We start from the raw sequence: 72089 nt of genomic DNA on the forward strand, positions 1-72089 counted from the left end.
TTCTTCAAAGAACCAAAATAGCGCGCAATACTACATAAATTCTATCAAGTTTGTACCTTTTAATTGCACGTCCATAACGGATGGAAATAAAAATTCCAACTTGTTCATCAAGATAGCAATTCAGTTCTCAATACGAAATAACAGATCAAATGGGCATGTGAATTAGGGTTGATTGAATAAACTCTTCCAAGGAATTGGAAAGAAATACTCAGGGGATTGATCTTACTGATGAGCGAAGGGTTGTATCCCGAGGGCTTGGACTTCGCGTTGGCGAAGGCGTCGAGCGAGAGGCCCTTCCCTCCCAACCTCCTCTTGTTCCTCTTCGTCTTCCAATCATTCTTCTCATAGTTGGCGCTTGTTCTCCTCTCAGATCCACCCTCCCCGTCGCGGTTCTTCATCTGCTCTCTCTCTCTCTCTCTCTCTCTCCCCCTCCTCTCTCTCTGTGTGCGCGCGTATGGAGAAGGACGGGCTCTTGGGAGCGAGGAAAACCCTAGCTTTAGATAGATTGGATTTAGATTTCAGTCGGATGGCTTGTCCAAGAGTTGGGCTTGGGTTAGTTGGGTTAAGCCCAAGTCCATGAAAAAGGAATTATTGTGTCAAGAAATTATAAGGATCGTTGGGATCCTTTGGTCCATCAAATTTGTCCACTAATGAAATATTATTTGATTCATAAATTTTTTTTTATTATATAATAATCCTAATCATGATTGTTTTAATATAAAAAGATACATAACTAATCTTAATCCTCTCTCTGACATTTGAATTTGAGTCCGGGTTGCATTTTTCGTTTGTACGTAGGAATGATAGATCATCTATCACGAGGTCGATCATTAGTTCACACTCTGCACAGATCTTAAAGCACTTCAAATTTTATCTTGATTATTATGCGATTCATTGAAAATCTTACCTTGCGTCTAATTTCTGTCACATCTTGAATTATTATTGTTGTAGTTTGCTTTTTTATTTATTTAATAATATTTAAAATTATCGCAGCTTGAACTATTATTGTTCTTATATTTCAATATTTATTCAGAATCATAAGACTTATTTACTATTATTTTATCTAATCTATTTTTATTTTTTTTTTGTTAGTAAACGCCCATCCTGCATACCTGTTTGCTAGTTTATATATGAGTGCCAGAAGATAATTTTGTAGAATAAAAGAGAACAAAAGAAAATAACTACTAGATCTCATATGCAACACACACAAAAAAAAAAAAGCATTCACACCCTTTGGTAGGGGATCCTTGAGAAAAAGTGGAAGCTTTTTTTTTACCCCTAAATATTGTATCCCAGCCCCTGGCAGCATTGTTCCATGGTATCCATTTTGTCTCTTTTTTGTACAGGTAATACTGAACAAAAATTCAAATAAAAATGTTGTGCTCAAAACAAATCATAAAACTTTTCTCAGATTTCTCCCTTTGAAGTTTCTTTCCAAACATAATTTTTTATCGAAGAATCTGCCGCATTTTCTGGAAAGTTTTTTTTTTTTCCCAAACAGTTTCAATTAGGCACAATCATCACCTTGTAAGGGTGCTGTTCAAATAGAGCTGCTGCCTAATTGAAGTTCAATTTTCTCCAGAATGGTGATTAATACTCAGTTGCAGCAAAGAAGGGCATTTAGGAGGACTACCATGTTGTTTAATGCCTAGGTTGGGACCAGGAATCTTTTTAGCCAAGTTTCTTGCCATGTTAGCTTTTCCACTCTGATAGCTGCTTAGCCCACAAGGTGGAGGTGAAACAGGTGGTGACTTGCAGAACTGCAATTAACAATAGAAGCAAACTATAGGTGATTTCAGTAAAATAAGGTCCTTAAGAACGATTTTAACACATCAGATATTGCAAGACAATTTTGTCCAACAAATCCTTTGAGCCGGAGTCCAGTGAATAATGCACCTTTACATAAATGTGACGATACTTTGAAGATTATGAATGATATATAATGACCAATACATACAAAATGAGGAATTAAATAAAGTAGACATTCTTGTTATTTTTGTTACAAAGCACAATCATATGCAAAATCCATGATTTACCAAAATTCGTTTATTCACCTATCTCTTCTGATCTCAAAAGATGCCAAAATTTGTCACAATCAAGAATTCAGTTTTAAGTTTTTCCTTCTTAATCTCTCTCTTGGTCATGGCTGATGATAAAATGAAAGAAACGTAATATTCCTTAATGTTAATTGGAGAATTTGCTGTTTTGGCAGGCATATGTTTATTGGACTACTGGCAGCTTTACAGCATGCAATGAGATCATTAACAGCTTGATATTAACCCAACAGCAGCTAAGAACTACCGATCCTTATCTCTGAATATTAACCACTTCACGATCTCACTTACCACTATCTTGAGTAACAGAGACTGTCAGCTTATCATACCACTCTATCAGCAGAGTATCCTAAGCCAAAAAGCCTATCATTTCGGATGCAATTAGCAAGGCTGCTTTTCTCCTCAACTTTATTGGAATAAGAAAATGGCATGCTTTCTGTTGTTACTCTCAGTTTTCTGCACCCATGCTGAATTCTTTGCTCATGCTTTGCAGACTATGCAGTTTAAATACTACCATCTCCATGATCGAACCGAGAGTGTGATATAGATATCAGAGCAAGAGTTGCATCTTTACAATCCAAGACCGTCATGGCTCAAAGGTGGGGACTTGAGCTGAGGAACCCGAAGAAGCCTGATATAGAGTCCGCTGTATGATGCTCCTATATGGATCCTCCTCTCTCTTTCGCTTCAGATAAGAAAGTATATTCTCAATTTCTGATTTAATCTGCATATACATTATATTTGCTTTACTTCTGTCCTTTAGAATGTCCGTTCCTCGTGTTTCAAATGGTCTCCCAAATAGATAATAAAAACGCCCAGGTAATTTCGGGAGAAGTCCCGGAAGATAAAGCTGTTGCTCAGATACCTCCCCACTGGAATCAGACCTACAACCAAGGAATGCTCCTGTTTAGCATGCATTTAGCAATATGAGAAATCTCCATTGATAGTTATACAGCATGGAGATAAGAAAAGACTAACCATCTCAACTAAATAATTACGAACAACCGATACAGAATGGATACCTTAGAGTTACATCTTTATTGTTTTCTTCCATCCATTCTCGGATAAATGGAATGCTCTTTTGATCATTGTAATCGAGAACCAACTGTCGACATATTCACAAGCTATTAATCAACAAATAGAATTTAGAAGAACATGAATTATTCTACGGGAAAACAAAAAAGAGAGCCTTAGCCATGAAAAGCTGAAAATATTGACCACCTCAACTGTAAATAAATTATCTGCAAGTGATAAATTAGCAAGGTAACAGGAGCCAAAGATGCATCCTTAACATAACAGAAAAGAGAGCCCCCAAAGCTAACAAAACAATATTGATGAATGGTAAAGAATGATTGGCGAGGTTTGGGTTGACAAAGTTAGAGGGTCTGGATTACAGTACACTGCTAACTGATTGACTCTGCGCATTGAAATTCATCAATAACTAGTGTAAATAGATCACAAGATCATATGAGAACCATAATTGCATTAGAGAAAATCAGATAAAGGCTGGAAAGGTTTTTCTTTATCACCTAGAGAAAATTGAAATGATTAGTGTTTTGGTATCAAATCAACCTGAGATTATGACATAGCTGGCCAACAAGACAGTATGATAATGTTTATGGAATCCTCAAAACACTTGAATGACTCAAGAATGAAGATATAAGTCAACACAACCTCCCCCCCTGTTGATTCAAAATCTATCCATGGTAGGAGTAATAAGTGCCAGAAGTCGAGAACTATTCACAATGGTTCAACAACAAAAGGATAGTAGGATACTCATGAAATTCTTAACCAAAACACTCAACTGTTGCAGTGATGCTAGGCGTTACAACAATGCAATCCAACAGTTGGAATCTCCTTTGGTTAGGTCTGGGTGAATGGGAACTCTTATTAGGCCATGTATGGATATGTGCATGTGCATGTATGCATATGGGCATGTAAGTATGTAACATGTATGTGTTTATGAATTTATGTATGTATGTTTATAATTATATATCATTATAGCTACTAAATATGCTTCTTACTTCAGACAACTGGGGTAGAAAATGAATTCATGTTTTTTGTTTCTAAAAACAAGAGATGTGGTACTGACGTCAAATGCAGCCTAGATTCATATTAGCACAAAAAAATGGTTAAATTCACGACCCTTTCCTTTTGAGCTCATGGTTTCATTTGAACAACTCACTCATCCAGTGTGGTGTATTTTTTGAGTGCAGATATCATTTGACGGCATTCTGCTTTAATCAACTTATCTAAATTCATTATTGTTATCTTCTGTACATAAGCTTGAATAGCAAAAGTGCCTGATATTTGCATATCCAGGACATTGTATAGAGTAGAATGTATAGCATGTTAGATGAGTGTCTAAAGATCAATAGTTTGGCAATTAGTAATCTCACAGGAGGAAAAGGGTACTTATGATCTAACCAATTGTATTGTAAATCTAGGAAAATTTCCAGTTTGTTTTAAACCTAATTTTTCCTTGGGAGCAACTTTTACTAGATTACTGTTTGATAGGATCATAGCCTCATGCACTTGATATTGTCCCTTGACAACATTTATTACTGTATTTTTTAAGCAACTTACAGTAGTCCTTAATGGAGTAAACGAGTCAACAAAAAAGAAGTCATTTACATGGATATTGATATTTATATAGATCAAAATTGAAATTGACATCTTGTCACAATATCAAATTGAAACAATCATGAAGGATCTAAGTGCTGCCAGCACGGGGCATGCTGGTAAAATGGCCAGCAGAACACTTATAGTATCATCCTGACAGGTTTGAAGAATCATGGAACAGGGGCATACTGGTAATGTACCAGCACACTATGTATGACCCTGTAACTACTCATGGACCCATATGCCATGGTACATTCCTCAGTGTGCCTCAGTATAAGGCATACCAAGGGCTGTCAAACAAAGCAGCTTGAGGTCAGCTTGAGAAAAGCTTGAATCAAGCTCAGTTTGAAGCTAACCAAAGCTTGAACCAACAAAACAGGCTCGGAATTAATTTCAGGCCTAGTAGTCAGAAATCATTCCAGCTTAATTAGGCTTGGCTCAATAAGGTTAGAATATATTTATGCATTGTATTTTTATATTATACATTATATGTATATTATATATTATATAGACAGTGGATCATTGGATCCAGGTTATAATTAGTTCCTTTTATTTTTTGAATCAATTAAATGTTAAAACAGGCTTGAACCAAGTTAAAATCAAGCTTGAATCAATGTTTTATTCAAGTTTGAGCTGAACTTAATTTTAGGATTAATTATGCTCATGATTGGCTTGGTTCAAGTTATGTAAACAAATCAAGATTGATCTTAGAGTTCCATCTTGAAATTGATTTCAAACCGAGATTGATTAGGCCCAAGCTTGATCGAGCTTGGCTCTGTTACATCCCTAGGAATACCATACTGTGGTACAGCCAGTTCTTCAAACCTTGGCTGACACACAGCACATGTTGGGACGAAATGCTCATGCAAAGGCACTTAGTCAGCTCGACGATATACCAATCCAAGGTTGCATGCTGGTACTGGCCCAGCATGGCATGTACCAACCGGCACAAGCTGTCAATTGAATCCTTATTTTTTAGACAATAGTTTTCCAAAAATATGCATTATTTTAAAATTTGTTTAGTAGAATTCTACCAAACTAAATGAAATTTTTACCTCTGCTACATCATCTTCTCCAACAACCCCAAATGGTACAATCGTGACCCCAAATCGAGCAGCCATTCTCACAAATTCAGGCCGATCTGGCCAAAACAATTTATATTCTTCACCCTGCCGACCATTCATGCATCAAAATTGATTGTTAGAGAATTGAAGTGGCCTATAACAGTAGATATACATCACAACATGTACTAACCAGCATGATCCCCAAATGTATACTCATATATTAGTTGGTGCATTATGTTTAAGTCTTTGAGACATGGCAAATGGCCCTAGGCCCCAATTCAACTTTGCTAAATGGAAATTAAAATAAAATTTTGGAATCAACGCACTATTCCCATTAGGGCTTGGTCAAGCTTCATACATCGATTCCATGCACTTACTGGTTGAAGAATAAAAAGAATAGGCTAATATAGTTTTGCCTACTGCATGCAAAACATCATGACAAAATATCATGACTCAGTCTTCTATTTGGTCTGAATTCTCTGCATTTGCATATGTCAAACCATGATTATGCATTATTGCAAATAATCATTGAGACAATTCTAATTTTTGCATCTAATCATGAATTACTTAGTATTGCACCTCTACTGACCATCTGATCCGGACGCCCCTTAAATTTTTTCCAGACTTCTGAAATTTGTATATATACCCTATAAAAAGAGCCAATATGCTTGTAGACCTATAGAAAATGAACTGGGCACATATATCAAGATGTACAAAACTTACACATATACCGCTCTAAAGTACTTGCATGTATGCCACTCTAAAATCAGAAACTTGCATATATGCCCTTGTGGGCTGATTAAGTCTGCAAATGAAAAGTGACATTATCAAATTATTTTATTGTGTTACCTTGTAGATGTTTTTTAACATATACTCTGCAAATAGTGCTTAGTTGCTTAGTAATCCTTCTAATTCTGAGAAGTATGCATGTGCCACAGGCACAAAATTTCCTATATTTCCCTTAAGGTTTTCAAACAATATGCATATGGAAAAATAGTCAATGGACAAGTTATGTCGGCTCTTAATCTAGCTAAAATTAGACCGACAGAAGTGAATGCAGCACGAAACAAACAGCATAGGTAAAATTTTAGACATCAAGAGTGGCATATATGCACTATCAGTGTTTTTAAAGGGTAAATAAGTAAACAAGGGAATTTTAAAGGGCATATAGAAAATATCCCCAATTTTTTATCCTATAAGCCTATGTGTGGTCAATGTATTTGCAAGGCATCCATCCATCCATCTATCTATATCTATCTATAGCATGGTTATAGTTATGTACTGATACATAGCACAGTAAAGTTAGATGATCAAAGATATCTTTAATAATGAAGTGAAAAAAGCAATTTAGCACACCTTCCGATGTAGAGCCTCACGGGCACCTCCAGGATAAAGGAGCACAAATGATCCTCTTGAAAACAGCCTATACATGTTGATTGGAGCAACAGGTAATGCACCAAAGATATTAATCATATCAAAGTAGGAGAACTCCTGTCGTGAAGTTTCAAATTTCCTTGAAAACAATGTTGGGTGTCCCATGCCCCGAATTATAATATTCTTCTCTTTCAAGAATGCTCTGTAAAGTGGGCTAAGTTCAAACCCCATCAGCATGTGATCACCCACTAACAAGACAGGACCTTTGTCAGGAACCCCAGCAAGACCCTTCACTATCCTTCCATCTTTCAGAGTTGAAAACATGACTGAACTTGTTGCAAGGAGAAACCATCTGTAGTTATTCAGCATAAGATGAAACAGTATGAAAATGCTTTGCATGGTTGAGCATTGGTAACTATTCTAAGAACATGGAACATGTACCTATAATATTGTTCAATATGTTTTTTGTATTCACTGTGAGTAGGAGGAAGGTAATCTGTGACATAATCATGTTGTCTACAACGACGATAAATGCAGGTACCCTTGATTATACTCAACAAATTGATTCCATCTTCCTGCATCATCACAACAGATTCAAACATTGAGTGTTTCACTGTCAGCTAATGAAACTAAACTTTTTCTGTTTTTTCTTTGATTTAAAATTTGAGTGTTTCTAAAATAATAAATATGAAAGGAAGAAATTACTGAGAGGTATCATTCAGCCTACATCTCATACTAGAAATCTTTCTGCAAAATGAAGAATGAAAAATATGAAACTTTGTAATTTTTGACAAAGCTAATAAACTCATAAACTGGAGAAAACTTTCTTATTTCTATATTTCATGCACTCAGGTATTAACGAAAGAGTTAAATAAATATCACGTTCTAGCATGATAACTCTAAGCAAGAATCAACATAATTGACACCATCACTAATACTGGCAACTATTAATATATCAATTAAGGGCAACTCTACAATGAGTGATAAGGATTTAACTAGAAATGTTCGCTGACCAAAAGTAAGGTGTGACCATTGTCTTTGAAGTATCGAACTCTGCAATTTTTTAGTGAATTCCAAAGTCGATCTGCTTCTTCTCCACTTGGTAGCAAGTTGTCCTTTCCACTAAATCATGAGTATACAGTCAGATATGAACTCACAAGAAGAGATAAAATTTGAGTTATAAATCAAATCAGGTACTTGCATCTAAGCAGTTGGCAAAAAACCACATATACAATATCTAACTTGTCTTCATAAATTTGCTGGTTCCATATTATACTCGGATAAGTGTCAATGTTAAAGAAATTTCTCCTAACACATTGCTCAAATATTTCCGAAAATAAGTCCAAATATGACATCCTAGGCACATATAGGAGAACTTTATCAGATCAGATGGGTAAGGATGTTATTCATGTCATTGATGCTTGAACAAAGGAGTTAACAGGGACACACTGAAAGAAGATAAAAGCGGAAGAAAATCACAGAAAAAAGAAACCTGGCAAGCAGTAGAACTTCAGCTTCTACAGCATGTAGACGAGAATTGGCATAAGCGGAAGCTGACTTGAGAAGCTTAAGTTTCCACAAAAGAGTGTCCCTTGGTATAATATCTGCCAAATCCTGTTATCACACAAAAATTAAAAGAAACCACCGTATCTAAAACCTAACATAGAGTCCTACATTAATAGAGACATTTTTGAGGTCCACAATACCCATACATGACTTTTTTCCCTTTTCTTTATTTACAACCACAATTGGCTTTAAAAAAAAGAGAGAGAGAAAAAGCCTGATGTGAAGAAGATGCATAACATGCAAAATGCATCACTATATATGCTTCTTAAAGAGATGGAAAATGCACCCTCTGGTTTATTTTAATCAATGGCCTTCACAACTTTCAGAATGCATATCAAAAATCGATTTCGAGAAAGACAGCAAAAAACTAATTTGACAAAAAAGGACTTTATCAAGTTTTAAAATTTAAAATCACTTAAAGGAGATGATGATAAAGTTCACTATATCAAATTATGAACGAACATAAAAAATACGATACTATAGGATGACGGACTGGATAGATTTTCCTCTATTATACTCACTATGCAAGGTTTCATAAAGGTGTGTTCTTGATACTTGCATCATCCTAGTCACTAATTTAGTTCTACATTAACCAACACAAACTAATATCGTGCCAAGGATTTATTTTGTTATACATACCTTGGTGTTAATTTAGGGTTGATTACTCAATGTAGATCATAACTTAAAAATGGTTCTTATAGAAGAATTAACGCGAAAAAAATTATAAAGCATCATACCTTATGTTTACTTCAAGGTTACAAATATAAAAAGTTAAAAGGGACTCCATCCTAAGATACTCGCAATTGATCCTCTTCAAAATGACCAATGTTAAAGATTTTAAAATATAAAGGTTCTAATTTCAGGAATTCAGCATAAGAGGAATTCAAAAACATTAAGACCTTAAAACACAAATTGTCTAAAAACATTGATCCATGAAATTTATCTATCTGACCATTTGATGCAGGATTTATTTGGGTACAGTCTATGATATTAGAATTTAGAAAATCCAAGTATAATTTAAGGAATCTCAATTTATCTGATATATGGATCCCACTGAAACTAATAAAGATGATTTTCCTGGAGATCACTTGATAGTTGAGTAAGGCCTAGCAAACAGGCTATAATTGGTTTCTGGTGGCTGATTTTGTGATGGAGCAAGCTAAATCTCTGGTTTGCTGTAACTTCTAGAGCAGGTCTGACTAACTTACAGATAAATTTAAAAGGTTACAGAGCAGAAAAATATCTATATAGAAAAATGTATCCTAGAATCTATGCTTCTAGGCTTCTATAAGGCTTTAAGACAAAGTGTTTTGAAGAAAGAAGATGAAGAAATGGAAACTAACAAGAGATAAGTACAATGGAGTAATCATGATTGCGTAACATATTTAGGAATCTTCACATTTTTTTAAGGCACTCAACCTTGGGCATGGAGTCACTACCATGAATGAAGAAGAATTTATCTATTCAACTTATTGCATAATAATGATATGTAACATAAACTACAGAAAAACATAATGAAAAGATGTTCCAGCAGGACCTAGAGTTATCTTACTGAGAGTATAGGTAACAAAGAAGTAAGACGTTTTGACAATTCCTCGAATGTTTGTGGAAGAGGAAGGTCTTTTGAAACACTGGCCATTGCCATCTTCACAGGATCACCTATTGCCATGAGAGAAATAATCTAACAATGAGCACCATAAACTTTGCAGATTAAGAATAAAAATAATGAAACGGATGAGTACCCATGACAAAGCTAAGAAGGTAAGGAACAGTGATGTGGAGGTTGCTTGGTAGTGCCTCCAAGACAGGAAATAAAGGCTGCAATTGTGACTTGGCAAATGATGTTGCTGAAGAAAATGGCAAATACATCAGTAACCATCACTGAATAATTAATGCAGATAATGAAGGAGGATTTTCAAAATTATGGACAATAAAGTTAACAGGTTTTATGCATAGTTTTTACCAACCTGGATTGACTAATATCAGTACAATGTCAACAGTAGGGTTGCGAGCAGCAACAGCAAGTGCTAAGCATCCCCCGAAGGAATCTCCTACAAGGTATATTGGCTTATTTGTAGACATAGTATGCTCAGAATTCACCGACCGTTCCACGAATTTCACAAGTCCTTCGTGCAAAAAAATAAGAAAAAAATCAACTCACCGAAATTCAAAAAGAAAATTATTCTGTTCAACAACACACTCAAAATGGAAACTGCCTTTCAGTACTTATAAACATATAGAAAAGTAATAAATTGACAAAGTAGATGTATGATTACTTTGGCATGAAAAATGTAAACAAAAGTCTTGCTTAATTTTCTAATATTTGGACAATGATGGAATTCAATGCATACCAAAAAGAGGGTATCATTGAGAAGTTGGATAGTTTAATTCATGATGCTGCTAAAAGACTGTGCTAATGGATGGAATGGCCTAGACAATGTATGCCATAAAGCATGGTATGCGGACATACGTTTAGTCCCATATTGGCTATGCACTGAGCAAATCTTAGATACTTATATAGGATCAAGGAACCCATATAATACCTATCTGCTAGCTTTTTTGGGTAGATTCTAGGTTGTTACAAAAGAAATTAAAATGGTCTTGCTTTGTGACATGTGGACTAGGAGACACTGTAGCACAAGCCTATTTGAGCTGAACACAAGCCGATTATGATGTTTGTGAATGGATTTATGGTTGTAAGTGGATTTGAATAGATGAGGCCGCCAGGACTTAAATAGATGGAGTATGTAAGAACCCGTGCAGACATGTGTTTAGCCCTACATCGATTATGTATTGAAGGTAGATCTTGGAAATTTATTCAGGGCCAAGAAACCCAAATAATACCTTCCATCTAGCCTTTTTGGGCAAGATCCTAGGTTTTTACATCTATATATTTTAATTCTATCTTCTAGCTTTGACTATGAAGAATGACTATTTGAATCAAATCAGGTAAGGAAGCTCAAATATGGATCAATAAAGTTTAAGGAAAATTTGCTTAATAGTTTTACAAATTCTACTTGCATTTGTGAATGGGTTGTAATCATATGGTTTTAAATTTTAGGAAACACCTTTTCATAAAGAAGGTGCGAACTTCTTCAACATTAATCATGATAGAGATCTGAAATATCTAACATGCTCAAAAAGAAGAACTTATCTTTCTCTTATTCCATAAAATTTTTATCTTTAAAAAAAGAACCTTATAATATACAGAATCTTTAAGAAAGTCACAAAACTTTTACATAAAGAAGAAAAGCAAGTTTCTAAGGTACAAGACAATTTTCCTATTAAGTTTTTTAGAATACATTAGAATAGAAGAAAACAACGCAGAATTATGAATCACTTTCTAAAGTACAAGAAAATTTTCTTATTAAATTTTTTAGAGTACATGAGAACGGAAGAAAACAACATCGAATTCTGAATCAACTGATCATTTGAAAACCCTTGCTGGTCTTCCAAAAATAAATACATAGATATATTAAAAAAAGAAACCAAAACACCCCTACTGAGCTAATGTTGGATTAAGTATTCAAGAATAAATATTTTTTAAAATTACTTAAACCTTATAGTTCAAAGCTTTCCATGTTGGAATGCCTGATGTAACCAATGGGTACCGACAGTGCAAGTCTAAAGCCACTGTAGACGAAAGACTAAAGTAATAGAATTCATCAAGTGGGATACCTTTTATTAAATTTATAGTAATCATCAGTGTTTTGAGTTATCTTACTATTTTCTTACACGGACAAACGAAACTATTCTTTCAGTTAATTGCTTAATATAAAAAAGAAATAAATTTACAAATGAAAAGATCACTCACTTTAGCTCTCGCATTATGTGGTTGTTTCTTCTTCTTTAGTTAATTTTGTTATGTACCGCTCATAACAAGGACAGTGTAATTCTCATTGCAAATAAGCTATGTTGCTGTTAACATTATGTGTGATTAATATCACCAATTTGTGATATTTTTCGTTTTAGGAATTATAAATAGTTAAAAAGGATATATACATACAGCAAACATTAAGTTGCATCTCTGTCAATCTTGATGGCACTGATAATAACAACTAGAAAATTGATTATCTATTTTCTTTAAAAAAGATATATAAATTACAATTTGATGTGTAAGCAAATAATCAGCATAAGAAGAAAGTTCTTAAAAGAAAAAAAAAGAAACAGAGTTATATTGGTCCGATATGAAAACATTTAATAATAATTAATTATAGAAAGTCAAATAGTCAGGAAAAGAATTAAAGATGAAATGCTCGACTAGAACATTTCGGCATATGAAAAGAAGAGAGCAAAACCTTCAAATGGTGTTCGATCATTTACTGGAACGTGCAAGCACCAAACTTCAAAAACCCTACATCATCAGAAAAACAAGTAAGCCCATAAATATATACTACTATGTGTGAATTCATACGTATATGCATTAGGAAGCAGAAAGGAAAATGTGCTTCTTATCGTATAATCACTTTGTTTATTTTATGCCTCTTTCTCCTGTTTATAAAAACTTTACCTTTCTTATCTCATCTATATCTACTCCCAAGTCAGTTAATGAAGCATTGCACATATTTCTGACTAACAAAATGCTATATTAGATGAAATGGAGGTATGTAGAAAGAAGAACACCTGTGAATTAGTAGCCATATCTGAAGGAAAACATATAATACGATGTCGTGGGATATAGATTATCAAATATCAAGGCAACAATTAGTTGTGAAGCTACGATCACATTTATCGATCGAATTTTTTTCAAGAAATTTTCATCTCAATCAAATTAAATTTTGTTAAGGACTAATCTGTAATGCAGTTAATCTAAGATAGACGTTATTCCAATTAAATGTCAAGAATGTGTTTCTGCATGCTGACTTACATGAAGAAGTGTATTTGGATTTGCCTCCTAAGATCAACCCAAGGAATCTCTGGATGTTTGGTTTGGCAAATTTAGCCATCTATTCTTCAAACTTGGACATATAAGCAGCCAACTTGATCAATCTTTATTCCCCAGAAGAACCTCTCACTGACACGTTGTGCACTTATGCGTATTGCCTATTCAATGATATAGAATAATTATTTGATTGAGATTGATACTTTAAAGAAACTTATGCAGCAAAGATCTGAAATCAAGGATTTAGGGCAGCTTCATTTTATTCTTGGCATTGAAGTAGCATCATTCCAAGAAAGATGCACAATCAGCATGCAAGGGTGGGACTTATGCTGTAACACTTTCTGGAGACAAGCAATAGAATTCCCTGTAGAAACCAACTTGAGACTATGTGCCCATCAAGTAGAGCATTTATGGAACCTTAATAGTGATCCTACAAGGGGTCTGGTGTTTTCAACGAATCTGAATGAGGACCTATTGAAGTTTTTAAGATGCACTAAATCTAATTGCCCATCCAACAAACGATCTACCTCCGATTGCATCTGCATAAGGACAACTTGAAGTTTTAAGATGCACTAACTCAAATTGCCCATCTGACTAACAGTCTACCTCTGATTACATGCACTTCAACCATTGGATTTTTCTCTAGTGCAGAGACTGAGTTTAAATCTATGACTCCAACTACATGAGAGCTAACATGTTGAGCATGTTTTCTGTTCCATTACTGTCTGAGAACCAAGCTGCTATATATTGCCTAGAGATCTGTGTTTCATGAATGAAGCAAGTTTGTCGAGGTTTGACTGATATTTTATTGAAGAAGGTGGTTTAACCACAAGATCTCCACACTATTCGCTCGGTATGAGATCCGGTCGGCAGTTATGCTAAACATAGCTCTCTAATTTGACTGAGACCAATGCTCCATTTCGAGAGACTTGAAATATTTTAAAAAAGATTGCGAAGATTCTATAAAATGTGATGAAAGACTGTGGCAATACTAAATAATATTTCTGCACTACATGATAGCTATCATGGGTTGATTCATGCATAAATAGTTGATTGTAAATCAAGGTCTAGTTTAGAATTTTAATTGTGAATTAGGCACTAATATAGCATTCATGTAATCGGTCACCTATATGGGATAAAATTTTCCCTATGATTTTTCCTCAATTGTGGTTGGAAAGAACAACCTCTGCAAATAGAGGACTGCCAGGGTAGCAAATTAAACCAAACAGCGCTCTTTCTCCCATCTATTTTCCACCTTGAGAACTCCCTTTTTCTTCTGCTTCCTCTTTCTCTCTTTTCTTAATCTTTTCTTGTTTCTTCCTTTTATCTTTGTAAAACCTGTGCCACTGAAAATCTGGAAATCACTAATTGCTGTGATGAAACACATTGTCACTTTCAGGGTCCATATATTGACAGGTTTCAACTGGGAAAGTACAGATATTAGATATTCGTTAACAAGATACTGGTACATCTCTATATTAGTACTATTTGACCAATTAGGAATATCATTTGTGTCGTGGGATCAATGTAGCGGCTATTGCATAAGATGAAATTAAAATAAATGATCCTTGCCATTTCCAATATTGGAATATAGTACTAATTCAGGGTACATTACAAAAAAGTAAAATCCCCTAGACATATTGCATGAGTTGTTAATTCACTCCTAAATCCATAATGTCTTACACTGGTCATAATTATTTCTTGCAAAATATCAACAAGGAGTCAAAGTTATCAATTTAACTGTATGCATTCAGACATATCTATAACAGTGATTAATCTCTAGAAAACAAAATGCCTCAATTTAGAATTAGACATGATTTTTTCTCATTTTCTTTATGTGTGCAAGTAAACAATTACACGAGTTCTAAAAAATAGCTCGACAGACAACATACTTTCCAAGTGATTTTTGATGCCGAACGAGTCCCATTCCAGTGCCATCAATACCTGCAGACCATAAGACATCAAAATTTAGTTCGTGGATTCCCCCAAAAAATCCTAAGGTTGCAACTTTTTTGCCCCAACTTGCTCCGTGTTATCAAAAAAAAAACAAATCTCCTTAACAAAGGAGTAAACTTTATAACCTACCAGGTAAAAGAACAGCAAAGGAGAGTCCTTTATCGGCGGTCCACACTCGACAGGGCAGAACCAGCGAGGGGCCCCCCGTCGGGCTTGATGATCTCCTTCGCCATGTCGACGTAGTCCTTCACGCTCTTCGCCCCGAATCCATCATCATAGAGCACGCTCAATTCTCCAGCCTCGATTCCCGGCGCCTTCGCCTTCTTCCCGGCATGGGAATCCTCCAATTCCGGGCCGAGACCGATCAAGCTCCAAACTTGACGCATGCTTCACTTGGTTCTCGCTAACCGCGGCGAGCCGACACCTCTTCGGGAGTGAAACGGAGATGCTGGGTTTCGGAGGGGAAGGAAGGGAAGTTGCGCGGAAGACAGAAGCATGGCGAGAGGCCGAGAAGGAAATGGGAGGAAGGAGAACAGGGGAAGGTCGGCGAAGTGAGTAGATGGTGGGAAATGTTGGAGATATAAGTTTTGAATGATTGAGAGAGAGAAGAGAGAGAGAGAGAGAGAGAGAGAGAGGCCGCGGTGGGCGAAGGTGGGCCAAGAGAAGGGAGGCGAAATGCGACACGATTTGGGGAGAGCAGAGGGTGGGATGGCCATGGATGGCGGGAGAGAGAGAGAGAGGCCGCGGTGTGCGAAGGTGGGCCAAGGGAAGCGAAATGGGACAAGATTTGGCGAGAGCAGAGGGGAGAATTGGCCATGGAAATAAATGGAATGCGGAATTGCGAGTAATAAAACCACGTTACAACAGAGGAATAATTGCAGCCATACCTTCGAGGATAATTTTTGCAAACGAAGGTAACCTGATCGGCATCTTTTTTATTATTCACCATTTCTAAAATTAAAAAATAAAAATCAAGATAAAAAAATACTTTTAGTGTTATTATTATTATTATTTTAAAATTATATTATTTTTTAGGAAAATGGAAGTACAAAATCTTCTTTCCAATATTTCAAAAAATTCACCACCCCATCCACTATGACCATTGCTCTACATTACCATGATTGCCTTCAACATATTATTACCATCATTATTGTCTCCATAAATACTCAGTACCTTTGCCACTTTCATATTGGTGCTCCGCTACGCTCCGCTATCAGCACCGCTGCTACTATTACTACATTTTCACCATACTATTAGCATTGCCATCATTGACACCATCAAGATATCACCATCTTCGATTATTATTATCGTCACTTTTGCTAACATCGTATCTATATTTTAAAAATTATTAATTATATCAATATATTTATTTTAAATTTAGAAAAATCAAAAACATAATTTTTATTTTTTTATGCCAAATAGCATCTTAATTTTACTATTTGTTTTTGCACTGAAAATACAAATAGTATGATTGTTTTCTTGTGAAAATGAAGCACATTTTTATTTGCAGGGTTGAGCTGGAATTATAGGATTGAACCAAAGTGATGGGCTATTAATCACTAGTGATTCATCTTTGCAGAACGATCGATGGTTATCCATCGCAAAATGGTTGATGGTTTGATGGAGTTTTATCCGAATAGGTGAATCCTATTTAATTATCAACCATTCTAAAACTCAAAATCGATATACTATATTAGATCACTTTGATTCAATCTCAATTTCAAAGAATCCAACTGGATAAATACATTAACCTCCTTACTAGCCATAGTCATGCAACTATAATTAAATTCATACAAACTTATATAATACTACTTAATTAAGAATTTAAGTTTAGTTCTTTTACAAATTTGTTTATCAATTTTCACTACTGTGAAAAATCCATAATTGTCTTCCCAATGGATCGAAACTTCTGAAAAAAAATAATGCATTTTTATATATTTATTAATTAGACTTACCAATAACGGCAAAAATTAGATGATACACCTGCATCACTAGTTCTGCATTTGTTAAGATATTAATTTTAAAGCTAGCAATTTTCATACAATGGTTAAAATAAATAGTAGCTGCTAGGACTAAGATGCAGTTATAATAGCATATTATGTTGTAATGGCCTTCCTGGGATGGTCGGCGAGAGGGCCCGGCGGCGTGGGAAGGAGTACTGCACTTTGGCTTCGCAGAGGACACAGAAGCCGGTTTCAGCGGGAATCAGTGGTGACCAGTCCCTTCCTTCCTTCACAATTTTGGTAAATTGTGAGCAGTCTACTGGGCGGCCAAATGTCTTTAGGGGCCTAAAGCTATTTTATCTTTAAACCTTTTCTGCAGTAGGGCGGCCTAAGGCAAACTCACAGAAGCCTTTTCTTTTTCATTTTGTCTTTAATGTATTTCGTGCAGTGGGCTTTTTGGGCGAGTCCTTAGGCACCGCTCAGTCGCTTACGAGTTGGGGCCGGTCTGACGATGAAAAATTAGGATTTCAAACTCTATATAAAAAAAGTTTCTGTTCACTCACGTGCAGCTGATTGGGCTGCTATGTGATCCTTCCTCTTTCCATCATGTTTATTTTTTAATTTTTAAAAATATTCCTACTAGATTTGTGCGATCTATCTTCTTATTAAAAAACTTAAAATGTGTGTATCGAAAAAGAAAAGAAACTCAGAAAATGTAGGGACTATAGTTCACAATATAATGTATGGAAATTCTTCTCGGGTTCAATTTACACAGCTGAATCATTCATAGTGAGTGAGTGACGAGAGAGAGAAGAGGAAAAGAGAGGAGAGGAGAGAGAGAGTTATGGGATATGGCAATTTAAAATATGTGCATGCACGATGCTCTCAGATTTTAGATAATGAGGTGGTCACAACTTAGGAGGGGCCAACATGTTGCTTATGTTAAATTCGTATGATGTTTTAACTCCTATAGAAACTCTCTTTAAATGATCATAAATTCCTTTATGGTACATATGATAAACATTTGACTGTTCCTAAGCTTCTGTGGATGGCGACGGAGATATATAGGATGAGAGAAGTGAAACGGGTGGCCATGAAGCGTGCTACGTGCCTATAATGAAAGTGGCCTGACTTGTAACCAAACAAAAAAGAAGGCAGCCTTACGTCCTATTGCTGCAACCAAGCAGAAAGAACCATATACTGCCCGTTAAGCTGGCCTGCTTTTCCAAAGGAAAAGATTGCATCAAACTATGATCGTATATCCTTTTGAGGAAAAATAAAGGGCCAGCTTCGTGGCACTCCGAGAAAAGTTAGATCAAACTAATGTAACTCAATGGCATATCTATATATATATAGCTTCGTGGCACTCCGAGAAAGTTAGGTCAAACTAATGTAACTCAATGGCATACATATAATGTAACTAGGAATGCACATGACATGTATATTAGAAATCATTGGAGTATATAAGTTTTGGTTTCTAGACATGTTTTCTAATATAGATCGTAATCAACAATATGGTTCTTTGTTATTGATTTTGGAATTAAGAAGAGTCGATACTCTCGTTTGTTTCTCGAGGAAAAAAAACATAGTCCATCTTTGGGGTGTGTGTGTATATATATATAAGTATGTATGCATATATTTATATTATATAAAAGGGTTTTTTTGGATGGATACCCTTCTAAATATCGGATTTTGCATGAAGACCCTTCCAAAATTGATATTTGCATGTATACCCTCATAAATCTCTGTTATTATACAAATGCCCGTAATATGACGGTTGTTCTAATGGTGTTAAGAAAAATCATATTTATATTAATTAAAAATAAAATAAAATTTTAAAATTATGCTAGTGTCCCTGTTTTTTTCTCCTGCTATCGGAATCACGATCTATTTGCATGCCTACCCATTAAGGGTATTTTAGTTATTTTAATTTGAAACCGTTAATTTTTAACGTTATTAGATAGCATGGGTTATATATGCAAAAACAAAAATGTAAAAAAAAAAGGATAGAATGGAAAAACATGTGTTACGAGGATATGTATGCAAATATTTAATTTGGAAGGATATTCATGTAAAATTCGATATTTACGAGGATATTCATGCAAAAAAAACCTATATAAAATATAGTAAACTCATATCTTGATGCTTACCTTCTGAGCTCCAGATTATGGTCCCCGTTGAAGTACTTTTACTCTCGTGATCATATACAATGCACCTGCCCATTGGTTCTATTCAAAAACAGCTACCATCAAATCAATGAAAAGCGAAGTAGCACCAGACACACGAAATGCATGCAAGATTTTATGACTTCTTTTTCAAGAGACATCTTTATCTTGGAGGCAACATTCCTATCAAAAATATGTTTTTCTCAGACTCTTATTTTCAATTCATCATTTTATTTTTTTTCTTTTACAAGATTTAATTTCAATTAGTAGTATCTCATTTATCATGTAAGAAAATATAAAATATATAAATAAATTTATCTCATTCTATTAGTTTAAGTTTTTGGGACAATTGGTGATTTTAATATGGTATCAGAGTAGAGGTCTTAAGTTCGAACTTGGACCCAAAACTTTCACTTGCCAATGAACTTGAGTTTGGAACTTCTCTAGTTTGGCGTTGAACCAGATCTTGCAAACATAGTCATCCATGAACCACAAAATAGCCCATAAGTGGGTGAGCTCTACGAGCATCTTCCAATGTGCTACCCGTGTGCGACACATGCCGATAAATCACAAATGATCACCTGTTTCACGAATGGCTGTGATTTCAAAACTGGATTTCTCTAATTCAATCTCGAAGTGGATCTTAACTTGGACTTAAACCAAACCATGTTCTCACATGTTGCCAAATGCTAGTATTATCTGGTATGTGCAATGCATGCGATTAGCGGACATGAGTGTGTAATTAACTTGGATCCTCATCGGCACCGATCTCATCGGATACATCGATCGATCTCTCATTGCTCCACATCGAACAGTCGCCAAAAAGACCACAAAACCATCCTTAATCCTCAGTGAGAATGCTTTGTAGTGAGTTGCATCAATGCAACTCTCTTTCAATTACCTGCTCACCAAGCTCTTGGTTTCTCCACTTCCAGAGAACTTTGGCTCATCCTTAAAGAAGACATTCATGCAGCAATCTTGAGCCAGGAAATCACTCCTAATCCAATGGCACCTAGAAGGGCTATTTTATACACCACTCATGAGGGGGAATCAAACTAATAATCCTTTAATTGGCTAAGCACCATCCAGCCACCATGACACAAGTTATATATTTTATTAAAGTTAGGATTTATTATCAAGCTCTATTAAAAACTTATTCGCATTATATAATATACTTATTTGGAGTATATTATGGCCATTTTATTATTTTAATAATTATTTTTTATAAATATTAAATCATTTTCTTTTTTGATTGAAAATAAAAAAAATGAGTAACTTTTTTTATTCTTTATGATATCTTCAAAACTATTCTGTTTAAAATATTAGAAATATCGATAGCTTCAACATATTGCTATACTTATATAATTCTTTCATAAAAGGTTTCTTTAAAATATAGATATTTCATTTATCTTGTGATTATAGAGTAACGATGGTAATTTAATACATAAACTTTTAGGAGTTTTATATCATATATATTTTATTTAATGATGTATAATTTTTAGGATACCTAAGTACAAATCTGATTGAATCTGTGATCGAGATTCTGCCCATATCGATTTTGTACATTCTTATTTGGAATCAGAACCGAACCTAGTATTGATATGTACTCTTGGCTAGCATTTCTATTTTGTATCAATTAATCACGCCTTCAAAGAATATTCTGAATTATTGATAGGAAAAATAAAGGTGAACTGCAAACTAATACTTGCAATTTATGAAGAATATAGGACACTTATTATTTTCCAATATATCGTAAAAACCCTATGATCCTATTGAAAACAAGCTAAACTCTAATACTCAATAATTTATTTTTTAAGTATGTTTAAAAATAATATTGCAGATTTTTTTTAAAAAAAGCGATACCCCAGAAAAAATGGTATTGATGAGAGAAAAATAGGGCATGCAATTGAAATATGAGACTTTCTCTCTTTATCATGCTTCAAGCTTCAACCTTGTTTGGCTTGTAGGCTTCAATGCAGCTGTGTATCTCATAAACCAGGCCTCTCTGATCGGGTCTTAAAGGAAAAACACCTTATGAACCCCTCATGAATGAGCACACTTTTTCATGGCCCCAACTCGCGCTCAACCACATAGCCCCCATTCTATTTTTCTTGGCACTACGTGACCTGAATTGTTGACCCATTCTTTCGTTGCCACCACCATTATTGGAACATGCTCCTACATTGCATAACTCCTACCTCTTTTGACCCATTTCCATCTACATCTCCCTTAATTTTAGACATTCTTCTGTCCCAAACCCAGCTCCATGAATCGAGCTTACTTTCCAAGATGTCCGATCGGACCGTTGTTCTTGAACGATGGATGCCCTCCACAAATGATATATGCCATCTACATCTTAAGGCCTAATCCTCATATTTTTGCGGAGTACTAAGGAAAAGCAAATTAAAATAGTACGTAAGCCTCGATGTCAGTATACAAAAGAGCTTCACATCATCAATGGCTCGCTGCTCAGTACTAAAGCTTAAACTTTTGTTTAGCTTTTAGTATCTTCTCCATCCAAGGCAGCTTCCATGTTTACTCGACCTTAACTTACATGAGTATTCAGTTGTGGGTCATTCAGCGCAAATGCTTTCTTCCATGAATGAACCAAACACATTGAGATTGACTTCTACTTCTCTATGAGAGCGTGGCCCATAAGGAATTCAATGTTCACTTCCTCTCTACCATTGATCAAGTAGCGGATATCATTCTTCCACTCAATTTAACTCATGCACATGTCCATCCTCCCAATTCGCTGAGGGGGCATGATGATGATTGATAATCGACCAAGCTTTGCAAAAGTTCAACTATGTCTAAAATTTAATTTTGGTTGTGCTATTATATGGTTGTAGCAATCCAACTGGATGAGAAAGTTTGTTGTCACAGCCCACATGTATTTTGAAGCATAAGATATGGGTGCACCTGCCTCTCATCAAGAAGAGAGCAAGGAATCCAATTGTGGACCAATGTGATACTATCAAAAAGGGCTCATGAGGGAAGATGAGCGAAAGCTTTTTCACAAAGAGTCGAGCCAAAGGCATGCATGGTGGTTTGTTTGTTTTTTTTCTTCTTTCTCTATTATGTGTTTTGGTGAGAGTGCAGATGGAGAATATTAGAGGAAAATATTAGAGGAAGTGGGGCAGGGAGTGCAATAGGTAAGGGGAAGGAAGAAGCCATAGGGGTGACGGTAGCAACCATCCCTTTGCTCCGGGACATTTGGGCTATGGTGAGGGAAGATGGGCTTTTCAGGCCAAGCATATTTACCGTGAAGCCAATGGTGCAGCGGATAGGGTGGCTGCGTATGTAGCTAGTCATTCCGAAGGCATCTTATGGACTGGAGATAGGGAGCTGCCTTTGACACTCCGAGGTATCCTATTTTTTGACTTTATTGGGTGTATCCGTACCCGTCGAGTATGATCCACCCGCATTAGCAAAAAAAAAAAAAAGAAAAAAAAAAGAAGGAAGAAGCCATAAAGGCATATAAAGAACATATAAAAACCTATTGCTTTCATATTTTGTATATATCAACTCTGATATATGTCAGATATCCATCATGCATATAATGATAATAAATATGTTTTATTTATGTACTTGCTCAATATTAGGGAGACAAAAATATAGTATAAAAGTATAATGAACCGAGTAGCAGTCAAATAAGTTATATCAAATCCAAGCATTAGCAATTTTGTGCCAAACTGCTGCAGATATGGCAATATAACCAATTATCACAATTAAATTTAGTCTGAAGATACTTATATCACTATTTTATTCTTTCTAGAATAGAATAACAGAATCATGTCTAAGAATGACATGATGCACCATATGCTATCAATTACTAAGCAATGGGGATTCTTTTCTAGAATTCCTTAGACATATTAAGTTAGAATTACACTTCCCATGATTTTCCATGTAGTGGCTAGAGTTAATGTTGTTTACTTATTCACATTTGAACATTAATTAATAATGCAAACCATATTCCGCCAACAAAAAAAAATTCTGAAAAATCAATTTAGAAAGCAATGCATGCAATGGACAAATTTTGAAATTACTCATTTTTCTTGATTGGTGAAATTAGAAATTAATTATTTTTCCCTTTTGTCAAGAAGAGGTTTCTGCTACTTAAAATGATAATCTATGTATCGATATTAAAAAGAAGATAAGATATTCTTAGTGCAGATGTATACTTCATGAATTCTCGCATACATAAACATTGCCCTAATGGAATGACAGAAAAAAGACACATGTGACTATAGGTAAGAAATACCGATATTATTTTTAATTTCTTGACTTCAAATGCTCATTCACTACAATATACATATAAGTATATTTAAAGGTACATTTTCTGTTTGAACACATAACTATCCCATTAGAGATCAATAATTAGAACTAATTTCAATGAAGCTATTTGCTTCGATGGTAAAGGGAGTATGTAGAAATCATTACAAGTAATACTAGGATAATTGAGGCCACCAGAGAGATAATAACTGAGCTTCCAACATATCGGCAAAAATTTATCATAGATATTACATACTTTAATGCAATCAATATGAGAGTTTCCCTTCAATCCAATGTATGCAATAGAGGCCACTGCTCCGGTAGCTGAAGCGACCACCCCCAGGGATTAACTACATCGAACAAAATTTTAAACATAATTATTTATAAAAATATATCAAGGTAAGAAAATAATATGCTAGCCATATACCATTTTTCTGCAATTTGGAAATGAATAAGCTAGAAGCATGTATGGGCAGAGGAGATAAAATATGGAATGACAGAAGCTAAGGGACTTAATTTCTTGTATCTTTTCTCTCACCTTTTTAATGCATAAAAACATATCTAGTTTTCTTTCTATCACTCAACTTTATATAATAGACTGCACAATAGGAGATGGGAAGAGAGGGAAGGAAGGAGGGAGGGAGAGAAGAGGAGACTTTTTTTATTTAAAAACCACTGAAGCCTGTGGGTTCTGGTTTGATAGCTCCTGGTTTAACCAACCCCCCAAGCAATGCCCAAGCCATATAAATTGCACCAATCTCTCCCACTTGACATGGCAACAAAAATAATTGTGTCATTGAGTGGGTGGCCACTAGTACAAGAACTAATCTTGTCTCTCTAGTAGTATATAGAAGCTGGAGTTTTACATGCTTTAACATTTGATTGTGGTTGCATCTCTAGATTCTAGTTGAATACAAATAATTAATCTGTGTAGAATCTTTAGTAAAAAGTTGGGACCCTAGGTATATGTCCCCTCTGGTTCACTTCATCATGGTGGCATAGTCAGTGCTTTGCTAACCTAAAGACTTTTCTATGCCAGTCTCAAAGGCCTCAAAAGCCCCAGAAAAATATAGTCCTCTCTTCTCCAAGGTAAAGACAGGTTCGGGTTGTGTGTTCTGCATGAAAGAATTATTGATCATTCTTTTGCGACCTTGACCGTTGGATCAAGTCCCATACAGATCTCAAAGCACTACGACCGCATCCTTTCATCAGTCTGCACAGATCTCGAAGCAGTCATTATGCAATCCAACGGTAGATTCATGCAAGAGAAGGTGAATCCTTATTTCACACGAAATATACAACCCGTGTCCAAAACTAGCATGAAAAAAGCTCGTTTTGGGTGGAGTTGGTGAGCCTTTGGGTTAAGCCACCACCAAATGATTTCAGGCAAAATTATGGCTCGGAACTCCTATGCAGCAGTCACTGTGACCTTTCTTTCATACTTCAATTGCAGTAAAAAGGTCGAATTAATTGTTTTTTAGAACAAAATATAGTAGAAATACACCAAGATTGGCCCTAGAACCTCCTCTTCTTGTGAGAAAAAGCTAACCTAGGAATCTGTATATGCTTCCAATCAAGCAAGGAATACCTTGAACTCTTGCTCAGGACTCTGGCCTGACTTAAATGAGTTTAACCCAATTAACCTAGGAACCTACTAGGTGGGGCTAAAAGCTCAAAGTTAAACCAACTACTTCTTGACCTTTTGGGTCAAGGTGGCGATAGATCGGACCATGTTTAGATTTATATCGCACCCATGCCAGGAGAAATATACAAAATCCAAGATAATTTATCATAAATTCGAAAATAAACTCATGAAATGAAGTTTATGCAAGCATCAGATGCTATTCATAAATATTTAACTAGGAAGAGAGAGAGAGAGAGAGAGAGATACCGAATCCAAGAAGGCTAAAACTAACAACAACTTAGTTGCTGGTGCTGGTTTATAGATCGAAAGGGCAGATACAAGCCCTGTCAGCACACTATGCAATAAAGCCAAAGAAATCGCCGCGACAAAATATCTGCAACCATCATTAACCCAAATTATTGTCCAAAATCTCCAATTCACACTCCTAAAGCTTCAATTAGAACAATTCTCAAAACCAATTTTTCTTAGAAATATTTCACCACCAACTTAATTAGAGAAGACCAAAAGAAGCTCGAATGCATCTTTTCGACACTCACATGAGGGCAGGTGAGTAGTTAAATTTTGCATGCATGATCACAGGAATTGGATAGAGTGGAACATTCACAAGCTTAGTTTGCTTGCTTGTGACCATGAGAACAAGAGATACCAGCGTCGTAGAGAACAATAAGAACCTAAGGGCTAGGTCAGCTTGGAGGAAGTTGATCGGCGTCGTCGGCCTGACAGGCCTCGACTCAGTAGTCATCTTGCTGAGTTCAGGTTTCGGGTCGGTGGAGGCCATGGTGGTAGCAATGGCAGTGGCTAAGCTTGGAATAGGAATCAATGGAAGCAGCTGATTGATATAATATAAGGACTTGTGGTTAGGAACTTGGTAGTCACGAGTCAAGGCGATATGAGGAGACGTGCCGTTGGAGGTCACCAATTAAGTGTACTTGTGGTGGTGATAATGCCTGGGTTAGGCTAGCTGATAAGGCATGCAGTTGGCTTTTGTTTTTATGTCTATTGGTCAAGTGGAAGGAAGCTGAAGGGAGGCCTACATGGTGTGTTGGTTGGACCTCACCAACTTGGATTTTGTTGTTGAGCCAAGATGATTTCTTCTTGTTTTGTCTTTTTAACTCCAATGACTGTGATATGGGGAGAGATTTTTTTGTTCTTTTGGGAAGACATGCAAGCTCTAATTAAGAATGGTGGTGTCATTTCATAGGAACAACACCATCTAGGCAGGACCCATGAGCCTAAGAAATCAACTCACTAAGATAAGGATTCCTCCAAAGCCTATCTTTCCTCCTAGATACAATTATTGTTGGCACTGTTGTTAGCTAACTCTCATATTTGCATTGACAAGACTTTTGACACATTCAAACCATGATCCTGAAGAGAGGCAGATTATTAATTCCAATTGCAACTTGGGAAGGTGGGCCACCCTTAAGTTTCTTGAAAGAAACAAAATAATGGTTTATTTTGTCACATAACATCTATATTTGTTGTAATATTTATATTTGTGTCACTTATCCAATTGGTGTCCAATAAAAAAATTTATGGGACAAAATTCTCCAAAAAGTATGAAGTGGAAGAAAGTCAAGTGTTTCTGACGCAGTCGGGGTGGAAAAGTTGCTAAGATTTTTGGTGGATAATAGCTGAAATTGGTTGGACCCAAAGCTGATTTGAAACTCAAATCAGCAAATTACAAACCCAAATTAAGAAGTCAATGTAACTAAGTATTGAAAATATTGGATCCATTATGTTTCGGGCACACCCAAGCGATGATCCAAATACGACGCATATCTAGGATGACTCGGACTCCTGCACCTACATCAGTTTCCCATTTAAATTTTTTTGAAGCATTGGCTATGTTCATGTATTCGGTTAAGAGAGGTTCAAGCTTGATGATAAAAATAAAAAACATATCTTTATTGGATATGATCAATGTTCCAAAGCTAAAATTCTACAATCTAAGATTTGTTATCCACAAAAATCTCTGTATTTTTTTCTTGTGGCATTTGTAACTCCATCACTCTAGAAGAAATGGGCGCAAAAAATTCATTGGCAATTAAGAGACATATTAATGACAAGTAAATGAATTATTGGATTGGTGTCAGCTACAAGCTTGTAGAGTTTGGATTGAGGATGACTTGCTGACTGTACATGTATACATACATACATGTATACATCTAGATCGACTGGGCAGCATTACATATATTGTTCGCTATACTAATACTTGTTTGTCGACTTTTCTTCGCCATACTCTATGCTGGTTGTATTTAATATTTAATACAATTGGGCTGTAGATTTATCAATAACACCAAAAAAAAGAAGAAAACAAGTTTTGAATTCTTGTAAAAGTTTCCAACTTGGATTTTAATACGATGTTATTATATTATTTTTTCTTTTATCGTGATGGTTGCAGCATTTTTTTATTTGATTTTGCCTCTCTTTTTTTATTTGAACCAAAGCAATCAAATCACCACGAATAGGATTCTCCCAAACCCGTCCTCATCCGACAACTCATCGCTTGTCGTTAATTCGTTAGTAAAAGACTAAAGCATTTGGATCTCATAGAGGATAGATGGAGAAGTTTGTGATGCAAATTTTCTTGCCAAACTGTCGATAGCGTCATGAGAAGATAGAGTAGTGGATAAAATTAATACTTGAAAAACCTACCTAACAATATGAAACTGACAAGGCAGGGCCCCGCACGTGTGTGAGGCCGGGTTGATATATGACCCGACCCGGTTAGACTCGATTTGACCCGTTTTTAAAGAACTCGTGGGGTCGGGCTAGATTCCAAAATTGGACCTATCCATTTTCGAAGCCGGATCTGGATTTTCTGAATGCTGATCCGATCCAGCTCGATCCGTTTTGAAATTTATACAATTTTGAGTTTCAACCATACGACTCAACCGACCCAAACCCGATAAACCATTTGGACCCGCAGGCTGCAAGGGTGAAGAATCTATGCAGAACCTACCAAATCTACAGCTGAATTAATCACCAGGCAGTTGCAAGTGAATCTTATGCGAAACTTCGCCGTGCAAGTCATAAATCAAAGATTGAGAAATCAACTTCTATGAAATTACACTGAAAAAGTTAGCATCTCAAGGAAAGCACAGCACAGCGATGTTGAACTTCTTGGTGAAGCTAGAGAACTCTATTTACCACAAAGGCATGATCCTTGTCACTAGTTTGAAGAATAAATCCAGCGACAGTGTCTTTTGCAGCTAAATGCTTTCACACTAGGGGCTCTCAATTGATTATAAACAGGAATGGTGTGACTAAGAGTCAAGCAGATTTGGTTGTGGTTGCTAGTTTGCAAGATAGACATCAGAACTTGTTCAGGAAGCAACATGTAAGTTTGATATTTCGAGTGCACTAAACATGGCAGGTACTAGTGTTGTTAAGCTTATTGCAGCATAACAAGGTCGACATCATATGCTCATATATGCATGTATATCAAATTTTTCTCTGTAGTTTAAGTTCAGGAGGCTGATAATATATCTTATACACATGCAATTGTGTTGAAGTGCATCTAAATATAAGCTTGCAACGACATATATATTCTTCTTTTTTATTTAAGCAAAGGTGTTCTGTCCATTTTGTTTTTTCTGTCAGAGCTCAAAGAAACTAATAAGAAGGAGCACTAAGACATAGATAAATTCTACCCTAGCATCTAAGTCGTGTCATACTTCTGTAATGTAGTTTTATACATGGACCTGACTCGGACTTGAATTTTTTGGGTTGGGACCGGATTAAACATGGATCCGACCAGACCCGAATGACCCGTTGGGTCAAAAATTGTAGCTGTAAACCCGACCTGACCCAACCTAATCTTTTATTAGGTTGCATCTGGGTCCAACATTAGGATCCATATAAGGAACTGGATTGGATCAAAGTCACTTATAAGACGGTCCGACCCGACCTATTTACACCCTTACATATATACAATTGTATGGTCTTCTATGAGCAAACAAATTTGTCTGTTTTTAAACATGCTTTATGACAAGACTACGGATGGATATTTTGACCAGTTATCAACTGAGATTAACTTGAAAATAACTTGATCTAATACAAGCCAAAGCCATCTACATTAGGTTTGGATCGAAAAATCTAACCAATTTCAAATACAGTCAAGGTATATGAAACCTAATATGAACCCGAACTAACCTAAAACTAGATTTTCCTTCGCCCATCTTGAACCTTCTCAAATTTAAGAAACTAACATGTCGTTGATAGTAACTTCTTAGAAAATTAATTAATTTTTCTTATAAATAGTTTTTTATGAGACTAGGAGGGGCTATTCTCCATCTATTATCATGTACCTATCCCATCTTGGCTAGGCCAAACCATTGCCTGCGAAACATGGGCTTGGTATAATCAGTATCAAAACGAGAGTTAATGTGACAAAATAATACATAATTTGACCAAACTATATAGAAGTGGAATTAAATTTGGATTTAAATTTTTTGACCCAATTCTCATATGCTGATACAATTTAATCACCAGATTAATTGGCCTGCAACAGATTAGTCTAGTTTACTCATCTTCTCGACTCTTCACATGAATATTGAAAATTCTTCAAGATATTGTTGGAAATGCATAATCTAGGACGATTAATTGAATCCAAATTAAAAGAGCATGGCTTATCTCCTAGTTATATGCAGAACAGGAATCATAGGGTTCATGTCATGCAAATGCTACCCCAAATCTAATGTCATTGGCATGTAATCCATGGAGTGTTGAGATCCCTTCCACAGCCTTCATGGCATGCATAGTATTATTCTACCTAATTTTTTAAGCAAACTAGCCATGTTCCTGTGAAGAAGACCAGCACCATCTAATTATATATCACTTTTGGAACTCCATCTACAAAATTTAAGTCCAAACATCCTATCCAGGTCCTGCTTTCTTGCTCCATAAGTATGAACTTTTTTTTTTTTTTGATGCAAGTGGGAACAACTTTAGACATACATATGAGTTCATTTCGTTCTCAATGTCATTTTCCTCCTTAAAGTCATCACCTAACACAAATCCACTTTGTTATTGGATGATATAAAAATATCTCCTCTATCTTTTAGCGCCAGTTTCAAAGTTTCCAGACACTTCAATTTTTTTCTCATATCCCTATCTACACTACAATAAATATTGGATAGAAGAATTGCCAACCTGATTTGGGTACAACAAATGTAAATGCTTCAGTTCCAGCTTGGCCAAGATTCAACACAACCACAAAAGGGTCCATTAAATTATAGAAGTAGTTTTCAATCAGATTACAATCAAAGAGATGAAACAACAACAATTACACAACAAGATTCAAGACTACACAACACACACATATCTTACAAATTAGGAAGCAAGCATAACTCTGCACACCATTTTACATGCCAAGGAGGGGATAACTATGAGGCCTATGGATTTAAAGCTTGTGATCAATGGCTTCGACGGTAGAGCGAGTACGATGAGAGCACGACGAGTAAGACTAGGACGATTGATGCCACGAGAGCGACGGCTGCTGAGGCCCCAATGTGCCTGCAAAATTTTCCATAGACATTGCAAATCTTGGTCCATCCAACATGAGAGTTTCCCTTCAAACCAATGTATGCGACCGATCCTGCAGTACCTGTGGCTGAAGCCAAAATTGCTGCCATCAACTGCAAAACAAAATTTAAGTAATGGTTAGTTGTTTTTTTTTACACCTTCTGAAGAATGGTAAGAAACAAGAAAGTGACTCATTTGTTCAACTTACTGCATCAAAGACAATTAAATGGAACAACAGCTTTGTTGATGGAGAGGGGCGTGAGATGGCAAAGCCGGAAGCAAGGATTGTGATGATGCTGTACAAACCAGCAACTGAAAGCGCCACCAATAGGTATCTGCAAACCACCACAGATGGAGAAGTTATTAAACAATTACATGCATTAATTTAGGAGTGTGGCTAAAATAGCTTTGTTGGGTTAGGTTATGGACCAGTTCATTCCCAAACCAAACAAAACTTTACTTACATCCAATTTATATTCTTGCAATCCAAACACAGTGAGGGTTTGGGAGAAGACAAAATCAGAATAATATTATGTAAACAATTTACAAGAATCTAGAAGACAAAAAATCTTAACTTGGGAGAAGAATTATATATTATTTTTTCAAAAAGCAATATGAAAGAGAGAGAAGATGATTAATATTATGACCAATAGAATAAACTAAGACAATTAACTTAAAGTAAGAAAGTGATATTGGAGAATATATGAGTTGCACTAGAGATTCTATATCACATGCAAATACACATATAAGTCCAACAATACCAAATTTAAAAATATATTAAAATTCATGTTGGATCGGTTTATATCCAAGTTTACCTAACCTAATTAAGTTGCACTGCTATGGTGCCTTTGCTGATCTGCAGGCAACTTATTTTCTCAAGAAAATAAGCAAAAGAAAAGGAAAGAAGACAACTTACATCAAGGCTGGAGAATCTTTGAAGTAGGCATCACGGGTGACAAATGAAAATGGTGGGGCAAAGTTGGCGGGCAAGGTTCTGGTTTGCTTGCTTGTAACCAGCACCACAAGCGAAGACACCGTCGACGCCAGAAGGAGAAGCCTTAGGGCGAAGTCCACAACGAAGAAGTTGGGGGGAGAGCTGGGAGGAACGTAACCGGATTCCGGCATGGTCTTGCCGTAATCGGTGGTGGTGGTGGTCTCAGTGATCACCTCAGTGGTAGCCATGGTCTCTATATGGGAATTATTGCTAGAAGTTATAAAGTTGGCTAAAGATCATATAAACTTGGGACCGGAAGAGGGGTATATGGGAATATTTATATAGGTTGAAGGCGGCAGCAGCTACACGCTGTTCGTATTTTGAATGGTAGACTGCCGTTTCGGTGGCAGAGTTCATTCATGGCTGGAAATTGGAAGAGGTTTCTTGTACGTAACTATGAATTATATTGTTGTTGAGTTAATTAATATTAGTATGTTAATCTTCTCCATGAGTGATGGGGAAGCAAAGTGGCTATCAGTCCACATAGACTGCAAGAATAATTTCAGCTAATGTGTTTCCCACCTTCTTAACCATCATCAACTCTTTGATGGTCGTTGCAAATATTAGTTTTGTTTAGGATGCTTAAGTTGAAATATTGGTTTTGTTTATGTTACTTGTCAAATATGCCTAGCTGTTGTTTGGCTGGAATTAAGTTATTCTTGGTGACCGTTTAGAGGATAGTTTGATAATGATTTTTGGTTTAAGAAAAATGAATTGAATAGGGAACAAATCATCTATGGCAGTATCCTTGACATAACTTGCCAGAGAAGTGGTGGTGGCTAGCAATAGAAAACCATTTAGTTATTTGGTGACAGAAGCAGCTCAATAAATCTGGAAACATAAGATGAACTCACTAATAATAATAATAAATATATTTAGAAATTATTTGGAGGCCTCAATGCATTTATAACTAAGAGTTTTTAGGTTGGAGTCTTAGACGACCGTCTCAATTGCTTAAGGATTGAGCCGGCTCTAGCTGGTGGTTGTATCCTTTCTCTACTTGAGAGGAGGACATGTTTCCAAATCTTAATTGGAGGTGTTTCTGAAGTGGTTCCTAGATTTTGGTCTGTGGTGCTGCAAACATTCCTTAAAGAAGTTAACCATCATGTCATGCTAAATTCCCACGCACAAGCTGATGATTCCTTGGGTACACCATACCCACAAAGCCAAGTTTGAGGTCATGTCTGGTATAAGCGGGTAGTGTTTCTTGTTTAGACTTCAAGTTTGACCCGATCCCTTAGGCTACATATCCGCAGCCAGCTTTATGATGTCACGAAGGATCTTATCCACTGATTTGAAACGGCAAATGGAGGTCTTCTGACCTCGGAATAGTCGGGATAAATCGGGTGTCATGGAATAGTGCAGGAATTAAGTTCTCCAATGTTTTGCTCTACCCAGAAAATAAATATTATAAAGGATGACATGTGGGTCTCACTTCGTCGGCCAATAGGAATATGCCAACTCATCAAACTAGACTGCAAAAGTCATGAATACACCAATTTTTTTTAAAAGGTTTTGTTTGGAGGAGCTGTTAGCACTTAACACTAGAGCTTTTAGAAATAAAACTTTCTAAAATAGAATTTTTATAAAAAGTTGTTTGTTGTTTACTAACTATATTTCTAAAGTATTATGCCACTTTAATATGTATTTGGTAAACAAACTGAGAAAATACTTTTGGTATGATAAAATGACTATAAAGGATACTACATAGTAGTATACAATAGTGCATAATAAAATATAATATATATTAATATATAATATTATATTTAATTATTACGCTACAATATATAATATTATATTACTATATTATTATAATATTATTATATTACAGTAATATTATACTATATCATATATAAATTATTTAATATAATATAATATAATATAATATGTAATTTAATATTATATTTATAGTATAATATAATAATAAAGGTATAAAATATTATAATTATTAGTGGTAAATTATTTTTTCATAATATAATAAATTTCCTAGCTAGGTGATAAAATTGGTTAAACAATTATTAAAAGGACATTTTGTGTAATTATTAAATTTTATTATGGATATTTTAGTAAAAAATAAGTTTTTGACCGAGCCTAAAAGTGGTTTTCCGGAAAGCTCCAAAATGGAGCTTCTTCCAAAAAGCTATTTTTAGCTTTATAAAAAAGCTAAAATAGCATTCTGAAATTTTTACTAAACATCCCTACGTACTTCATATAAAAGTACTTTTGAAAAGCTAGAAAGTATTTTTTGACCCTCCAAAAGTTTCCCCAAATGAGGCCTTGGTGATATCCCCACAATATTTGTCGTGCACGGAAGGATAGTCTCCAATTCTTGGAAACAGGGAGTGAGTTATGGCATCTATGACCAAAGAGGGCAAAAGACCTTCTGTTGGGAACGTGCATGCATGTAGGATATTTCCTAGCTTAATATTTTCTTATTTCATTTAAGTTCTAAGAAATGTATCTATATTCATTGAAATCTATATATGGATGTATTATAATATTAATCTTTCCCAATATTTTTATTGTACAAGGATATATTAATTTCAAAATGTGAATTTACTTTTTTTTTGCTATTTTTTGTATATTTTTTCAAAATTCATATTTTTTTTCTTGATATTCTCTTAGTTTTCTTTTGTTTTAATTCCACTCGTTTTTGAACCATCTCATTTTACAATCAAGGACTATATAAAAGATTGAGTTTCTTTTAAAAAAGAAAAGGAAAAACAAAGTACAACTGCTGCATGTCTATACTAAACAAATTTGCCTTCGTTGTGTGAGAATGAGTGTGATCGATGAGATTTGGAGTTGGTGGGGTCAAATGATTACTTGGAAGATCCTCTAAACTTCGTTTGATGTTTTGCAGTCATGACAAACTTTTGCCCCCTTTTTCGTTAAGGAAAAAAAAATACATTCTCCAAAACCAAGGACTTAGTTTTCCCAGCTGTGCTGAAAGTCAAGGGAAAACTAAACAATGAGCATCAGAAACGGTTTGGTAAGGAAAGTTATATCAAGCTTTCATCAAATATATTTCTATTAAAAAATACGAGTTGCGTGATTTCGAATGACATAGGAAAGGAATATTATTAAAATATGAGTTGCATGATATTGTTCTCAAATTTTGTGAAAACATATTTGAGAACTCTCATGTATTGGATAGGAATATTATATATGAAGGACCAGCTAGTAAGTGTAATTTATCTTACCAAAAAAATGGAATTATTTTTTTGATGAAAATAGTGTAATTATTTTTTAGATCAACACCTTCAAATTTCTAAGCAATCACTGTTAGAAAAAAATATTTAAATAAAAGAAAGAGAAATAAATATTCAGTTACTTCTATTATATATATAACAGCTATTACTATGATAATGTTATAGCCAAATAACGATACAATTAATATATGCTTCATGTGCATGCATGCAGGTGCATCTATATGTTTCGAAACTTGTGTATATCTATCTATAACTAAAGAGATGCATGAGAGATCTTTAAAACAACTATTATAACATTGAGATGGTGGATCATCTTATAAACAGTACTGAAAAAACAAATGATTAGCATTATATATATCATGTCCAAACTTAACCTACATCCTCATGTACAAGACAGTGGTGCACTCAAGTGGTATAGGCTTTGGTAAGTCCTATTAAGACTACTGGATTTACAAAACTCTTTGATGCTGATTGGCAAGTGGCAACATCCATATACATAGGAGATTTAATTTCTTGATTTTTTTATCATTTTTTGTTCCCAAGACAGTAGGCCAGCCAATGTTCCAAAATCTTCCAGTTCCCATTACATAAGATTCAACCTAATTTCTCTGGTACAAACCCAAAATACTTTACTAGCTAGGTAGTGGCTAGCTATCACCTCTATATTAAATTTAAACAATTAGGTGGTAAGATCTTATGCATAGACAGCATAATTTTTGATGCCCCTACTGCTGAAATCACCAATCCAACACTCTCACTGATACGTGGATTTATGGGCAACATGCATGCACTCAGAGTTGGGCTCTCAAGCTTGGAAAAGGGTGGGAAATAAGGTGTTTAAGAATGGGTGCAAGGAGCAACTTTGAAGGCATCAAAAACTCTTTCAAAAGAATCAAATCTTATTGAACCTTGTTATCCTATATCCTCTCAATTATGGTGGGAACCTTTAATGATTAACATGCTCCCTTGAGATTTTAAAATATTTATCGCTCTAAAACAACTATAGTTAAGTTTTAAGTGCCCATGCACATTACGAGGATATATTAATTTGGTATGGATGGAAGGAAAAAATTGGTATTTTATAATAAATGGTATATCATGAAACGCTTGATTGTAGAAACTTGTTGGTATCAAGAGGAGATCTTTGACAAAAGGCAAAAACCACAATCAAGATGTTGTCTACTACACATCTGTTTTTCTTCTACACATATTTGGTTCATTGCTAAGCTAGATAAAACAAAATATTCTTTTCTACGAAAGTGATCGCAACCTTTCTCTCTTTTTGCTTATTTTGTTAACTAGTATTTAGCACATACTATATGAAAGCCTTAAACATATATTAATAATCCGAATATCATATATAGAGCACCAGAAATAGGAATGTATACCTCCTGTCATAGTGAATGTCTTTTGTCTTTTAAGCTCCAGTGTTGAAGTCCCGATCAAGATAACTCGACAAGAAACACTTTAGTGAGAAAAGGGACCTTTAGTCTTTTCCTAACCTTACGGGACATACTGATGGATGTGCACAGGCCCCTTTTATAGGCAAGACCAGGGACCTTGATTCTCTATTGTAATAAATATTAGCATTCAATCCATCGCAAAATATTAATAGACATTATACAAATACGTTGATTTTAGTTATAATGATGTTTATCCAATTCTTCGGTTTATCAAGAAAGCTGTACATGAATATGGTGTGGGGGCCACCTTAAGGGACAATTATCAATTAAAGTTTACATTTTCTTCCACTTGGCCCACATGACACATTCAAACCGTATAGAATTGGCAACTTTAGTATGGCCAAATTTTATACATCATTTATTGTGGATACTCTCACTAACTCAAGAAACATCATACACGAACCATGGCGGTAAGGCTCTATTTATCGAAATCGTCCCTTCCCTATGCTATGATGAACTCTACCCCTTAAGTAGTGCTTTATGAGAAAACTTTATGAATGACTAGCAAGTCACTCGGGTCCAACTTTATCATTCTGACGGATAAATGAATTCACAAACTTTATTATGCAATACTCAAACTGAATTCATTGATAATATTTGTGAAACAAGAGAGTACAATGAGAGAACTAAATGCATATGCCCATAGAATCCACATGACCCTTAAACTGTTTAACCGGTAAACCTTTTGTCATTGGATATGCAATCATCAAGTCTGTAGTGGTGTGGTGAATAGAGACCGTACTACTCTTGATGTTCTCTCTCATACTGAGATACTTTATGTCACGTGTTTACTCCGGCTGCCACTTTTATTGATCTTTGAAAAGAACACCGCAGCACTGTTATCGCAGTATATCCTGAGAGGTATCTCTATAAAATCGACAACTTTAAGACCGCATATGAAATTCTTCAACCATAAGACCTGTGTAGTTGCCTCATAACAAGTAATGAATTCTGCCTCCATAGTAGACGTAGCAACAATAGTCTGTTTAGTACTCCTTCAAGATATAGTTCCTCCAGCAAGAAGGAAGATATATCCTGAAGTTGACTTTCTGGAGTCTACACAACCGGCAAAATCCGAATCTGAATAACCGACTACATCCAACATGTCGGTATGTCTAAAAGTCAGTCTGTAGTTCTTGGTGCTTTGCAAATACCGCATAACTTTCTTTGTAGCTACCCAATGTAGGAAACCGGGATTACTTTGGAAGCGCCCGAGTATATCAACAGCCAAGCATATGTCGGGTCTAGTACAGACCTGAGCATACATCAAGCTTCCGACCGCATATGCATATAGAATATCTTTCATCTGCTCTTGTTCCAATGCATTTTGGGGTGACTGATCCTTAGAAAATTTATCTCCTTTGATTATGGGAGCTACAGAGGGCTTACAATTCTGCATACTAAATCTCTCCAATTTTTTTTTAGTGTAGGCTTTTTGAGACAGTCCTAAAGTTCTTTATTTCCTATCTCTGTGAATCTCTATACCGATGATATAAGAGGCTTCACTTATATCTTTCATTTCAAAGTTTTGGAAGAGAAACTATTTGGACTCATGTAGCAAACCTTAATCACTGCTAGCAAGAAGAATATCATCTACATATAGGATTAAAAAAATGAATTTGCTCCCACTTGCCTTAAGGTATATACATTGATTGACAAGGTTCTCAATGAAACCAAATGAAGAGATAACCTTATGAAACCTTAAATACCATTGTCGGGAAGCCTGTTTTAATCCATAGATAGATTTTTTTAACTTGCATACTTTCGGATTGTTACTGTTAAAACCTTCAGGTTGACACATGTACACTTCTTCCTGAAGATCCCAATTAAGAAAAGTTGTTTTCACATCTATCTAATGTAGCTTGAGATCAAAATGAGCTACCAAAGCTATGATAATCCTTAATAAATCCTTCTTAGAAACTGGAGAGAAGGTTTCATGATAGTCGATGCCTTCTTTTTTATTTAAATCCCTAGCCACAAGTCAGGCCTTATATCGTTTGACATTTTTTGAGAAATTCCTTTTGGTTTTAAAAACCCATCTGCAGCTAATAACAACTGCATCCTTAGGTAAGTCAACGAGATCCTCAACTTGATTTTTGGCCATTGATTCTAACTCATCCTTCATGGCATCTAGCCAGAGAGTATTTAGTGACGGAAATCGCCGCCATCACTGAGAATTTAGTGACGCGTGTTTTTGTAACCAATTCAGTGACGGGAGCTTTGGTCACAAATTCCGTATTAGTAACTGTTACGGGGGAAATAAGCTGCCATGCCCCACGTGACCGGCACGCGCGCCCAGGAAGACTACGGCTGCCCTTTGATCCAGCAATCCGACCCCGAGGCGGATATCCTCGGCTCCGCAGCCCGACCCCGAATCGGCTGCCCTTTGATCCAGCAATCCGACCCCGAGTCGGATATCCTCGGCTCCGCAGCCCGACCCCGAGTCGGCTGCCCTTTGATCCAGCAATCCGACCCCGAGTCGGATATCCTCGGCTCCGCAGCCCGACCCCGAGTCGGCTGCCCCTTGATCCAGCGCTCCGACCCCGAGTCGGAGATCTCTTGATAACGACAGGCTATTCCCCAGAGGCACGCCGCGGCCTCCTGCTCCACTACTCCCTGCAACGGCCGTATCCGATGCTGCTCCACGATCTCCTGCATCAGCCGTACAAAGCGGAGCCCCACTATGCCCTGACGTGGCCGTACCCGGTGCTGCTCCACGACGCCCTGTAACGGCCATGTCAGTGGCCACACCATCGTGCCCCACGATAACGAACCCCCCTGAGAGACCCCCAGCCAGGTATATATGCGGCTGGGGGGAGGAAGGGGGGAGGTGAGCAATATCTCCCAGAGCACTCTCTTACTTGCGATTATCACCTCTCCTCCTCCTCCAATCTCCTCTGACTTGACCGTCGGAGGGCCATCACCACCCTGGTGGTGGTGCGAGGCTTGTTTGCAGGTTTCTTGGCGGAAGGTGGAGCGCAACCAACAGCAACCAAGACAACTCAGACGGAACCCCGTTCACACCGCAGTGCCAATCGTTCACGGTTTGGACCACCAGCAACAGTTGGCGCTAGAAGGAGGGCACCGAATCTTAGAACGATCGTAATGGCACGGCGAGGTGGTCGTGGAGCTTCCAATGCTTCCGGTCGCGGAGCCTCTCGCGCCTCCGGCCGAAAGGCTGCTGCGTCCCCAACGCACTCTCAGCAGCACTCCACCGCCCCTTCTCCCATTCAGACGGTCGAAGCTGCTCAGTTCGACCAGCTAGCCCAGCAGGTTCGCACCCTCGCGGAGGCAGTGCAGAATCTGCAGGGTGTGATCTCTCGGGTGCCGCAACGGGCTCAGGAGCCGCTGCCCCCCGAGCACTCGCCTCTTCCTCACAACCCGCGCTCCTTCCTCTCCCATGGAGAGGAGCGCCGACGCGAGGAGGATTCTCGAGTGCGGTCCATTCTGCCAGGACCTTCTCATCGGAGCTGTGCGGGGTACGAGAGGCGGACCCGGGCGCGTTCTCAGACACCCCAGTCCTCGAGGGGCCCGCACTCCAGTCGGTCCCCCTCGCGCCGCTCCTTGTCCCCCACCCACCGGTCGCGCTCCCTGGACCGGCGGGTGGACGATCTCCACAGACAACTCCAGGTCCTGAAGGGCCACTCCAAAGATCCCTTCGCTGACTTGGAGATCTCCTCCCAGCCGGCGCTTGCCTCGAGGATCCTGCGGACCCCGAACCCGCCGGGGTTCAAAATGCCGGCGATCGAACCCTACGACGGGGCGGCGGACCCGCGGGACCACGTGGAGAGTTTCAGGACTCTTATGCTCCTCCATGGAGCATCGGATCCGCTCCTCTGCAAGGCCTTCCCGGCGACCCTCCGTGGCCCGGCAAGGGCATGGTTCGCCGGCCTGGAGGCTAACTCCATCCAGTCCTTCGACCAGTTCACCCGCTTCTTCATCAGCCATTTCGCCGTCAGTAGCAGGCGGCGACTGGTCTCCGACTCCCTCTTTGACGTCCGGCAAAACGAGGGAGAAAGCCTGCGGGATTATCTCACCCGCTTCAACAAGGCTACACTGGAGGTCCGGAACCTGAGCCAGGAAGTGGCTCTCTCAGCCCTGAAGCGTGGCTTCCGGAAGGGCAGACTCACCTTCTCCCTGAACAAACGCTTGCCGCGGAGCTTCCCGGAGCTGTTATCTCGGGCAAACCAGTATGCAGACGCCGAGGAGGCAGCATCCCACCGGAACAAGGAGGCCGCCGAGGCCCCTCTAAAGCCCGGGAAGAAAAGGCGAAAAGAGGCACCCCAGAGGAGGAGCCCGACGCCTCAACGCCGGCGCAGAAGCCCGTCACCAGCAAGGAACCACGGCGCCACACGCCCTCGTTCCCCGCACCGACGCTTCAACCGGTACACCCCACTCCTGGCCCCCCGGGCCCAGATCCTCATGGAGGTCAAGGGGCGGGAGGACCTCCCGGTCCCGAGGCAGATGAAGAAGATCCCTGGGAGGAGGCCTTCTCGGGCGTACTGTGAGTACCACCGAGACCACGGCCACGATACCGAAGACTGCTTCCAGCTTCGGGACGAGATCGAGGCTCTCATTCGCCGAGGGCGTCTCGGTCGATATGTAAACGACCGACGTCCCCCGGCAGACCCGCGTCCGGCCGACCCGGCCCCTCAGGAGCCTCGGGAGCAGAATCGACCCGTTGCGGGAGTGATCCACACCATCACTGGGGGCTGCTCTCGGCCCGTGAGGAACGCAGGGGGCTCGGCGGAAGCATCAGGAGTGGCCGTCGCGAAGAGGCAGCGGGTCGGAAATGTAATCACTTTTTGTGATGAAGATGTAAAGGGGGTTCAGACTCCCCACGATGACGCCATGGTGATCTCTCTCACTATGGCGAACTATGATGTAAGGCGTGTTCTTGTGGATAGTGGAAGCTCAGCTGATATTTTGTATTACGAGGCCTTCCAAAAGATGAGCTTGTCCCGACAATTGTTGCACAAAACATCCACCCCCCTCATAGGATTCACTGGAGACGCTATCTCGGCCGAAGGTGTCATTGAGCTGCCTGTGACTGCGGGCGTTGCACCCGCAGAAGCCACGGTGCGACTCGGGTTCTTGGTCGTCCGTGTCCCCTCGGCCTACAACGCTATCCTCGGACGACCCGGACTGAACGCCCTTCGCGCGGTGGTTTCTACCTACCATTTGCTCATGCGGTTCCCCACGGCGGCCGGGATTGGAGAGGTCCGAGGTGACCAACCAACCGCACGGCAGTGTTTCCTAGCAACTCTCAAAGGGAAGAAGCCCATGGAGGCCCTGAGCGTCGAGTCCCTTGACGCCAGAGACGAAGTGGCCTTGCGGCACGGGGAGCCGGCCGAGGGCGTAATTGAAGTTCCCCTCGAAGAAGGCCGCCCGGACCGCACGGTCCGGGTCGGTGCCAACCTCGACTCGGAAGCTCGGCTCCGGTTAGTGGAATTCCTCCGAGCCAATGCTGATGTGTTTGCCTGGTCGGCGGCCGATGTACCTGGGATCGACCCGGAGGTCATTTCTCACGCCCTCAACGTCGACCCGACCCACCGACCAGTAAAGCAAAAGAAGAGACACTGTGCCCCGGATCGGATTCGGGTGGTCGACCAGGAGGTAGACAAACTCTTGGAGGCAGGTTTCATAAGGGAAGTGAGCTACCCCGAGTGGCTGGCAAACGTCGTACTTGTCCGGAAGGCGAGCGGAAAGTGGAGGATGTGCGTCGACTACACCGACCTGAACAAGGCGTGCCCCAAGGATAGCTTTCCGCTTCCGCGAATAGACCAACTGGTCGACGCGACTTCCGGATATCAGCTGCTGTCTTTCATGGACGCCTTCTCCGGCTACAACCAAATAATGATGGCTCCACAGGACGAGGAGAAAACGGCCTTCATAACAGACAGGGGGCTGTACTGTTACAAGGTAATGCCTTTCGGTCTGAAGAACGCTGGCGCTACTTACCAGCGCCTCGTCAATAAAATCTTCAAGGAGCAGATCGGCCGGAACATGGAGGTGTACGTGGACGATATGCTGGTAAAGAGCCGCCATGCGGATCAGCACATTGCGGATCTGGAGGAGACCTTCGCCACCTTGCGGAAGTTTCGTATGAAGCTAAACCCAGCGAAGTGCGCCTTTGGTGCTTCGGCCGGGAGGTTCCTCGGCTTCATTGTCAACCAGCGGGGGATCGAGGCCAACCCGGACAAAATCAAGGCCATCCAAGATATGTCCCCTCCGACCAAAGTGAAGGAGGTTCAGGAGCTCGCTGGGAGGGTCGCCGCGCTCGGACGATTTGTGGCAAAATCGGCCGAACGCTGCCAACCGTTCTTCAAGGTGTTGAAGCGCCCGAAAGACTTCCTCTGGACGGCTGAATGTCAAGTGGCGTTCGACCAGCTCAAGGAGTACATGGCGTCTCCTCCCCTGCTGTCCAAGCCGCAAGAGGGGGAGATGCTCTACCTTTACCTGGCGGTCTCCCCAACCGCAGTCAGCGCAGTACTGGTTCGGGAAGAGGCAAAACTTCAGAAGCCCGTGTACTACACCAGCCGAGTCCTCCGGGATGCCGAGACGCGGTACACGAAGGCTGAAAAGATCGCCTTCGCGCTGCTGACTGCGACCAGGAGGCTTCGCCCCTATTTCCAGGCTCATTCTGTCACCCTTTTGACCGATCAACCACTGCGGCAGATCCTCAGCAATCCTGAGAATGCGGGACGGTTGGTGAAGTGGGCAGTAGAACTTGGTGAGTTCGACATCCGCTACCAGCCCCGGCCCGCCATCAAGGCCCAGGTGCTCGCGGACTTTCTCGCTGAGTGCACTGTGCAGGAGACGGAACCTAGGCCGCCGGAAACACCCAGCCTCGATCTCCCGATCTGGACGCTCCACATTGACGGGTCGTCGAACCCTGAAGGTGGAGGGGCTGGGCTGGTCCTTACCAATCCCGATGGAGTGATAGCCGAGTATGCCTTGAGGTTCGGATTTCCAGTGACCAACAATGAGGCGGAGTACGAGGCCCTAGTCACGGGACTCAAACTCGCCAAGGAGCTCGGCATCCGGCGTCTGAAGGTCTTCACCGACTCCCAGCTGGTGGTCGGGCAGGTTCGAGGGGAGTTCGAGGCACGGAGCCCGACCATGCAGAGCTACGTCCGGAAGGTGCAAGCACTCATTCCCGACCTCGGCAGTATTGACATTCAGCAGGTCCCAAGGAGCGAAAATGCTAGGGCCGACAGGTTGTCCCGCTTGGTGGGCGCTGAGGCACACAACTTGTCAAGGGCGATATACCTGGAGACCCTAGATGCCCCGAGCATCGGCGAGGCTGAAGCGGTAATGGCAATTGATCCGGAACCATCTTGGATGGACCCGCTTGTAGCTTACCTCGCCGAAGGGATCCTCCCCGAAGATGAAGATCAAGCTCGGCGACTTGTTATGAAGTCCACCCACTACGTACTCTACGAAGGAAGGCTGTATCGGACCTCGTTCACCGCCCCCCTCTTAAGGTGCCTCCGCCCTTCGGAGGCGGCTTACGCCCTCAGCGAAGTCCACGAAGGCATCTGCGGATCGCACCTGGGGGCTAGGTCCCTGGCACATAAGATCATGAGGCAAGGCTACTATTGGCCGACCTTATTGGAAGACTCAAAGGATCACGTACGGAAATGCGACGCCTGCCAGCGCCACGCCAACATCCAGAGAGTCCCCTCTGTTCCCTTGGCGCCAATCACCGCCCCATGGCCCTTTGCACAGTGGGGAATGGATATCCTCGGACCATTCCCCATCGCTTCGGCCCAGCGGAAATTTTTGATTGTCGCCATCGACTACTTCACCAAGTGGGTGGAGGCAGAGCCACTGGCCACCATCACGGAGGCGCAAGTCCGGAAGTTCGTAAAGAAGAACATCATTGTCCGATTTGGGGTACCTCGGGTCCTCATCTCGGATAACGGTCGACAGTTTGATAACAAGCATTTCCGAGACTTCTGCGAGGAGTTCGGGATCGAACATCGGTTCACGTCCGTGTCGCATCCACAAACCAACGGCGAGGCCGAGGTCACAAATCGGACAATCCTCCAAGGTATCAAAGCGCGGATCGGACGGACGGGGCAAGCTTGGGTCGAGGAACTCGAGAATGTCCTTTGGGCGTATCGGACCACGCATCGGACTCCTACCGGGGAGACGCCTTTCAGCCTAACCTATGGCACGGAAGCCATTGTCCCCGTAGAGCTCGGACTTCCCTCACCTCGGGTAGCCGCACACCGACCCGAGGCCAACTCGGAGCAACTCCGAGGGAACCTGGATCTCTTGGAAGAAGCAAGGAAAATGGCGCAGGTTCGGATGGCAATGTATCAGCAGAGGGTGGCCCGATATTACAACTCCAAAGTCCGACCGAAGCTTTTCAGAATTGGAGATCTGGTGCTGAGGCGAGCTAAGGCATCACAACCTACGGAAGGTGGGAAGCTAGCGCCGAATTGGGAAGGCCCGTATAAAGTTCGTTGGGTAAACCGACCTGGCTCCTACCAGTTGGAAGCCCTAGATGGCCGAGAAATTCCAAGGGGCTGGAATTCCGCTAACCTGCGGATGTATTACCAGTAGAACAACAAGGCCAGAAAGACAATTTGAAAAGGTGCAATACTTTTCATTTCAATAATTTCTGGTTACAATGGCGTGCTCGTGTGATTACAAGGAATTCCCAGAGGGAAATTAGGGAGTAAAGAAAGCAAAGAAGAGGTGGAGAATCTGTGGAGCTGAGGACCGAGGATCCCAAACCCTCAATCCAAAGCAGCTGCAATCCCACCGGAAGTGGGTGCTTCTAACCGGAGGCGCCATCCAGCACCTCACCAAAAAGACGAGGAGCCGCCGCAGAAGAAGCTCCCGCTGCCCCCAGGGGAACGCCGCCTCCAAAGGATATTCCCATCCTCCCCAGTGGTAGGAAAGAGAAGGAATACGAGGGGGAAGAGCATATGGAGGCGCGGTCCCGGACTGAGCGTCTGGTGCAGAGCTCGATCGGGAGGCTGAACTTCAAAGAGGGGAGATGTGATCCCGGATGAAACGCCTAGAGCGGAGCTCCGCCGGGAAGACCCTCCTTGTTGATCCCAGATGAAACGGCTAGTTGGCTGAAGTCGCAAGGGGAGCGTCTCCCCTTTCCTTCAACAGGAGTCTCTCAGTCATATGCCAAGGAGGAGGTCCGCGATCCATGGCAACCTGAACAGCTCCGGCTTGGCAAACTCCATCGTACCTGCACCTGTATTTATAGCCAAACTGCGGCCCCCTGGTCGTTCCGATGCGGGTGGCTCCAATAAATGCAGGCGCATTGAAACCGGAGCCGTTCCGGCTCCCGAGGCGTTTCTCCCCGCGATTTCCTAAGCGTCATTCTCCTTAAACCGCATTCTTTGTGCAGGACAATCCGGGTGTCATGTACCCCTAGGTCCACATATCTCCGCTCGCGCCCAGGCCGTATCCTCCTCGAAGAACCCGCGTATCGCGGCCGCTCAACTAACACTCCTCGCAAGCAGCAGCTGGTGATCCGATTTCCCAGGTAACGCATTAATTAGCGTTTAATGCCCTTCTCGTGTTCCCCCAGGCAACGCTTGAGAAAAGGAGAAACATGATCGCGGCTGGCCACGGAGAAACCCCGTCGGGCAGCGAGCGACAAGCGCACGACCAGCGAGCGGAATTTCCCGAGGCTCGGCCCTCGGATGCCTGGCTAGCCCGATGATCATCCCGGGAGCAGACTAGCCGGAAGCCCCGACCGGTCGCCTCGGCTTGCGCCAGCCTTGGCCGACCAACGAGTGGAATTTCCCGAGGCTCGGCCCTCGGATGCCAGGCTAACCCGATGATCATCCCGGGAGCAGACTAGCCTGAAGCCCCGACCGGTCGCCTCGGCTTGCGCCAGCCTTGGCCGACCAACGAGCGGAATTTCCCGAGGCTCGGCCCTCGGATGCCAGGCTAACCCGACGATCATCCCGGGAGCAGACTAGCCTGAAGCCCCGACCGGTCGCCTCGGCTTGCGCCAGCCTTGGCCGACCAACGAGCGGAATTTCCCGAGGCTCGGCCCTCGGATGCCAGGCTAACCCGACGATCATCCCGGGAGCAGACTAGCCTGAAGCCCCGACCGGTCGCCTCGGCTTGCGCCAGCCTTGGCCGACCAACGAGCGGAATTTCCTGAGGCTTGACAACCCTCGGATGCCAGGCTAACCCGACGATCATCCCGGGAGCAGACTAGCCTGAAGCCCCGACCGGTCGCCTCGGCTTGCGCCAGCCTTGGCCGACCAACGAGCGGAATTTTCTGAGGCTTGACAACCCTCGGACGCCAGGCTAACCCGACGATCATCCCGGGAGCAGACTAGCCTGAAGCCCCGACCGGTCGCCTCGGCTTGCGCCAGCCTTGGCCGACCAACGAGCGGAGTTTCCTGAGGCTTGACAACCCTCGGATGCCAGGCTAACCCGACGATCATCCCGGGAGCAGACTAGCCTGAAGCCCCGACCGGTCGCCTCGGCTTGCGCCAGCCTTGGCCGACCAACGAGCGGAATTTCCTGAGGCTTGACAACCCTCGGACGCCAGGCTAACCCGACGATCATCCCGGGAGCAGACTAGCCTGAAGCCCCGACCGGTCGCCTCGGCTTGCGCCAGCCTTGGCCGACCAACGAGCGGAATTTCCTGAGGCTTGACGGCCCTCGGATGCCTGGCTAGCCCGATGATCATCCCGGGAGCAGACTAGCCGGAAGCCCCGACCGGTCGCCTCGGCTTGCGCCAGCCTTGGCCGACCAACGAGCGGAATTTCCTGAGGCTTGACGGCCCTCGGATGCCTGGCTAGCCCGATGATCATCCCGGGAGCAGACTAGCCGGAAGCCCCGACCGGTCGCCTCGGCTTGCGCCAGCCTTGGCCGACCAACGAGTGGAAGGTCCCGAGGCTCGGCCCTCGGATGCCAGGCTAACCCGATGACCATCCCGGGAGCAGACTAGCCTGAAGCCCCGACCAGTTGCCTCGGCATGCGCCAGCCTTGGTCGACCAACGAGTGGAATTTCCTGAGGCCTAACCCTCGGATGCCTGGCTTAGCGCCGGAAGAATTTCCTGAGGCCTAACCCTCGGATGCCTGGCTTGGCGCCGGAAGAATTTCCTGAGGCCTAACCCTCGGATGCCTGGCTTAGCGCCGGAAGAATTTCCTGAGGCCTAACCCTCGGATGCCTGGCTTAGCGCCGGGAGAGTTTCCTGAGGCCTAACCCTCGGATGCCTGGCTTAGCGCCGGGAGAGTTTCCTGAGGCCTAACCCTCGGATGCCTGGCTTAGCGCCGGAAGAATTTCCTGAGGCCTAACCCTCGGATGCCTGGCTTGGCGCCGGAAGAATTTCCTGAGGCCTAACCCTCGGATGCCTGGCTTAGCGCCGGAAGAGTTTCCTGAGGCCTAACCCTCGGATGCCTGGCTTAGCGCCGGAAGAATTTTCCGAGGCCCAACCCTCGGATGCCTGGCTTAGCGCCGGAAGAGTTTCCTGAGGCCTAACCCTCGGATGCCTGGCCTAGCGCCGGAAGAATTTCGGGAGCCAGGAGTCAGCAAGACGCTACCGAGAGTTAAAAGAAAAAGAAGGACGAAGGCGAAATGAAGAAACATTCAACTAGCATTAATTTTCATTGTTTCAAGGCCGAGGCCCATACAATTTGGCAAAACCCCGGTATACAAAAAAAAAAAGAGAAGACAACGAAAGGTACAAGAGGTCAGCTTGGAGGAACTCCCGGGTCGGGAACGTCGGGCTCGTCCGCAGGAGGTAGGGAAGCAGCAGGAGAACCAGCAGGCAATGGCGCCGGAGAGGAGTCGAGAAGGGAAATCTCGCTCAGGTCAACTTCGGGGTACTTAGCCGACACCCTTGCCAGGCCCTCCTCGAAGCCTAAGATAAAGGCTTCGGCCCCCGCGTCCGACGCGTCACGGACAAACTCGTCGAACTGACGATAGGTCTGTACTGCCTCCGACATATCATGAGCGAACTCGGCGGACTGGCGATAAGCCTCTACCGCCTGACGTCCGATTTCCGCACTCCTCTCGGCCAGCGCCGCCTCTGCCCGCTCCATAATCTGGGCTTTCGCCTCCAAGACCTTCGCCACAATCCGGCTTTCCGCCTCGGTGGAGACCCTCAGCAGCTCAGCCCGAGCCTCCTTGTGCTTCGCTTCGGCAGCAATGCGAGCAGCCTCAGCCTCCGTCAGGCGCGAATGAAGCTCCTGATCGCTCGCACGGAACTTCTCCAAGGCCGACTCCAATTCGCCCAGCTTAGCTTCAAGAGACCGGATTCGGTTGCGGGCGTCGTCGGCTGACCGCTGGGCCTTCTCCCACCTCTCCCGGTAGTCGGCAGCCTTCCGGGACTGCTTCTCGGCCCGCTCATCCGCCTTCTTGACCTCGCCCTCGAGACCCGAGGCAACCTTGAGCTGCTCCTGAGCCTCCAACAGTTGCTTCTCGAGGGCAGCAAAGCCGAGTGCCCGCTCTTCGGCCTCCCGGAGCCTCGCCTCGAAGTCCCCGGTCGTCCTGCCTGCCACAGCCTGGCCTTCCTTTTCCACTGCTTTCAGCCGGTCCTCGGCCTTCGCCAGAAGCCCCGCCTGTTCCTTGTAGCACTCCTCCAGACGGATCATGTACTGGGCGAGCTAAGAAATAGGAAAAATAAGGGAGTCAGGCGGAGAACAACAGAGCCAATAAATGGTGAAAAGCGGCCAGAAGAACACTCACCGACATGAGACAGACACAGCTGGCAGCCCCAACGTCAGAGACCTCCAACTCCCGGACCCGCCGACGGTCCTTCTCCAGCAGCACTGTTTCGATGAGATTTCGGGCGCCATCGGTAGTGAAGGCAGACCCCGATTTCTCCCCAGAGCTGGACGGTGGTTCTGCAGCCTTACCCCTATCCATCGCCTGGGGAAGAGTCCGGCCGATCGCGCTCGGGGCGGGGGTCACCCCAGGAATTGATAGGGTCTCGCTCGGTCGGGGCCTCGGCGCGTCCCTCCTCGAGCCATCAGGAGCCGACCGAGTCGGAGGCCGGGTCGGGGACCGATCACGTCCGACCCGTCCGTCTCGGGCAGGCTCGGATGATACCTCCGGAGTAGCGGCAATCTTACCACCGGAGGGCTGATACAGCGTCAGCTGCCGGTCCGTGCCCACGACGTCTCCCTGATCGGTGGGCCCGGACTCGTCGGTCGGCGTCGGAGGCACCTCCTTACGGGACCTCTTCGCCGGTGGGGCCCCGCTCGGAAGAGCTCGTTTCCTCCTCTGGGCTGCTTCCAGCAGGGACGCCCTACCAACAGCCTTTGTCTTCACCGACCGCATGACGTCGTCGATCTCTGCAAAAAGGACGGGATAGTCGGAGACGGAGAAACCAAAGGAAAGAACGGGACGAAAAAAGGGAAAAAGTCAAGAAAGAATCGGTGGCGGACTCACGGTCGGTGGGGACCGAGCTCAGACCGACATTCACCAAAGTATCCTCGGAAATAAGGCGGGCCACCGGGGGGAGCTGGCCCTCGGCAACCAACCCCTTCAAGGCGGCCAAGCCATCGGACTCCTCCCTTGACAGTCTCGATAGGCCGATCGGAGACTTCATCGGGGTCTCCCAGGTCGCCCTGATTTCCCAAGAGGGATCTGCATCAACAAAAAAGAAGCGCTCCTTCCATTTGTGAATGGAGGTAGGAGCCTCCTTGACAAGGCCGCATCCTCGCCGCGCTGCGAAGCACCACCACCCTTTGTCCTGGGGGTGGCCGCTCAGGCTGTAGAACTCCCAAAAAACATTCAGGGTGGCGGGGATCTCGTGCATACGGCAGAGAACCTGGAAGACCGTCAGGGCCCGCCACGAGTTCGGCACCAGTTGCGTCGGTGCCACTCTTAAACCCCGTAGCACCTGCATGACCAAATCCGAAGGGGGAAAGCGGAACCCGGCCTGGAGAATGCCCTCATTGATGGCGATCTTCCCTGGAGGAGGATGGGACATCCTCTCCTCAGGCCCCGGGAGCGTGGCGTTGCAGGCCTCGGGAAGGTGGTACCGAGCCACAAGTCTGTCTAAGTCTGTGGCGACCAGCTCCGACTTAATTTGGTCTGCTCTCACTTCGCCCATTCCTAATGGCCAATAAACCTACGGTCAGGACGGGGACAGGAAGGGGGGAAAGACCGGAGCGACTGGAGTACACTAGTATAAGAGGGGAAAGTATGGAGAGCCCTAAGCAGAAGAATGGGGAAAACTCACCGGAAAAGAGGTAAGAACGGCTCCGAGAGCGCCAAAGGAGAAACGAGCGAACAGTCCGACGGCAGCAACAGCAGCGCAAAGGGGAAACTTGAAAATATCTGTAAAGAAGAAGACGGACGGGGAAAGGCCCCCGATTAAATAGGCGGAAAGGCAAGTGACGCCTCAATGACGCCAGAGGACGCCTGGCTGCCGAAGGGTCGCTCGCGCCCCAAAGGCGAATCGACACCATTAAGGAAGGATGTCCGCCGAAATCCTCAGACTGCCAGGTCAGCAATAACCGCCATACGCCATAAAAAGGGCGGGGAGCTCGAAGCGCGCGCGCCTCTCCGAGGAACGGCGGCAATCCCGAAACATCACTCCCTTCACCTGTTCCCCTTCTGGTTCCAGGCTCGGAAGTGGGGGGCTACTGTTACGGGGGAAATAAGCCGCCATGCCCCACGTGACCGGCACGCGCGCCCAGGAAGACTACGGCTGCCCTTTGATCCAGCAATCCGACCCCGAGGCGGATATCCTCGGCTCCGCAGCCCGACCCCGAATCGGCTGCCCTTTGATCCAGCAATCCGACCCCGAGTCGGATATCCTCGGCTCCGCAGCCCGACCCCGAGTCGGCTGCCCTTTGATCCAGCAATCCGACCCCGAGTCGGATATCCTCGGCTCCGCAGCCCGACCCCGAGTCGGCTGCCCCTTGATCCAGCGCTCCGACCCCGAGTCGGAGATCTCTTGATAACGACAGGCTATTCCCCAGAGGCACGCCGCGGCCTCCTGCTCCACTACTCCCTGCAACGGCCGTATCCGATGCTGCTCCACGATCTCCTGCATCAGCCGTACAAAGCGGAGCCCCACTATGCCCTGACGTGGCCGTACCCGGTGCTGCTCCACGACGCCCTGTAACGGCCATGTCAGTGGCCACACCATCGTGCCCCACGATAACGAACCCCCCTGAGAGACCCCCCAGCCAGGTATATATGCGGCTGGGGGGAGGAAGGGGGGAGGTGAGCAATATCTCCCAGAGCACTCTCTTACTTGCGATTATCACCTCTCCTCCTCCTCCAATCTCCTCTGACTTGACCGTCGGAGGGCCATCACCACCCTGGTGGTGGTGCGAGGCTTGTTTGCAGGTTTCTTGGCGGAAGGTGGAGCACAACCAACACCAACCAAGACAACTCAGACGGAACCCCGTTCACACCGCAGTGCCAATCGTTCACGGTTTGGACCACCAGCAACAGTAACCGAAAACACGGTATAGTGACGGAAATCTCCGTCACTATATGCGTATTTTCTGGTAGTGACTCTCCATTCACGGCTTGTGAAAATGTAGTAGGATCATCCTTAGGTCCAACATCAAAATCAGACTTAGCGAGGTATACAATATAGTCATTGGGAATGATAGGTCTCCTTATTCTTGAGGATTTCCTTAAAGCCATGCTTCCACCTTCCCAAGATAACTTGGTCGGCTTAGACTGCACTGGCTCAATAACCTTAGTTTGAACCTCTTCCTGATAAACAGGTTGTACAGGACTCGGTTGTACCTCAACATTCCTTACCACAATCGAAGGTCCTCTAACTGAAGAAAGTACATCCTGTTCGAGTGTTTCCTCAAATTCAATCCGACGTCCCACTAGGCTCAATATCCTCAAGAAACCTCACATTTATTGACTCAACAATTTTTGGGCTATGAGATGGACAGTAAAATTTGTATCCTTTGGAGTTAACTAGATAGCCAATGAAAAAACTGCTAGTTGTTCTTGAATCCAACTTCTTTATGTGAGGATTATAAATTCTTACTTTAGCTGGATAACCCCATATGTATACATGATTTAGACTAGGCTTCCATTCTTTTCATAATTCAAAAGGTGTTTTGGGAACGGCCTTGGATGGAACTCTATTTAAAATATACACTGCAGTTTTAAGAGCTTCACTCCATAAGGACGGAGGTAGACTAGAGTTACTAATCATGCTCCTCACCATATCTATGAGCATATGATTTCTTCTTTCAGCAACACTATTTTGTTGTGGTGTGCTAGGCATAGTGTATTGAGCAACTATACCCTCACTTTCAAAAAAAATTGCAAATGGTTCCTTCACTTGTCTCTTTTCTGTATACCTTCCATAATGTTTTCCTCCTCTATCAAATCTTACAATCTTGATTTTCCTTTCACTTTGATTTTCTACTTCTGCCTTATAAGACTTAAAAGCATCAAGTGCCTCAGCCTTCTCATTCAGAAAATAGAGATACATGTACCTTGAATGATCATCTATGAATAAGATAAAATACCTCTAACCATTAAAGTAAGGAGTAGGAAAAGATCCACAAATATCTGTGTGTATGATTTCTAGATTTTCTGTGCTCTTTCTTGAACCTTTAGATGACTTGGTGGTCTGCTTACCCTTTATGCAGTCCACACAACTTTTGAGATAAGTGAAATCAAGAGTCGGTGAGACTCCTTCTCTCACTAACCTCTTCATTCTTTCTACAAAGATGTGTCCCAATCTCTTATGCTATAGTAGAGAAGAACTTTCGTTCAAAAGATTTTTTTTAACACCAACTGTATGTAGGGACATATAGTTTTGCTCAAAATCGGAATCTAAATTTATTTTAAATAAATTATTAATCATTGAACAAGAACCAATAGGAATTTTATCAAGAAAAATAGTCATTTCATTTTCAAATAAAACCCATATCCTTTTACAACCAATTGGGAAATAGAAACCAAGTTTCTACTAAAATCTGATATGTAAAAGACATTGTTTAAATCTAAAACTATCCAGAAAGTCCCAACCGCCACAACTTGTGAACGACCTTTGTTTCCAGAGAAAACCCATTGTTCACTTGTTGTTGGCTTCCTTTGGCTGAAAAATTCCTACAAAGTATTTACAATATGGATTGAAGAACCAGAGTCAACCCACCATGAATTTTTAGGAGCATAAGTGAAAAATGATTCATGACATACAAGATAGATAGATATACCTTTCCTTTCTAGCCACTTTTGGTATTTCGGGCAATTTTTCTTGACATGGCCCTTTCTTTTGCAGAAAAAATAGTTAACCTTAATTGTCATTAAATTTTGGTGGTGCCTTGTATTCTCTCTTTTGGCCATTCTTGCCTTTCTTGGTCTTTTCTTTATCACAAACAACCATATGAGCCTTTTTAGGTTAATCGTGCTTCATCCTTTTCTCTTCCTGAACACACATGGCCAGTAATTATTGATTGACCATTCTTCCTTATGTGTGTTATAAGAAATCTTGAAAGGTCCACATTTGGACGGGAGAGAGTTCAGAATGAAGTGAACCAAGAATGACTCAGACATATCTATCTTTAGAGACTTAAGCTGAACAGCTAAGTCCCTCATCTCCCTAATGTGCTCATGCACGCCCTTCGAATTGTCATAAGTTTTGGCTGTGAGCTTCTTGATCAAAGTACTCACCAAGGCTTTATCCGATCGAGAAAATTGCTCTTCAACAGCCTTCATAAAAGCCTTGAGAGTGGTACAGTCACTGATAGCACCCCTTATGCTTCTACTAACTCAAGATTTAATAAATAGTAGTTCCAAGCGATTGCTTTTCTCCCACAATTGGTACTTTTCAGTGACACTAGACGCATCCGTATTTGTGGGGACAGGTGGAGAGTCCTCATGAAGCGCCAGATCAAGATCTCTATACCCCAAGGTAAACTCAATAGCATCCTTCCAGACAAAAAAGTTGCGATTATCAAGCAGTGGAATGTATTCACCATTTTTGATAAAAGATTTTGGTATAGCTGCAGTAACCAAGGAAAATATCTTTAGTGTATGAGGCATTTCCTTAAAGCAAATTCTCACCTACCTGTGGGCAAAGGTTGCAACAGCATGGATTTACTTTACTTTATTAATGGGACATATAATTTAAAACATCAACAAATAAAGATATCCACACCTGTGGGCAAGAGGATAAAATTACCGTCAATGCTCTAAATCCATTTTCCCATTATAATTAAATCACAAGAAACTAATAAATTTCTTGTGGGGATAAAATATTAATAACTGTGACCCAATCACAATTCAATACCAGATCCTTATGAAGTTCAATCTAGATGTGATTTTCCAAAACTATTAGGGCGCTGTGGCTGGACCCCTAATAATAACAATAAAACACTACTTTATGGTATTTACAAAATAATTGCTTAAAAATCGAGAAGACCCTCTGGGTAGTAGAGCACTTCATTTCGACTTCCATAAAACAGAAAGCCCGACCAACCAAAAAATTAATCCTGACTTCATAGAACAAGTTCGAGAATGACAACAAAGTTGACAACCAACAAGAACAACAGATTCACAAAGTTAAGCAAAAACATTGTTTGCTACAAATGCGGTTAATTTTGAGCAAAGAACCCATTGAATTCCAGCAATTGAAATCCCAGTCGGCTTTAGAAACAAGATAGCCCAAGATCTATAACGGAAGTTTAAACACAAAGAAGAATTCGTGCAGCAAGAACAGAAAATACAGTTGCAAATTATCCCATCTTCACCGATTGAAAGCCCACTTCGGGATTCAACAGAAATGCAAAAATAACCCATTCAGATACATGCATACACTTGGATTATAGGAACATGAAAACCCAAAGTATGTCCGAGCAAAACCCAGAAAACCATTTACCTTTCATGCTTCCATCCAAGAGAAATCAAGCCAAGATCGTGAGAAACCCAATAGCATTCTTGCCGTGAGAGTGTTATAGCTTTAAACAAGGAAAAGGACGAAAATGGTGAAAGACAACCCAGAATGTGTTTTGAGAGGAAAGTTTCAAAAAAAAAAAAGGCATTGTCTTTGACCAGTAACTTAGCTTTTGGGTTTAAATGATTTTCTCGGATAGTAAAATTAATCTCGAGATAAAATAAAAAAACAATATTTACTTTATGCGTGTCAATAAGATATGATCCCAGTATATTAAAATATGCACAGAGCAAATCTCAAAAGCGACAAACACCAGACAAGGAGGCTTGCTCTGATACCAAATGAAAGCATTAAACATATATGAATAATCCGAATATCATATATAAAGTAGCGGAAATAGGAACGTAAAGCTCTTGCGTTGAAGTCCCGATCAAGATAACTCGACAGGAAACACTTCAGTAAAAAAGGGACTTCTAGTCTTTTCCTAACATTATGGGACATACTGATGGATGTGCACAGGCCCTTTTTATAGGCAAGACTAGGGACCCTTGATTCTCTATTGTAATAAATATTAGCATTCAATCCATCACAGAATAATAACAGATACTGTACAGATACGTTGATTTTGGTTAACTCCACAACTACCTCATAATGATGTTTATCCAACTCTTCGATTTATCAAAAAAGATGTACATGAATGTGGTGTGGGGGCCACCTTAAGGGATAATTATCAATTAAAGTTTCCACCATACACATAAGAGAAGGTGAGAAGCATGTATGGCTATACATCCATGAGTCGTATTATGAGAGAAAATCTAGATTATTTTAAATAAAGGATGACTAGATGCATGAAGGAGTGAGATTTAAAAATAATTTTGTACCTTGTAATAAGAATGAGATGAGGAGAAAAACTTTTGTTATCTTTTGTATTTTTATGTTATTTATATTCTTGGGATTTCTGAATTTGTTAATTTGTATTCCTTTGAACTTTTGGAATAAAATAAAAAATCGTTTTCCCATATTATGATAGTATATGTCTCCAACTCACCTTGAAATTATAAAAAGAGAAAGAAGCAATTGGATTAAAACCACCTATAATCTCTCAGAAATACTCCAAAAAACTAAAAGGAAGCGCAGTTGAGATTGCAATTCAAGAGGCAAGGCTCTTCTTCCTCTTTCTTCTTTTGAGGCAAATGGAACGCCTCATTAATCAATTTTGGAAAAAGTACATCCTAACTCATTACCATGAGATAACAAATGGTTCTCATCAGCATGAGAAAAAGTACATACTTTTTTTTTGTCCAAAAAAAAGGGCTCATTAATGATAGGAAGCCAATTAATCATGAGGCTGATTACCCTATCCAAAGATATGAGGACCTTAACATCTAGCAAAGTCCCTGTGTTTGAAGTTTTAATCATAGACAAGGCTCATTAAATATATTTTACTCTCAACAAACAAAGATTACATCATAAGTTACATAAGAAAAGAGAACAAGTATTAAAAATCTTAGATACATGACCTTTTTGGACAAGATCTCATGGAAATAAAAGAATAAAAAAGTAAATAACTATTTGGAAGGCTTTGAGGGTGAATAAATCACATAATCAATTAAAGCCATAATAAAGGTTTAATCTCAAGCAAATTTAGATAACTTCGCATTATTATCCAAAAAAGACAGTTTTGGACAAACTAACAAATAAAGCTTGCTATTGGAATCCTTTATAAAACTCAAAATAAGTGAATAAACTAATAACGACGATATATTTTAGTTTATGTGCATCACAATATTCCATGTAATTATGTTCTACTGGGATATTCTATGAATGATTATTATGCTGCAGAAGACCTAATTATAGATTAACAACGAGCACTAAATGGTGCTTAGTGATCGTCATTGTATCCCATGCATGAAAGAATGATACACCTTCCTTCATGCCCTTCGACCATTGGATCGTATACTGCTCGATTTGAGATTTTCAGGAGATGAATGATTGAGTCAGCTCGTTTTGAGATCTGTGCAATGGCATGGATCCAACAGTTGTTAGGCGCGAAGGAAGGTGTATCCTTCTTCCATACGAAGGATGCTACCACGTTGCCGCAAGGGCATTGTGGAGTGATGGGTAGAGGGGCTAAGGAGGATTTTACAAATGATGTGGTTAGAGATGACAATGGCCGAAGCACTGAGAAAGCCAAAGAGATTTGAATTTTTTTTTTTTTTAAGAACAATACTGTACTGCACTTCTGAATCATGACTTATTTTTCTCAATTCTTCAAAACAGACACTTTTATCCAACTCTGCTCTCCTATTGCAAGAATGTAGAGGTAACTACTCCATTTACCATCTCTATTTCATTTTAAATGTGTTTCAGATTTTTTTTTGTTCATTCATTCTATTGTATGACCGGATATGGTTATAAGAAATTTTATCTGAATAAAAGTGTAATATTGAATAAAAATAAAAGTTTAATGGTTGTGATGATTGTGTATGATTGTTTGAACCTATGTGCATATATAATAAAAAGAATGAAATGTGATATATATATATACACACACATATATATACGTTTGTATATATATGTACGGATGTATGGAGTTCAACTTCTTAGTTTCTTGTTATATCTTAAAGGGTTTTCTCATTAAGCAACAAATATAACGTTATCCTCTCCTCCCGAGGGCAGAAAATCTCTTGATGTGACAAGGATTTTGAGCTATGCACAGGAATATAAGTCACGAATAAAGTTGATCAATTTTGAAGTGATGTCAAAGATTATTATAGAAATTTGGAAAAATAATTCAATCAACGACAGATAATATGGTGGTTTTCGAGGGCCCAGGCTAATGAGTAGTTTTGGGCCATGGCCCAAGCCCTTCAGATAGAGTGGGAGTTGGAAACAGGGGCTTTTATCTCTCGAGACTCATTTGGTTCTTGGAAAAAAAGAAAAGAAAGTATGGTCTATAAAAAAATAAAAAAAATACTTCATATTTGATTGAAGTTTTTAAAGAAGAGAGATAAAAAAGTAGATTTTTAACGAGAATAAGATTTCCACATTTCATAGGAAAAAAATCAACGAGAATAAGATTTCCACATTTCATAGGAAAAAAAACTCATATGGGATATAAGAAAGTCCAATTCTCACCGACTAGAAATTGAGATAATTTGCTTTTCGAAAAGTACCCTTAAGTTTTTAGATAGAATGCGACAAAAAATTTTTCTTTATTAATAGTATAATATGTATTTTATATAACTTTTCTAGAAAAATAAATTCTCAACCAAATGTAGGACAGTGGGCCACTTTTCATGGTCAACCAAATATGCAAAAATTATTTTCCTAAGCATCATATATCGAGGCATCAGTTTTCTAAAAAAAAAATACTTCAACGAAAAAAAATTCTCTCTACAAACCAAACAAGCACACAATATTTTGTTCCTCTGTTCTAAGAAAACCCAGCCAACAACAGGACATCATCCCGCTCTATCATGCTGCATATCCTTGTGGTCCACCACATCAAATCTGCATTTAAATAACGGCAAACACAAGTAGGGTCAAATTTTTCAGTAGAATTAGATGTAGTTGCAATTAATTAAGCCCAAAAAAGAATTGCCAACCTGCCCCATATCAGCAGCCATATACAAAGTTTGAATCTCCAGGGGCAACTCCAAGTTTACAAATAAATTGTCATCCTCTTCATGATCTGAATCTTCCAAATGCAACTTATATTCATTCTTTTGAGAAACAGTCATCGGACCCGCTACTGATTAAATCTAGGAACATTACAATCCTGATGAGCTGAAGCCCCAAAAAGTTTGGGCTGTGATCAGACTTCAGATGTTAGGAAAAATCTAAGGGCTCCTTTGGTTCACGGAAAAAAAAGGGGGGAAAGTGTGGTCAACGAAAAAGTTATGAGATGCCTCTTGTTTGATTGGAGTTTTCAAAGGAGAGAGACGGAAAAGTTGTATTCCCATGGGAATATGATTCCCAAAAAGCGGGAATCACTCCATTTTTATTTTTTCCCAAAAAGGCCCTTCAACATTAAAGAAGCATCAAAGATCTAATTTTTATTAAGGGCATAATAGAAATTATATATAACTTTTCTAGGAAAGTGGATGGCCAACCAAATATAAGCACTTTGCAAATTTGTCACTTTTCCATGGTCAACCAAACATGCCAAAAGTACTTTCCTAGGCATCCTCTTTCTAGGAATTTGTTTCCCAGAAATCATATTTCTAGGAGGGAAAATGCTTCCTGCGAACCAAACAAGCCCTAAGAGGTTGCTTTCAATCTATCGCATAAGGCTAGCCCAAGTTCAATGTCCATCCCTGAGCAAGAGATCAAGTACTACTCTCCTCCACATGACCACATGGTTCTTCTCTTTGAGCTCGAATCTCAACCGTATGACGCGCATATGCATGCATGTACATATACACACATACATACATACATACATGTGTGACTTATGTGCATGTGTCCAAAAACTAGTTTAAGTTAGTGGACCGAGATTGTTCAGCAAGAGCTCGAACCCAGGGTTGGCCCAGCTGCATATAGGTCGGGTCGGGTCATGAGTGACCCTGACCCAATCTGGTTTCTTGTTCGGATGTTAATTTTAGACACAAACTCAACCCAATAGAAAATCAGGTCAGGTCAGGTCCATATATAATCTGGATCCAACCTAAAAAATTTGGGTCTGGTTCAGATCTGAGTCGAATCCGGTTCGGCTCAATTCATCCATGACTTTAGAACGGGCCCAAATAGTTTTATAGATTCGGGTTGGATCGAGTCGGATCGGATTAGATCGTAGGATTGAAAATTTAAAATTTTTCTAATTTTAAATAGATTGGGTTAGGACTGAATCCAGTAAATTTAGACCTGGCCAAAAAATAAAAATTATCTAATTTTAGAAGTCAACCCCATGGATCCTCCAAAATAGGTTGCGTGAGGCCCAAGCAGGACGGTGCCGACCCATCAGCAGCATTCAATCCGGTCGGTGCAAATGCGGGCCCCGTCCCTTATCCGAATCAGAAAATAGAAAACAGAAAACAGGGGGTGAATCCCCTGCTTCTCGGCATCGCGAACACCCGAGGCTCTCTCTATCTTCAGTGTTCTCCCCTCTCTCTCTATTCCATCGCTCTTGTTCACTCTCTCTTTCCCTCTTTTCTTTCTCTCATCGTTCGCTGATTCCCTCACTAACCTGCTGTCACCATGGTGCTTTGGAGGAGAAGATGATGAGGGATACGCCAATGAGTTGAAGCCATGATCAGGGTAAGATTTCAGCCTTTTCTTTAAGCCAGAATTTGTGATATTATAGAACTAATCTTGGAAGGTTTAGGGTAAGTTTCAATTTTTCTGAAATTTTAGAGATATTGGGCAAGATTCTCTGTGTTTTGATGGCGATCTTGAGACATGCAATTTCTTCCCTGTTTTAATCCAAAAATTTTAGCTTTAAATTGGACGAGTGTTTTAATCTAAAATTTTAATTGGAAATTGCTAACTCATGGATCCAAAGTTTGAAAAATCTTGAAGGATGTTAGCTTGGTCAATTAAATCGTTGAAGTGGCCTAATATGCAGGGAAGAGTAGAAGAGAGTACTGGCCTTATTTAGTGTTTTAGTATAATTTTTAATGAGATTGTGCTAATAATACTTTTTCTTGGATCCAAAAAGTTTTAAGTATAATTTTATAAGGGTAGTATGGTAAATCGCTATATTATTATAGCTCTATAAAGCAGGGCAGATTATAAAGCCCTGATTTCGATTAATTATTGCACTACTTAGATATAAAATTAGTTTCTAAAATATGGGATATTAGAAGTGGGATGAGTTACTTGTTAAACCTAAATTAATAATTTTTGGGAGTTATAAGTATCTAGAATTAATTATGTATAAAAGGGTGGATCGATAGAAAGCCACTATTTAACTCCCAATTAGTTTGTTTTAGGTTGATTTTGAAGTATCGATTATTATGTTTTTATTCGATAGGTTGTTACCTTACATGCTCGTTGGGTCCAGCCGTACATGTGTGTAGTAGATTGTTGTATTCTTGAGCTTGAGTTTAGATTAGGGCTTGACCCGAGCTGGCCAGAAATATAAATTTAGACTGTATGATTAAATTCAAGACATAGTAATTGGCTAGGTTAGGCCCATACGTAAATGGCTAGGTTATCCAAAACAATGTTAGGGTACTTTTAGACTAATGATATTGATAGGGTCCAACTACTTTCTTCCTTCATTCCTTCATTCCCAAGGAAGTCCACAACTAGGTAGTTAATTTTAAGAAGCATCTATATCATAATGAAAGTGCTTCAAAACTCCTCTAAAATGCATAGAAAGTGCTTGGCAACTTCACAATCAGTCGATCTATCACCATATTTGGCAACAAATTCAGGAGTCGCACCAATCTTGCTGCCTAGCAAGTGGATAATTGGGTATTACTATAAATAAATGGGTTGATAAAATCCCTAGACAAGCATATATAAAATTACGTTACGAATGATGGGACAAAAATTGTAGCCTCATGAAATGCAAGTCAAATATATAGAATTATATACTTAATAAGTTTTTTTTTCTTTTTCTCTTTCTCATTATAATAATACCATGATTTCTTAATTAAGATTAAGATTTAGATTCTCTCGAAGATGGTTATATTATCTTCCGTTTAACCTCTAGCGCAAAGAGCTGAATTTTCTCATGGTACTTCTCTTTTGCTAGAAGCAATGAGTCAGAAAACTCTAACCTTTTTTGTTTTTTGGAAAATAGATTCAAACCATTTATCGGCTCATTGTGTTAATTGTTAAAATTTGGTTTTAGAGGAATTAGTATGACATGCTGGTGTTGTGTTGAGAAAAAAATGAGAAGTTCGAATCTAACTAGATGGAGAAGGCCCGTATGCATGTTAGAAACCAATTCAACTTAAAAGCTTAAAGAAATTGAATTCAACTAGGAGGAGAAGGCCAAGCCACATAATGTCCAAAACTTTTGAAGTTTTGGACCATCGATCACTTTAACGATTACACCAAGCCACATAATGTCCAAAACCACCTCATTTTCTTGGCAAGTTTCTAAGCGTCTTCGAGCTGACTTCGATGACTTTTAAGGTGGTTGACCACGCCTCCAATTAACTTCACCTCCCGGTGAGCTTAGCAAAATGGACTTCTTACATTCCTAGAGCACAAAAGTCCTTGCGTCAAAGCTAAGCAAATGAAGATATGCCAATTATTGGTGAGGTAACTGCACACGGGAATGACCAGAACCTAATCCTTTGAGTGGGGAAATTGTTGTCTCTTTCTTGGTGGGGCTGTAATTCTTTATCTTCTCCTTGTATCATCTATCAAGTATAGTTTCATATTATAAGTAGAAATATCTTCCTGTCTTCTATAAACTATAGTTTCATATTATGTGTACAAATATCTTCCTGTCTTCATGAAGATTGAAGACATATTGGTTTGCAGCTCTACATATATCATAACTTTTCTTGTAGCTTCTCTTCAATGGAAGACCAATCTAGGTCTGGTTTTGATGGAACCCAAGCACCTCGGACCCAAGGTCACAGCATCGGGCCATCGACATCAGGCTCGATGAAATTACCTGGATATATTCTTCGTATTGTAGCCATAGTTTTGACGTTTGTTTCAGCAATTGTCATGGGAGTTGCCAAGGAGCCTGTGACAGTCATCGAATCCAATAATTCCGGCCAGACAGTGAATACTTTCACTGGCTCAATCCGGACCAGATACTCCTCCGCCTTTGTGTAAGTCCTTCTCCTTAAAGCACACACACACATATATAGATTCATGCAATAATACATCCATGCATAAAACATCTTCCACAATATTTTGTGACATGGAATAATTATTGTTGTGTTTCGCAACGAAAAGGAGAAATTCTGCCGAGCTGAATCCAATTCAAACTAACAAACTCTAAAATTATCGGCATGCACAATATATCTGATTTCGAAGAGCATTGTTTCATTAATTGGTTAAGATTGCAACTTATATATAGGATCCAAAAATAGGTCTAGACTGAATTTTTGGTCATGGGATCAATCAAGACGACAATTTTAGTTTAATTCAGGTTACGATCGAGCTAAGAATCTCGGTATAGAATCTTGGATTGGATTAGGATGTTCAGTACTCCCGACACATCCAACCTAGAAGGAGGCAAGTTTACCCAAAACTTTATCCAATCTGAATTTAAGCAGAGTTAGCAAGCGTTTGCCCAACCTAATTGGACCAGGCTAGTTCTATGCAGCTAAGGATTGCATTCCTTGGTTATATGCCTAGTTCTGGGTATCCAGTCAAGAATTGCAGCATTTATCTTGATGTTCTTATTCTAGTTACAAGTTTTCATGATTTCAATGCTCCGATCTTGGTCTGGTTTTATGGCAGAAGCTAACTAAAGTTGTTCTTTATCCTCGATCTTTTACAATTAACAGGTACTTCATTGTGGTTAATGTGATTGTACTAATCTACTCAATAATCTCGCTTGCAATGGCTCTTCTAAATAGAGGTGGCTCAAGAAGAATAGCTATGCACTTGTCCATTGCTGATTTGGTCATGGTAGTTCTCCTCTTCTCCTGTAATGGTGCGGCAGCTGCGATCAGCGTCGTCGCCGACAAGGGGCTAATACGATTTGCTTGGCCCAAATTTTGTTATGCACTCCATAAGTTCTGCGGGCATATTAAGGCTTCCATCATCTTGTCAATGTTTGCATCAATGGCTTATATGCTGCTAGTTGGACTTGGGATCATCGATCTCCACATGAGGTTTCAATAGATTTGTTGATCGGTTCAGTGATAGATGGTCGAACATTTTTAAGTTTAATGTACAGTTTATTGAAAAAAGAGTCTGATTTCTGATTGTTTTCTGAAATGTTGTATTGGTAGTGTCTTAGTTCATTATAAAGACTAGTGAAACTGTAAACATGCATTGGCATTTGTGTACAAAGAATGTTTATACTATACATTGAAACAAACAGTTTAAGATTGCGCAAAATGTTGTGCTCAAATGGGTTTTGCTATTGAAATCCTTGACGTCGTGCCCTCCCTCTTATTATGGTCCAATTATTGCAAAATGAACAACCAAGATGGCATCTTTCTACACGCAAGATTCCATTGTTTTGATGGCTAGAGTTGATTCTCTCTGCAGGTACATGTGAGGCAAGGGAGGACATGGCATGGTAAGGAGAGCTACCTCGCTCCTATGCTGCTTGTTCGCATATGTTTAGCAATTGAACCCTAGCTACTCATGAGCAAGTCCACACTCTCTTGGTCTTATGGCCAGGTAATTAGTGCAAGTAATGCTCATAGGCATGGGGTAGTTCATAATAGCACCCAATAGCACTAATTTGTGCTCGACTACAGTCATTTGCATCGATCATCTAGAGCCGCTCTTTAAGCATGCTATAAGATATCCAACTTTCGCACGTAAAATGTATAAATGTTTGAAAACTTTGCGAAATAGGCCATCTCAACTAGAAGTAATTGACCATGTAATATATTCACTTCAACAACTTTTCTAAGTTGGTCTGAACCTGGTCAATGCGAAGGGCAAACTAGATTTTGATACTTCAAAGGGTGTCTCAGGTTAAGAATGTGATGCAGAAACTTAATACCGATTTCTATATCGGAATTCAAAATGTACTCCGAGATGAGCGGTCTCTAAGCAGAATAGCTCATGAATGGAGATTCCATGAATCATATCTCATTCTTCCCTACTTTCAGATTCAATGTCCTGCAACGAACTGGGTGATGCCCTAGTGCTCACAACACACTACTTTACAGTGGAGATCTCTGGTTTAAGTTTTAGGTGATGCATCTCCTAGTATTTTACCTGAGTGATTAACAAAAGGAGCCTCTCTCCTTGCATAGATTAACCAATTAATCATTGATATAAGAGTTAATAGGGATCCATACATCGCTACTTAAGGCTTAATCAGCAGCGTTCCACACCATAAACAATATTTCCCCCGACGACTACATTCTTTGCATGGCTTTTTGCATGTTGGCTAGAACTTTGTATGAGACTAGCAAAGCACAAATTTGCTTTGAATTTGTAAATAGTAGTTCATCCTTATCCCCATTCTGTAGTAGCCATTGCACAACAATTTATAGGTCAAATTGAATGTCCACTTGTTTCTCTCATGGAAAAAAGAAAAAAAAAATATCCACTTGGTTGAGAGATTAAGCTGAGTTCTCATGGTGAAGAACTTAGATGGCATGTTTCAAGTTGCTTATATAGCATGTCATTTATGGGGAGTACCACCATGAATTGTGGATCCAATCATAATGAAAACTAGCTTTATATTTAAGACTAAAATATCTAGATAGCCAATTCTTTCAAGGGACCTGCAGGTTGATTGATGCACATCTACTTCATGTTTGAACAAATTCAAGCAATCAAACTCTCTCCTATTTTAGATTAACCTGCCAACTGGCCGTCGTCGCAGGTTTGTATCAATTGGCTCTACCAATTTTTATATGGCTTGGAATTTGCTTTAACTCTAATGCCAGCGCAGTCCCTTTGGACCACTCCTTGGCCTTCTTCCTTGGATTCCCAGTGACCCACAGTTTAAAGATAATAATCCCATGGCTTTCCAAAGCTATCCAAATCCAACCTTACACTCCCCAATTCACATACAGCTTAATCGACACTTCATTTCTAGATGCTTGGTTGACTTTGACCATGTTAAGCTGTTGTCTGACTTTTGACTCCGGTTATAAGCACCCTCCTGTGAGAGTACCAAACTGAACTTACAATCTCCCATGACTCCATGAGAAGTTAACTAAGGATCGACGAATGTCGATGATTGGAGAGGTAAGCTCATTACGGTGATCAGATACTAGATTTTGGTGCGCCAGCCACTAGGTTTTGACCTGTTACTGATGGAGCAGTGGCCGTGTGCTGCACTCCAACTGCATCTTCATTGCTAGTTTTTGCTATATAAGTTCACCTTCCTCTCTTCTTGAACGTAAGCAGTGCTAACATTTCTCATTTCCATCTCTCTCATCTCATCTCTTTCTTCCTATCATCTCCCTCTGTGTCTCTAAGTTTGGGAATGGAGTCCCAGTTCAAGCCTGGATTTGATGGAACACAAGCGGCTGCGAGCCGAGCAAACGAAGCTGCAGCGGCATCGCCGAGCCTGGTAAGACTGCCTGGTTTCGTTCTCCGCGGTATCGCGATAGTTCTGACGTTCATCTCTGCGATCGTAATGGGTGTCGCCAAGGAGGATGTTACATTGATTGTTGGAAGTGTTGATTCTACCACTACAATTTCCTACAATGCATCAATCAAGTCAACCTACTCCGCTGCATATGTGTAAGCCTTCTTTTGCATTACTTCACCACGCAAACATCATAACAGTTGTGTACATCTCATGCTTGCTTTCAGCCATGGCTTGTGGCTCCAGTATTATTGTTGGCATGATAGGGAATTGCCCTTCCCCCTTGGATTGGATAAGGGTTGAGTATACTATATTTCAAGTAATGCGTAGATGCAAATAGCTTGATGAGATGCAAGCTATATATAGGGGGGAGAAAGAGAGAAAGAGAGAGAGAGAGAGATTTCATAGTTTGATGTTTGACATGTTTTAGTTACAATTTTGGAAGCCACAGCTTTCAGCTAGAGTCAAATTAGGCCGAGGTGGTATGGATTGAGTCATGAGGTTATCTAATGTTCTTCTTTCTTATTTCCAAAAGGATGAAGCACTAAATTTTTTTGGCCTGAAGTTTTACATTGATAACCAATCTGATCTCAACTTTATTCCCTGTCTTCTCTTCTGCAATACACAGGTACTTTATAGTGGCCAATGTGCTCGTATTCGTGTACACTCTGATATCCTTAGTGATATCTCTTGCAAACAGATCTGGCTCAAGAAGCATGGAGCTGCCATTGAACATTGCAGATCTATTGATGGTAGCTCTCCTCTTCTCGAGCAATGGCGCGGCGATTGCAATTGATATTGTGGCTGAACATGGGCAGTCACGCTTGGGATGGGGTAAATTTTGTGGTGATGTTCATAAATTTTGTGGGCATGTTGCAGCATCCATTGTCTTGTCGATGATCGCCTCTCTAGCTTACATGATACTTGTTACAATCACTATGGTTGGTCTTCACAAGGGATCTCAGTAAAATCTGAGATCAGTGACTTTATCTAGGTTTGCTTATGGATATGTTTTGGTTGTTACAGAAGAGGAGTGGAATTGTATTTGAAAATGTTGTGTTAGGTATTATATTTATACTCTGATTCGCCGTTTGTCAAAATTGGGTGTAACATTGCATTAATAAGATATCTCATCCTGGAAATCTTAAATATATGACTATTATAATTTAAGTGGTGCTTGATCCTGTTCCCTGGGAAACTACTAAAACGATGGTGGATTGGGTTGCTAGCATGCCAAATCGAACACGCAGATCGATCAATAGTTTTGATCTATCAGAAGACATGAAATGTTGGAGTGTGTGGAGACCCAAGGTGTTTCAGATTACACATGGATGTATTCCGGATCAAAATCTTGGATATAGAAAACTTCTACAGTTTTTCAGCAGTTCAAGAGTCGACTCGCACCGTGCCGGAGTCGACTTGCATTTTGTCCAGATTTCGGATGTTTCTGTCTCACCTGAGAGAGTCGACTCGCGCAATCTGGAGTTGACTCGCACTGTACAGGAGTCGACTCATGCTTTGCCGGAGTTGACTCCAGCTCGGACGAAATTGCTGAAACGAGATTGTTTTTTGGGAAAATCTCAAGGATATAAATTCGTGGCCAAAGACTCTAGGGATAACATAAGGAGGAGGTTGTGACGGCTAGGGTTACAACGAGATAGAGAGAAAGACCTAAGAACGTGAGAGATTGAGGAGAAGAGTTTTTCTCTTGAAAAAGGAAGAAGGTTGTTTCTCCTTTGTTCAAGCAATCAATTTGTAATTGACTCAGGATTGTGTTTTCCATTGCAATTGTTCTACTGCAATAGAATCGAGCGGTCTTAAGGAAGTAGGCAAGTTTTGCCGAACCTCTATGAATTCTGGTGTGTCGTGTTAACTGTTTTTCATAGCGATTTGTTTTGTATTGTTTTTCGTCTCGTACAAGGTGTAAGATCCTGCAGTTCTACGTTAGGATTGTCCTCCCCAACAAGTTATCGAACTTGCTGGAGATTACGGGCTCTCCTTGATTTTGGGCATATTCCCATCTTTCTCCCAATAATTGATATTAGAGCGTAAGGTTCATTACACATGGCGAGCGAAGGCAAGATGCAGATCGAGAAGTTCAATAGTGTGAACTTCGGGTTCTGGAAGATGCAAATAGAGGATTACCTTTACTAGAAGGATCTCTATTTACCTCTCGGAGGAAAGGCACAGAAACCAGAAAGGATGTCCGACGCGGATTGGGAAGTCCTCGATCGGAAGGCGCTTGGCACAATCAGGTTAACTCTCTCTCCATAGGTTGTGTTCAACATAAAGAACAAAAAGTCGACGATGGATTTGATAGCAACATTGTCGAAGATGTACAAGAAACTATTGGCATCAAACAAAGTCTTTCTCATGAAGAGGCTGTTCAATCTGCGCATGAAGAACGGTGGTAGCGTGGCAGAGTATCTCAATGACTTCAACGGACTCATGGCTCAATTGGAATTAGTAGAAATTAGTTTTGATGATGAGATTCGGGCATTGCTGATTCTGTCTGGATTACCGGATAGCTGGAAAGACCTGGTGATGGTAGTAAGCAACTCGTCGCCGACGGGTAAGCTGAAGTTCGATGACGTAATCGGAGTGCTTCTGAGTGAAGAAGCAAGAAGAAAGTCCAAAGGTGCTGCAGAGTCTTCAGGAAGTGCATTAAACACATACGAGCGCGGTAGATCGCAAAAGAAGGACGGTCGACATCGAAGCGGCTCGAAGTCGAGAAAAGGCAGATCTAGACCACCTCAGAATAAGGAGGCAGCGTGCTGGAACTGCGGGAAGAAAGAGCACTTTAGGAGGGACTGCAAAGCTCCTAAAGGGAAGCAAGGCGAACACAATGAAGGAATCAGCAGAGATTCGGCCAATCTCGCTGAAGGCAGTGATTCTGATGCCCTAGTCCTATCTTTGTCTACCGGTGATGAGTCTTGGGTAATAAACTCAGGTGTGTCTTTCCATGTTACATCCCAAAGAAATTTTTTTAGAGGATATCAGATTGGTGACTTTGGCACTGCTACCTAGGGGATGGAGAGCCTTGCAATATCAAAGGAAAGGGAAGCGTGGAAGTGAAGATCAATGGTGGTACTTCACTAGAGCTGAAGGGCATGAGGCATGTACCTCGGCTACAAAGGAATCTGATTTCTGTTGAACAGTTAGTGAGCGATGGGTATAGAACAACTTTCACGGATGATCAGTGGAAGATCTAGAGAGGCTCGCTGATGGTGGCTAGTGGCAAAAGGGTTGGGACTCTCTATATCACCAACGGCACGCAAAACTCCATTGTTGTTGCAGCTGCAGTTGTGGATGCCAAGGTGTGGCACCACTGACTTGGACACATGAGCCATCAAGGCATGATGGCTATCCATCAGATGGGCAAGCTGCAAGGTCTTAAGGCGGTCGAGTTAGATTTCTGCAAGGACTGCATTCTTGGGAAGCAGAAAAAGGTGTCTTTCAGCAAAGACGGTCAGCCTCGAAAGCTGGAAAAGCTTCATCTCGTGCACACTGACGTGTGGGGACCTGCTCAAGTATCTTCAATTGGTGGAGCTCAGTATTTTCTGACCTTTATTGATGATGCTACCAGAAAGTTATGGGTATTCATTTTGAGACACAAATCAGAGGTGTTTGGTGTCTTCAAGATATGGCGAGTAGCGGTTGAACTCGAGACAGGAAAGAGGTTGAAATACCTAAAATCCGACAATGGTGGTGAATACTGCAGCAAAGAATCTGAAAATTACTGTGTAGAGGCTGGAATAATTATGTAGAAAACTATTTCAGGAACACCACAGCAAAATAGAGTTGCTGAAAGAATGAACAGGACAATCAATGAGCGTGCCAGGAGCATGAGGATACATGCTGGATTACCACAGCAATTCTGGGCAGAGACAGTTAATACTGCTGCCTATTTGATCAACAAAAGGCTATCTAAGAAGCTACAACTTGGGATTCCTGAAGAAGCATGGACAGGAAAGAAGATTGACTTGGCGCACCTACGGATTTTTGGCTGTACCGCATACGTCCATGTGGATTCCACCAAAAGAGGTAAACTAGACGCCAAATCAAAAAGATGCATCTTCGTTGGATATGGTGGTCATCAGTTTGGATATAGGTTTTGGGATCCAGAAAATAAACAAATCATCGAAAACAAAATGTGATCTTCAACGAGAACAAGATGCAGAAGAACCCAATTTCAGAAGAAAAATCTAAGGAGCCACATTTTGTAGATCCTGAAGAGGAGTCTATAAATTCTGATCAAAAGGTTCAGTTTGAGCAAGAGACGGAAACTACAGTTATGGCACCCCCTCCACAGCTAAAAAGATCCATCCGTACCATACATGGAAAGCCTCCTCAGCGATATGACAGAACTCTTAGCTATTTGCTGCTCACAGATAGTGGTAAACCTGAATGTTATCAGGAAGCATTGCAAGTTGACGCCAAGAAGGAGTGGGAGTTTGTCATGGATGACGAGATGAAGTCATTGGAGCAGAATTAGACATAGGATCTGGTGGATCTACCCAAAGGTAAGAAAGCACTATCAAACAAGTGGGTTTACAGGCTAAAGGAAGAGCATGATGGTAAGAAAAGATACAAGGTCAGATTGGTTGTCAAAAGTTTTCAGCAGAGAGCCGGTGTCGACTTCACAGAAATATTTTCTCCTGTAGTGAAGATGAGCACTATTCGAACAGTGCTGAGCATGGTAGCTGCAGAAGATCTACACTTGGAACAGCTTGATGTGAAGACAGCCTTTCTTCACGGTGATCTCGAGAAAGAGATCTACATGCAACAGCCTGAGGGATATGTTAAGGGTACTTAGTATGTAAGCTCAAGAAGAGCTTGTATGGATTGAAGCAAGCACTCAGACAGTGGTATCTTAAGTTCGATAGCTTCATGCTTCAGATTGGCTACAAGAGATGCAGTGAAGATCATTGTTGCTACTTTCAGGACTTCGGGTCATCTTATATTATCTTGCTATTATATGTTAATGATATGTTAGTTGCAGGTTCTAGCATACGTGAGATTGCAAAATTGAAAATGGAGCTATCTAGAAAGTTTGCAATGAAGGATCTAGGAGCAACAAAGCAAATCTTTGACATGCGGATCACCAGAGATAGGTCCAAGCACATCCTTAGACTATCTCAGGCTCGTCGAGTACTCAAAAGGTTCAGCATGGAGGGTGCTAAACCGGTTAGCACACCGATTGATGCCCATTTCAAACTTTTAAAGGAGGAAAGTCCGAAGACATGGAAGGAAGCAGAGCACATGTCTAGAATCCCGTATGCATCGACGGTAGGATGCTTGATGTACGCAATGGTGTGTACACGACCAGACATTGCTCAAGCAGTGGGAGTAGTGAG

General features: G+C 40.9%; 5 protein-coding genes across 5 annotated transcripts in view; 1 reads left to right on the forward strand and 4 right to left on the reverse strand.

Moving 5' to 3' along the window:
* Nucleotides 1-503, reverse strand: part of LOC103713991 (thyroid transcription factor 1-associated protein 26) — a 5807-nt gene extending 5304 nt beyond the window's left edge. Inside the window, exon 1 of the mRNA XM_008801074.4 lies at nucleotides 227-503. Coding sequence (XP_008799296.2) covers nucleotides 227-398 — 172 coding nt within the window. The 5' untranslated portion in view covers nucleotides 399-503. The remainder of the gene's footprint in view (nucleotides 1-226) is intronic.
* Nucleotides 504-1897: 1394 nt separating this feature from the next.
* On the reverse strand, nucleotides 1898-16311 carry LOC103713990 (acyltransferase-like protein At1g54570, chloroplastic). The gene is given in 14 exon segments (XM_039125049.1): nucleotides 1898-2938; nucleotides 3077-3159; nucleotides 5732-5845; nucleotides 7097-7466; nucleotides 7556-7689; nucleotides 8128-8236; nucleotides 8607-8728; nucleotides 10233-10339; nucleotides 10423-10527; nucleotides 10648-10806; nucleotides 12979-13034; nucleotides 15455-15506; nucleotides 15644-15718; nucleotides 15721-16311. Coding segments are annotated over 14 exon segments (1968 nt in total). The 5' UTR covers nucleotides 15905-16311; the 3' UTR covers nucleotides 1898-2640.
* A 7563-nt stretch (nucleotides 16312-23874) lies between these two features.
* LOC103713989 (CASP-like protein 1D1) lies at nucleotides 23875-26415 on the reverse strand. Its single transcript, XM_008801069.4, has 3 exons — nucleotides 26083-26415; nucleotides 25793-25919; nucleotides 23875-24251 (listed from the first exon to the last, which is right to left on the reverse strand). Exons 1-3 carry the CDS (start codon nucleotides 26322-26324, stop codon nucleotides 24168-24170), a joined length of 453 nt encoding a protein of 150 aa, XP_008799291.2. The 5' UTR covers nucleotides 26325-26415; the 3' UTR covers nucleotides 23875-24167.
* Nucleotides 26416-30753: 4338 nt separating this feature from the next.
* On the reverse strand, nucleotides 30754-32424 carry LOC103713988 (CASP-like protein 1D1). Its single transcript, XM_008801068.4, has 3 exons — nucleotides 31992-32424; nucleotides 31284-31410; nucleotides 30754-31188 (listed from the first exon to the last, which is right to left on the reverse strand). The coding sequence occupies exons 1-3, from the start codon at nucleotides 32255-32257 to the stop codon at nucleotides 30967-30969; spliced, it is 615 nt and encodes a 204-aa protein (XP_008799290.1). The 5' UTR covers nucleotides 32258-32424; the 3' UTR covers nucleotides 30754-30966.
* A 28421-nt stretch (nucleotides 32425-60845) lies between these two features.
* On the forward strand, nucleotides 60846-67883 carry LOC103713987. Its single transcript, XM_039115122.1, has 4 exons — nucleotides 60846-63322; nucleotides 64007-64345; nucleotides 66549-66887; nucleotides 67361-67883. The coding sequence occupies exons 1-4, from the start codon at nucleotides 63063-63065 to the stop codon at nucleotides 67698-67700; spliced, it is 1278 nt and encodes a 425-aa protein (XP_038971050.1). The 5' UTR covers nucleotides 60846-63062; the 3' UTR covers nucleotides 67701-67883.
* Nucleotides 67884-72089: the final 4206 nt, after the last annotated feature.

This window comes from Phoenix dactylifera, chromosome 1 (genome assembly GCF_009389715.1).
Source record: "Phoenix dactylifera cultivar Barhee BC4 chromosome 1, palm_55x_up_171113_PBpolish2nd_filt_p, whole genome shotgun sequence".
In the NCBI taxonomy this organism is placed as follows: domain Eukaryota; kingdom Viridiplantae; phylum Streptophyta; class Magnoliopsida; order Arecales; family Arecaceae; genus Phoenix; species Phoenix dactylifera.

What these genes read in the sequence shown, in the direction of transcription:
- LOC103713989 (XM_008801069.4), bottom strand. Translation starts at nt 26,324, where the DNA reads ATGGCCTCCACCGACCCGAAACCTGAACTCAGCAAGATGACTACTGAG. An exon ending in AACTACTCACCTGCCCTCAT is followed by an intron (nt 25,920 to 26,082) that starts GTGAGTGTCGAA and finishes TGATGGTTGCAG; the next exon opens with ATATTTTGTCGCGGCGATTT. An exon ending in TTTTAGCCTTCTTGGATTCG is followed by an intron (nt 24,252 to 25,792) that starts GTATCTCTCTCT and finishes TGTTCGATGTAG; the next exon opens with TTAATCCCTGGGGGTGGTCG.
- LOC103713988 (XM_008801068.4), bottom strand. Translation starts at nt 32,257, where the DNA reads ATGGCTACCACTGAGGTGATCACTGAGACCACCACCACCACCGATTAC. An exon ending in AAAGATTCTCCAGCCTTGAT is followed by an intron (nt 31,411 to 31,991) that starts GTAAGTTGTCTT and finishes GGTGGTTTGCAG; the next exon opens with ATACCTATTGGTGGCGCTTT. An exon ending in ATTTAATTGTCTTTGATGCA is followed by an intron (nt 31,189 to 31,283) that starts GTAAGTTGAACA and finishes TTTGTTTTGCAG; the next exon opens with TTGATGGCAGCAATTTTGGC.
- LOC103713987 (XM_039115122.1), top strand. Translation starts at nt 63,063, where the DNA reads ATGGAAGACCAATCTAGGTCTGGTTTTGATGGAACCCAAGCACCTCGG. An exon ending in CTCCACATGAGGTTTCAATA is followed by an intron (nt 64,346 to 66,548) that starts GATTTGTTGATC and finishes GAACGTAAGCAG; the next exon opens with TGCTAACATTTCTCATTTCC. An exon ending in ACCTACTCCGCTGCATATGT is followed by an intron (nt 66,888 to 67,360) that starts GTAAGCCTTCTT and finishes TGCAATACACAG; the next exon opens with GTACTTTATAGTGGCCAATG.